The following is a 61484-nucleotide window of genomic DNA, read 5'->3' as shown; positions in this document are numbered from 1 at the left end:
GCACAAACGCACACATAAACACACAGACTGTTATGATAACCGCGAGGTGCTCAAATGGCTGGACTCTTTTTCTGAGCTTTTTCTTCTACAATGCTCGGGATACTTATTGATGCACACATATTCATGCACATGTGTATCTGCATGCATGGTTTTTCCCTCCATCCACCTGACCTACCAGACCACAGGGTAAGAAATCTAGTGCACATATATGCCTCTCATATCAAAAGATGACTGGTGTATTTGAAGTAATCTGTGAGTTATGGAGAAAAATGTAAAAATGCTACAATCGCCCCTAAACGGCAGCCGGAAAGGGAGCTTGGGCTGGCCCAGAAGAACTGACTTGCTGATGCTAGGTTGAATCACCATTCACCGGTGAGTTTGCTGTTTAATAACTATCATCATCATCATCACATTTAGGTTACACTGCCTCGTCCTTTCACAAAACATTTATGCCTCCTATAAATTTGTTTATGGATGACTAAAGTTTGATACTCTCACAATTAATGGTGTCTTTTCTAAATCACCACTCTGCAAATTATAGCCTACGCTTTAGCAAAGATGTGCATCGCGTTGTAAGCTCAGCTCATTGCTACAGACTGTTCCAGATTAGGCCTATGAATCGTGTCCTTGTAGTCCACATCACACACTATATGTGCCATGACAGGCGAAAAAATCTAACTTTTGATTTTGTCAGAGTGTCCAAAAAGATTGGGTCGGGACTACTCTGATTGGCTGCAAAAGCCCTGATAAAGCTGCAGATGTTACGACTTTTCTCCGATATTGAAAATTTGACTGCAACAGCACTCACAGCAAATGTTCTACAGTATACGTGCATTTGTGGTTGTGTAGCCTGTGTAGGCAAGTGAAATCAACAGCACCGAATGGAATCATTGCTTGTTTTTTTTTTAAGTATGAATATTTCAAGATGGATCTGAAAAAATAAATGGATATCAAAAATAGTAAGGGAGGGTCGGTATAAATCTAACACAGCGTTTGTTTCTTAACCCCTAAGTAAGCTTTTTCAAAGTAAATAGCCTATCATAAATGCCTAGTGGCTGTTTTCTTTTCCATTAATCACATGGAGCATCCTGTTAAATTTATAACAACTCTCCCCTATATCATGAAAAATGTAAATATCAAGTGAAATATAAATGTAATGTGAAATATAAATATAATACCTATATTGTGAACAGAGTCTAATGTTTCAGACAGCAAAGAACAGAACATTTATGGATTAAAGGTTTGCTCAATGTTAAAGGACATTGAAGAATAGTCCTTTTCAAATGGGAGAAGGGGAGAAACAGATTGTAAAAGAGGGAGTGATTCACTGACTGTCAGCTTGTTTTCCTTCTTTGGGAACCAGCTGATCATTCAGAAGGAAGGACTTGGACTACAGTATCTTTTTGTGTGCTTCTGAAAGGCTTTTGTGAAGATGCATCGCTGGGTGCGAGAGAACCGTGCTACTGCCAGCCCGCCCCATGCTGAAAAACAAAGAGTCCCTTTGACGGATCCAGAAAAGAAATCATTTAATGCAGTGTATTTTTTTCAAGCCTAAAATATGAATACAGAAGGATTGATGAGCAGAAGGGCACTTCTCCAATGTAGAGGCCACAGTCTGGGGAGCGTTTTGAGAAAAGCTGCACAGAAAAGCTCAGCGTTCATGATCTTATGTTCTTTTTTCTTGCATTTGAGCACCGTGGATCTGAGTTCTGACCACAGGAGCGTCTCAGGAAACAGAGGAATGCAGTTGTCTCATGAAGTCAGAACATTCTGATTCTGCATGCTCGTCTTCTACAGTAGCACCCGATCTCCCAAACCTCTTTCTGATGGTTTTTGTGCATTAAATGAAGTAGGCGTAATCTCTCTGCACACACACTATGGTACAGTCATTTAGTTTTTCACAAGAAATATATAATTACAGTTGAAAGAAAGGTTAATAGGCATATACTGTACATCTTTGTTTTACTGACAGTAAGTAAAAGTTCATTTGTGAAGCTCCTTTCAAGAACAAATTCAAAGTGCTTCACAGAGCCATAAAATAAAAACAGGCACAAAAGCAGACACTGAAATACAAAGATCAAACAGATTTTAACTGAAAGCAAGCCTGTATAGGTGAATCATTAGCTACCACTTAAAGGTGCCCACAGTGGCCACAGACCCTAAAGTCTAAAGGAAGGTTGTTCCACAGTTTGGGAGCCACCGTGGCAAAGTTCACTTTTAATCTAGACCTGCGAATGGCCAGCAGCCTTTGGCCTGAGGACCTAAGAGACCTACTGCTGGTGTAAGGAAAAAGCAACCTGCGAATGTAGGCAGGCACTTGACGATAAAGTGCCATGAAAAAGAATTTGCTCCCTTCCTGATTTCCACAAGCACGCTATTTTATGATCAAAGGAAATTCCAGAAGAGATGATAGAAAAAATTGTTGACAGATACCAGTCTGGAAAGCCACTTCCAAGGCTCTGCAACTTCACCAAACCACAGTGAGATCTATTATTTCTAAATGGAGAACACTTGGAACAGTGATTAATCTTCCCAGGAGTGGCCAACCTGCCAAAATTTCTCCAAGGACGCAGCAACAAATCTAAGAAGTTAAAAAACGGCCCCTGAAGAACATCCAAAGAACTGCAGACCTCTCGAGCCTCAGCTAAGATCAGAGTTCATGATTCCACAATAAGAAAGAGACTGGGCAAAAATGGGATTCATGGGTGAGTGACAAGGCAGAAACCACTGTTAACCAATAGAAACATCAATACTCATCTCAGTTGCTAAAATGCCCCCAAGCCTTTGGGGATACTGTTCTATGGACAGATGGTGGAAGTAATTGCCCCCTTAAACTTAATAAGTGGTTATGCCAACTTCAGCAGCAATAACTACAAACAAACACTTTGTATAATTTGATACAATGGAACATAAGTAAACAGAAAACATGTTTAATATTACATTTGTCGAAATCAGGAAGTGTGCAAATACTTTTTCACAGCACTGTATGTGATGAAGAAGAATTAAAATATCTATACTGAATTTGATGGGAAGCCAGTGCAATGAGGCTCAAATGGGTGTGTGACCATCTATGAGATCTTGTTAGAAACCTCGCCTCATCTGTACCCTGCCTGTCAAAACTATGCCATCTACCCCATTCAACACCTTTCAAATAACAACCTCTACCCCATTCAACACCTTCCAAATAACAACACCATCTATCCCATTCAACACATTTCACATACCAAAATGATCTATCCCATTCAACCCCATCCACTTGATAAAATCATCTGTCCCATTCAACACCATCCACATACCAAAACCATCTATCCCATTCAACTCTGTCCACATACCAATCCCATCTATCCCATTCAACACCATCTACCCTATTTTGAGAGAAAGAGAGAGAGTAATTTCTCCCAGGGGAGGACACCAGCTCTGTGGTCCCATCTTGTGAATGTGTCAGCTTTAGAACATAGGTAGATAAGATGAATAGACATAGATGCATACACAGACAGAGGGCAGTACCTGCAGGGGTTCGGTCCCAGGCTGCTGTAGGAGTTTCACGGCTCTGCCACCCGCTGTCTTCTGGCCCCGCCCATCGTGCCAGGTCAGGTTCCCACCCATCTTCCGGGACCGCTGGTAGCTGAGGTCCTCAGCAGAGAGAGCATGGTCCAGAACCGCCCGGCAGAACTGGAAACTGGACCCTGCTAGAAAGAGAGACAGCGCGAGACTCTGTCAGGCTGTACCTTGAAAGGAGAGAGAGGCAGCTAGAGAGAGAGAGAGAGAGAGAGAGAGAGAGAGAGGCAGCTAGAGAGATGGCTAGAATTGGGGTGCTGAGCACTATAAATGGTCCAGCTCGAACACGGCAATGGTTCTGAGTATCTTCTGATTATAAGATCTAGGCTAAAGCAGCCACAGAAAAGACACCTCATTTCCTTCCCTGAATCTCAGAAAATGTTTTATCACAGTCAGCCTCAGGATATCTCCCTCTGAAGAAATAAATCGAAACCCCTCTGTACAGACACTGATGTTTTAGACAGGAAAGCACGTTAGAAACTATTCTACAAGAACACATTTACAACAGCATTGCCACTGACGGAAGCAGACATTTCATACTGCTTTTCCCCCGTAGACACTAAGGCGTGTGTAAAGTCTGGAAGGTATCAGCATTCAAGAGCCTCTACAGCAAAACCTTAGTCCCCAGCAGAACACTGTAGCCTGCCCATTCCCCACAGGGGTCTCTTCTCCCAGCATAACAATATTTCATCTTGAAGTAGAGCCCGTAATAAACTGTAGGCACCACAAAAGTAAAATGACTATATTCCCACAGTACTCTGAATGTTCCTCTCCCTTAGACATTCCAATAATGACTTGATTTATGAAATCCAAAAAGGAAGGGGGGTTGGGGGGGGGGGGGGGGTAGAGAAGGTGTGTGAGTGTGTGAGGTTCTGTCATCAAGACAAATCTCAGAGGTTTAAGGGACATTCTTCTGCTGGCACCTACTCTCAAGACCCCCCTCCAACTACAGGATGAAAACTAGTTGACACTGAAAACCTTGCCGTGTGCAGGGCTGCTGTAATTCAACAACATTAATTGATTATAATAAAGAAGCCCAACGTGCTTCCAGCCAGCTAAATAAAAGAGAACTGGATAGGTGCTCAACAGCTAGGACGGCCAAACTACAGTAAAAGCTCCTTACTCGGACACTTCATTAATGAATGTAGGTTCACTACATGTTAATTTAAAATTTCCTGTAATAAACTTGCCAGATTATTAGCCTCTTCCAGTTCCAGCGCTACAGGAACATAAGGGAAACAAGCTAGAAAAGCTGTGAACACAAACAAAGGAGCCACCCCCCAAATAAAGAGGAAAATCCCTCTCCATGGCTCAAAAACCAACCGAAAATGTCATCCTTCAGCCATCTTAAATACCGTACACAGCAGGGATTGAGGATGCTTGCCCTTATTGGGTGATGCTGAGTTAAGGTGTGGAGGGAGCTCCAGCTCATTTATAACAAGGACTGGCTAATTAAAAAGTTGACAAATTTACTTAAAGTGGCCTTATGTTGTTGAAAGCAGGACTAAACACCATGCCACTATTATCAAACATGAATATTTTGTTACTAATAATAATATTCTAACTCTGCAGATTAAATAAATAAATTTCATGATGAATATGATCAATAGGAAAATTAAGATTGAAAACAGAATTCTTTTCTAGACAACATGCAAATTCTAAATCTAACCAATTTGGATATCTTTGTTTTTTCTTTCCCTTCCCTCTCTCCTCCATCTCTTTGTCTTTTAAGCTTAAGACATACACTGTGTTTTCTGAGATGTTTATTTCAGTCAGGGAGTTAACTTTTTTTGTTTGTTTGTTTTTTATTTGTCAGAAATATTATCTACCTGTGTTTCCTTACTCTATTCACGGAGAAAAAACTCAAATAAAACTTTTATAGATCCAGTTGCATTTTTTAAAGAAAATTTAATCATGTACATTAATCAATAAAATAATCAATTGATCGGGTAATTATAATTTTATAATTGTAATTATAAAATAACAATTAGAAGAAGCCCTAGCTTCCTGTAAGACATCTGTCAGTCTCAGTAATTGTATTCTCTCAAGGCTTGCATTCAAACCAAGGCAAACCTCACAGAGTCTCACCATACTTTTTCAAACGAGGCCATAATAAATTTTGGATATAAAAGCCTCTCTATCTTCCTCTTTTCACTCTCTCTACCTTTTCTGTTTATGCCATTTCTCTTTCTATTTAGTCTTTCTCTCTCCAAAAACAAACACGTGTTGCCAACCTCCGCATACCCATGGGTATCTTTCCATTGCGCCTGGACTTTTACACAGCACAGTATTTAAAGAAATGATATGCACTCCCATTTACATGACAATGATTCTAGCTAAAGGTACAAAATATTAAATATTCAAATAATGAAGACTTGTTTTTTTCCCCCAAGCACTGTAAGGAAGTCTGTTTCTCTGCATTCAATTTCAGGCAAGGAAATTAATCATAGCAGCAGTTATCTGTTACATGCAGGCTACTTGGGCTATCCATCATGAATACTGATGAGTACCGGAACTGCAGATTTGTTCATTACAGTGTGGTTAGTTGATGGCCTCATAGGGGAATGGTCAATTGATTGAACAAGCAGCATCTTCCCTCGAGATCCATGGTGGCCATTTCAGGCCAAAGGATGGGACTAGAATATCTTCAACATCTACAAGCAAACTCAGTTTAATGTCTCGTTAAAGGTTTAATCACTGCTGCTCTGGGACACGGAAGACTGTCCCCTGCTGGCCTAGCAGCACCACCCCCTCTCCTCCGAGTATCAATGAAACCCAGCTGTTCACTGTGAGAAGATGATCCTGCGGTGCACTATACACTATACATTATAAAATGGGTTGTTAAGATCCTGGATTGGCTTAGACCGCATTCTACATGTGATTGTAAATCCAATACAGTAACAGTGAATCAAAAAGTATCATTCCATGCACAAACCATTACTTACAAATAATGTTACAAAATAGATAATATTGTGTAATTGTTTCTATATGTTGAAACCATTTTATGAAACAATATGACACTTGAGGCCGTGCTGTATCATGAATACAGACACGGCTACAGGGGTTCGTGTCATGCCTAACAACACCGCTGTAGCCGTGACTGTATTCGCGATACAGCACTGCCTTGAGTGGCGTATTGCTTAAGTGCAGTATATGATGTTCTCAGACAGATCGGTTATGAATTCATAGTTCATCCACAAAACCCCAGGTTCTCAAAAGTTACGAAGGAGGGGGCCGTATATTGAGAACAGTAGTCACAAACGGTAACAATGATGGTGACAATATCTATTTACTATTGTCATTGCATTCATCTTCATCAGGACTATAATCATCACTATACATAATTTTGTATCATCTTCATCAACAGCATGGATATTGTCAATGATATCATTATCACCCTCATCATCACTTTTGATCCCATCATCAAAATCATCATAGTCATTATTACCATCAATATCTTTGTTATCATAATCATGAAGGTAAATACAGGAAAAGTGATCTAGTTAATCCAATAATGGAGAGGTAGACTGGTTTTAACTGTATTCATCCTGTTACAGTGCATCTGCACATAGCATCTGCACATAGCAATATTATAATATGCACACAGATACAGGGCCCAAATGAAGCAACATTTGTCCTTAATATTTCAGTGTATGGCCAGAATTGTGTGTGCATGCATGATTTATATAATGCTTGTGTCAATGGAAAAAGTCAAATGTGCACAAATTTAATTTATAAATTGCAGTTAGCCCTGAGACTATGGACATGTAAAGGAGTTATAGGACACTGCCCAGTAAGCACACTCAATTAGCCAAACGTGGTGACTTCTAATTAATTCAAAGTTTTAAATTAATTTCAAATTAATCTTACTTTTACATGCTGCAAGGAAAACAGCCCACTATATAAAAACACCCAAGGCAGGCCAATCTGTTTTGCAACCATGCTAGCACAGCCATATCAAGTTCAAGATTACTAAATCACAATGTTTTGGTAGATGTTTGGTTTTACAAACAAACGTGCATGACAAATGCTTGATAAATCAGTTTTTTTTTCCTAAGCAGACTCCTACATGAGAATGTTCAGAGACCTGAGAAAAGAAACTGTAATTAACACAACTACTCAGATCTGTTAGAAGCAAGGTAGAGACATGCAGGGTTTTCATCAGTCTCATTTATTCTTGACGGGGAGTGTTGAGGGAGCACATTAGCACGTTAGCAGAGGGAGGAAAACTGCCAGCTGAATATTAAATAAGAGAGGTTGGCAGCCTGGTAGGTACCTGGTTTGACCCTCAAACTCAAGCGATGCACTGGTGGCGAACGCATAGCTGGCAGACTGCTGGCATCAAATAAGTAATTACAGGTAATAACCAAGTACATCCATCCATCCATCCATCCATTATCTATACCGCCATATCCGGGGCAGGGTCCGGGGTGGAATTGCTGGAGTATATCCCAGCATGCATTGGACAAGAGGCAGGAATACACCCTGTACATGTGGCTAATCTTTGGTCATTGCTGCAGAAGGACCTTGTGGGAACTGAGTGGTGTTACATCTCTGTGAGCAACTGGGTATTATTTGGACATATACCCAAGCACAGATGGGTGGCTACATCTCTATTTCTCTGGCGAACAGTAGGATTGTGGGGTTTGCCATTATATTGTTATGTAACAAGCAGAGAGAGTCTGTGCTGTTTTAACTTCAGGACAAAGGGGGCATGTCCGATGGCAATACAGTGGTAATGGATGTTCTGTATTATAATAAAAAACTGAAATTTACTACAGTTAAGAAACAAAGAGAATGGAATGGACTGGAATATCTGGTGAGTCTATAGAATCTGTGCAGATTAGAACAATATGGAGTGTATAAAATGCAGACCAGAAATAAAACTGCTACAATGTGGACTGTTGCACTAATTCATTGTCTGTCTCTGTTATAGCATGTGTATTTCTGCTAGGAGCAGAGGAAGGGAGATAGAGAAGAGGGGAAGAGTGAGTGAGAATTGAGAAGAGATGGGAGAGAGAGGAGAGAGATTGAAAATGGGATGGAGAGTAGTTGGAAAGATGCACAGCAAGGGAGAGTGAGAGAAAAAACTGAAATTGAAGGACAGACAAAGCAAGGGGGATAGAAAGCAAGAGAGTGAGACAGACAGGGAGAGAGAGACTTTTTTAAAAACCCCATTATATTTCATAATCGATCAAGGCATAATTCCTTTAATTACTTCTGCAACTTCATCCACACCCAAAACCTGAAAAATGAAAAAACTGAACAAGAGAAACAAAATGGTAAACAGAAGAACATTCTCAAACATCAATAACCAATTTCCCTTCATCTATTGAACATAGCATTTCTGCAAACACCACCTATTTTCAAAATTGAGTAGATCATTAATCAGCAGATATGTGAATTCTGTTTTAAGTCTCAAACTGATCAGGAAGAATAGCCACAAACACCAACTCTCGGGTCAGCACTGTCCATGTAGTGCTTTCTCTTGTTCAAAATAGCCAAACTAGCTTGTGCTAACACTAAGTTCACCAACTAAATTTAACTAAACTAAATTGACTCATGTATTTGAAGCTGTAAATAAACTTAAACATGTCAAAATCACTGATTAGTTTAAGTGAAACAGCTGGAAGCCTTTAAAGAGCTGCAAGTCTAGGGCAGTCTAAAAAAACTGCTCCACTGCCTCTTCAATTCCACAGGTAACAATTTGGTTCAATCCTAGAAGAACAGAAACACACAACACCATCTCTTTTCAATTTCTCAGTTCAGCCAGCTCTGCAGGTGGGCATACATCACATTCGCATGGAAAACCAGAGGTGCTGAGCCTTCTTGCTTTGATTTTCAGGTTTTCTTGTCGTGCCACAGCCATTGCGGAACGAAAGTGGGTTCGCAAATAGCGAAAAGCGGAGATAAATGACAGCAGGACATGCCATAATCTGCTCCAGATGAGACCACATTTCACTTCTAAAACACACAGAGCTTTCAGGATGGACTGGTGACTAGTTCTGAATTCCTTCTGGAATTGTTTACCCAGAAAGCATGGTGAAGGTAACTGCACAACATCCATAATACATACACAAAATCATTGTAGATCTATGCTAATTTTACAGTTATTAACAAGGCCATGTACTGAAACCCAATGAGAGGGGTGAATATTTATGGTATTCTCTTCAAATCAGGACCCTGTATTACTTTCTCAAGGGTACTGTACAGTAACACAGGTGAACTGAACTTGCCACCTGTTCTGCTGTTCCGTCATGACTGGTTATGAGACACCTACAGTGAACCGAACTGCTCATACCGAATCTCTGGGTACTGGAGCTAGGGCAGGGCATGAGAGAATGTAAAGGATTCTTTTAGCGTGCAGTACTACTCATCACCTGTATATCTAGCTACTGTAATAATGACAACAATAATTAACTGAGTTTATATAGTGCCTTTCATAATTTGTAAGGAAAGAGGGCGTGCACCTCAGTCAACACTAAATGTGTAGCACCCACAAAGTGGTCTACCCCATTTTCTTGAAGGGAATTGGAGACCAGATGAAGTGGGGACCATTGGCCAGCTTGGTACAGCCAACATGCATTTTTCCACTGACCTTCACAAGGTTAGCAGCGATGATGCCTGGGGGTGGGGGTTGGGGGTTGGGGGCTTTAAATAGCCTAATTAGTATCACCCTCTCACAGCAAACTCATTAAAAAGGAAAATTTAAGCCGGGGCATGGGTCGATGGAAGAGGTGGTATTGAACATGGTCCGGTGACTCCGGTAATGAGGCAGAGAGGCTTTGCCCAGCTGTAAGCAGAAAACAGACATGCAGCTTGGAGGCGCACCTGATACCAACAGTAAACATTTACAGATAAAACAGACAAATCCCCACAAATCACAAATGCAAACAAATCGAAACAAGTACATACAAATACACAAAAAGATACACAAATCCATGCAAATGCATACAAAACCACACAGATACATTTTTTTTTAAATCACAAAAGACATAAGAACAAATCCACAAAAATACATACATACACTACATGGCCAAAAGTATGTGGACACCTGATATTCATCCAAAATTATGGGCATTAATATACCATTGGTCCACCCTTTCCTGCTATAACAACCTTCTATCTTCTGGGAAGGCTTTATACTAGATGTTGGAGCATTGCTGCAGGGATTTGCTTCTATTTAGCCAGAAGAACATTAGAGAGGCTGGACACTGGCTCGCAGTTGGCTTTCCAATTGATACCAAAGGTGTTGAATGGGGTTGAGGTCAGGGCTCTGTGCAGGACAGTCAATTTCTTCCACACTCTTCTGGACTAAACCAGTTCTTGTCTCGAATGTGTTTGTATGCTTTAGCATTACGATTTACCTTTACTGGAAATAAGGGGCCGAGCCCAAACCATGAAAAGCAGCCCCAGACCAAGGGGTGTGCACATGTTTGATCAAATAGGGTATTTGCACAAATCTAGTGCAAACGATGTACATGAGCCAGGACGGTTCTTGATCTACAGTAAGTACACTTAGTCTTGAACTCACGAACAGGCCGTCTCAAAATCAAACACACTCATAGTCCCCAATATGCCCAATATCCAAGCCTGTTTGGAATTGAATTTCAAAGCACAATAATGTCACCAGCTAAAAAAAAGTACAACAAACAAACCACAAAAAATGAGCATTTGTGTTTAAAGAGGGGAAAAGGCCACATGCTTTCATCATTACTGGCCTGCTTGTCTATTATTGATCACAAAACATGAGAGACGCCCTATTCTTTCATTCGTGAATGTGGACGGCAGGCAGACTGAATGGCCTGCTTCACTGATCAGACATAATTCCAGTTTCTCCTGCTCTGTTTGTGCTTGTCTTTTTGTGGTCAGTATTCTTCTGAACATCAGTCTTTGTGGGGTACAGGGAAGAATAGCATGCCATGTGGGTCCTCAGGGACTGGACGTCTCACACTCCCCCTGTGTGACAGGCCTGTGGCAGGGTATGCAGCCTGGCACTGGGTTCCACAACTACCCCCCAAACTCCAAACATTCACACCACACTCCTGCCCAGCTTACTCATCGCTGTTTTCATACTATCCATTCATTCAGCTTCATATGGGGCGACATAGCTCAGGAGGTAAGACCGATTGTCTGGCAGTCGGAGGGTTGCCGGTTCAAACCCCGCCCTGGGCATGTCGAAGTGTCCTTGAGCAAGACACCTAACCCCTAACAGCTCTGGCGAATGAGAGGCATCAATTGTAAAGCGCTTTGGATAAAAGCGCTATATAAATGCAGTCCATTTACCATATTTTAATGAAGAAATGCAGGTAAGGAAAAATGAAATCTGAAATTCTTTGCCGGTATGTTGTTTTAATATTTTTTTGCATTCACTAATGGCCCAGAAAAAAAGAAAAGCCTTGAAACGTCCTGTGCCTTGGTTAAATGAAAGCATACGTGCCATATAGAGGGTGTGTCGTCAGGCAAAACGTTGGTGGAGAAAGGCTAAACATGTGATTCATTTGGACTCATTAAAAGAGCTAATGGACAGTTTTAATGCCGCAGTAAAGAATGTTGGAGCACAGTATTTCTTGGATCTTATTGATAATAGCCGCTTCAACTCCAGGGTTCTCTTCAGTGCTATTAGCCGTGTCACTGAACCTCCCCCATGCAATAGTATTGATCCCTCCCCAGAAATAGCGAAGACTTTAACCGTTTTTTGTCAACGAGGACAATATTCAAATGCATATTTTTTCTCCATCACAAGATGCATCCCCAATTATTCCGACAAAGACTGCTGCCTCTCTTGAGCCTTTTAATAAGATCTCTATTGACATGCTTTCTGAGATTTTTACAAAAATTAAGTCTTCCTCATGTACCCTTGACATACTGCCAACTAGATTTCTCAAAGAGGTTTATGAATCGGTCTGTCCACACATTTTAGCTACTATGAATACATCACTAATGACTGGTACTGTCCCAGCCTTGTGTAAAAATGCAATTATATCCAGTTCTGAACAAACCCTCGCTTTATCCAAACTCCCTGAATAATTATAGACTGATTTCCAAATTGCCTTTTTTATCTAAAGTTATAAAGAAAAGGTCGTTGCTGAACAATTGATTGCTTTTTTAAACAGAAATGCCTTTTTGAAAAAAATTCAGTCTTGTATTAGGGCTAACCATAGCATGGAGACAGCTTGTCTTAAAGTGATAAATGATCTGCTTATAGCTTCTGATGTTGGGAAATCATAACTTTTACGTCTTTTAGACCTTAGTGCTGCTTTTGATACTGCTGACCATGCTATTTTATTGGAACGTCTTAATCAATGGGCGGGTATATACAGTTCGATTTTAAATTGGTTTTATTCTTACCTGCGCAACAGGAATTTTATTCTAGCTATTGGTGACTCAAGCCCATCTTGTGTTAAAATTACATGTGGAGTACCAAAAGGGTATGTCCTGGGACCACTCCTCTTCTCCATTTACATGTTACCCTTGGGGCATACCATTCATAAATCCAAAGTCACTTTCCATTCTTATGCAGATGACACACAAATATACCTCTTTTAACCATAATAATATTAAACAGATAAACGCACTTCATTACTGCTGATATAAAACACAGAACGTCAAAAAATTTCTTACAACTGAACCCTAATAAATCCTCTCTGGTGATGTTCCACCTAGCCTGTACTGCAGCAGTCTTCAGCTCCTGCTTGTTTTGCTGGCTAGTTGCCTTAGGTTTTCTCTTCAGAATATGGAACAAAATTGGGTGACTATCTTTGCCAGTCAGGAATTTTCCCATTTATGGCTTTGAAAAAATCCTTTGTTGCTTTTCAAGTAAGTTTGGGATCGTTGTCTTTCTGTAGGATGAAGCGTCATCCAATGAGTTTGAAGGCATTTGCCTGAACTTGAGCAGAAAAGATGTTTCTGTACACGTGCGAATACATTCCACTACTGCTGTCAGCAGTCGCACCATTAATGAAGACAAGTGAGCCAGTACTTTTGGCATCGAAACAAGCCCATACCATAATACCCCTACCACCATGTTTCACAAATGTGGTTGTATGCTTTGGATCTTGGGAGTTCCTTTTGGCCTATTCGGTCTCATCTGTCCACAATACCTCTTTCCAGAACTCTGCAGGCTACTTCTTAGCAAACTACAACCTGACCATCACTTTTTACGGCTAGTGGTTTGCATCTTGCAGTGTAGCCTCTGTAGTTTTGTTCTTGAAGTATAAGTATATAGGTATATGTTTAAAAAGTAATATCATTTCCACATGGTGAAACCAAAATGTATAAAATGCCCTTAAATAAAAACCTGAGAATTTACACATTAACCACGTGTGAATTGTTCAGTTACAAATGTAAAATTGTGGATTACAGAGCCAAATCAAGAATAAAATACGTCTTTCCACTTAACATTATAGAGTGCACTGTATGTAATGTTTTTTTCTTCTTCATTATTACATCTGTGAGAATCTCTAGATGAAAATGGAATGTAAAAAAGTATACCATGTATTTCTTGGAAGCAATTTCTCTTTCTCTTTCTTTCTTTACAGTATCTCAAATAGCACGAATGTTTGACATGCTATTAATTTATGCAGCTAATTTTCGATGGAACTATTTATGGGGTATTTCTGGAACCTTGCTCAAGGTTTAAAAATATGAATAATTAAAAAACAGTTTCAGTAAAATGTTCACATCCTCCATTTTTTAACCACTAGACCACACATGCTTACAAACGCAGAACTGACTGTTATAATACCATGCAATTTTCTCTTAATTTCGTAGTTATAGATGCATGCCTTGCATGAATTCACTATTACCAAACTGTAGAAATGAAGATTAATTAAACCATTAAAGGTGCCCTTGAAGCACTTAACACCGTAATTAATTGGAAAGCCAATCGTCTTAATGCTTGAGAAAACCTGGCAGGCCGGCTTCAGGTGAACTGTTCTTTCTCCCTAATTCGTTTATCTAAAAGACTGAAGATTGGGAGAGAGAGAGGGGGGGAAAAAGAGTCGTGTGATAACACGAAAAATAAAAAGGCAAAATGACAGTCCTCAAGAGCAAAAAAGGTGGTTGTCTCTAGGTATCGCGAGCTATATTTCAGATTGGGAAGTACTGCACTTTAATTCCTAGCTTTCAATTTAAACACCATTTCCTTAACCAGCAAGCACCCCTAAAACCGCACCTTTATAGACCCTTCTAGAGCGATAAATCCTGTACCCTAAACTTTAAAGTATTACGAACCAAACAGTCCCATTGGGTGTGAAGATAGAGACACATTGCATTACTGTGTAATTGTATGCGATGCGTGGAAGGCAAAATAAGACTGCAATTAGCCTGAGAAAGTACAGCACGCGCACCGACAGGGGAATAAACAAATATGCATGACTGCATATTTTATTAACCGTTTAATTTTTGTTTTTTATCTTCATTCTTCCACCGGTACTCACATAGGAATATCCAATAATTCCCGTGACTAAAAATGTGCTATGAATAATTTGAACAAGCAACATGTAAAACCGACAATTCCCTACTATGCGATATCTGAAACAAAAACGGTACGTTTGAACTTTCCAATAGAGTAACGCCAAGACCACGCCCGATTTCATAAAATAATAGCCTATTTCGATGTGTCATTTCCAAAACGACGTACGCAACCTCCACGGGCAATAAAATGAGCAATGGCTACGATTCTCCGTGCTTGATTTGACAAATATCCTGTCGTAGTCTATACTGTTAACCACAATAACTTCGCGCGCCTTAATAACCCAGTAAGGTAATAACAAAAGGCAAGACAATCGCTATAAATTAACGCAGGAACATTTTTAAGGTAGGTTATAAGAGTTAACGTTTTCTTACCATCCACAGCCATGGTGTCACCGTCTCTCCCGCTGCTTGATAGTCTCAGGAAAATCTGTCCATGCTTTTCGGTTAATGATTATGGCAGCGACTCTCGGTCGAGACCTCTGCGACCAGGTGGAGGTGTTTTCCAGTTTCACACAGTTCAAACAATGACTGACTGGTCAGCACTCCTGTTTCCTCTCCTCGACGACGGCAAACTGTAAAACACAGTCTGTTTTGACTCCTCCCTTTTTATTTTTGTAAATACATACACCTGTGCGCTGAAACGGCGAAGACAGCTGACTGGATCCCTGTGTTAGCACCTGTAGGTCTGTAGAAACAGTTTGCTGTGCGCCCCCGTCGCCTTTAAGTTTACTATGAATGATGTGCGCTGAATTCGCATTCGATGGACCGTGCGCGTGTTATTAACGACATCTGACTTTCTGTTCTTAAGAGGAATAAGCCCGCCACTCCGAACAGACCCTCTTAGCTCGATGCCCTAAGGTTAGAGAGACAGATGGCAAATGCGGTCGAGAAAGGCTCAGTTGACTGAGTAGAAACACGCTTTTTAGGGCAGCTTGCTGGCGGTTTGATTCTGCTATATCTACTGCTCAGATGGATGATGTGAGAAACGAGCGAATCTTTCTCTCAAGCAGAAGTGCCTTACAATTAATGATTTTTTATGGAGTCCTTCAGAAAAGTCCGTCATATCCTGCTGAATTCCGCAGCCCCTGTGGGAAACCAATGCACATTCGCAGTGAAATTAAAATAACCATCTTCCTTACGGGATAACACGCGTACACTTAAATAAATTAAAGACCAACAACCTAGAAGTAAGGTCAAAAATATTTTACAATAACATGCAGCGAGCTACCGTCGTGAAAGCCCCGCGGTACAATGTGTTACCGTACTTCGCGAGACAGCAATAATGTGTGACTGAGAGGGCGCTCGATAAGGTAGTCCACAACACAATGAGTTCAAATACCCCATGAATTCGGAAATGCTTTTTTGCTGTGAACGGGAAAATTACACAATTATTCAGTTGTACTGCAGAATGAAATGGCCCTCAGGAATTAGATGACTAAAATCGTAAGGTAATTATGACATGTATGATTACTCAGGTACTATACAGTTGAGGAATGAAATCAGTGATTGCCTTTAGGATAGGCCTGTAACCCATGTTTTCTAACCACTGCTTCTCACGCAGCGCCTTTTGTCGTGAAAGGCGCAAACCGAGGGCCATGAAAATTAAACGGTCACTCCACACAACCCCAGATGATCCAGTAGGAGATTCTGAAGTAACATTTACTGAATCTGGAGGGGAACTGAAAATTGACATCAATCACAATTTTACCAGGTCATTTTGCAGGTGTATGCTTATTCTGTCATGTCCTAGCTGACACAATTTGCAATCAACACACCGTAATTGTCATACCCAGCTCGATATAGCAATAAGCAGCCAGTAACTGTTATACCCCCGTCGTATATAAATAAACATCAGTCACTGTCCTGTCCAGCCCTATATCATGATAAGCAGATAGGAACTGTCATGCCCAGCTCCATATAGGAATAAACAGACAGTATCTGTCATGTCCAGCTCTATATCAGGATAAACAGACAGTAACTGCCATGTCCAGCTCCATATAGAGATAGGCAGTAATGGTTATGCCAAGCTCCATATTGTGATAAACAGATAGTAATCTCCAAACTACCCAATACAGTTTCTCACCTTCCTTCTGTGGATTTTGTGCCTGTGGACACATTTTGATGCTCTGTCATTTTGATGCTGCTAACCATATTATTACCTCCGTCCTGAGTGGTAAAGTGAAACTGCTAATCCAGATGCTGCCGTTACCAAATATGTGTACAGGCAGTGGTAGTAAGTCCTGTGAAATAAATATATTTTATATGGTATTTCACATACATTTTTTTTCTTCATATACAGTACTCTGAACAGAAGATCTTACAGGTACACCATGGACATGCATATTTAACAAGACAGGCAAGCACGCCTTCAGCTAACCTAAGCTTGTGAAGCTTGTGAAAAACATTGGAGCTCCCATAAAAATGAATGTGTGTGTTTGTATGGGTAGATGTGTGTGTAGATGTGTGTTTGTATGGGCAGATTTTTGTGTAGATGTCTGTATTTGTATAGGTAGATCTTTGTGCAGATGGATGTGTTTTGGTAGATGTGTGTGCCTGCAGCTTATTTCCCCTTGTAGTTTAAGCAGAGTGAGATTCTGTTTTCTCTCTGTTCATCACATTAAAGCAGGCTCATTCAGACAAAGAGGCTGTTTGGTGAAGCTTACAAAGATTGACACTCAAAAAGCAGACAGTCTTGTGATCGTTTGGCCTCCCTGCCACAGATGCACACATTGTCTTTATCAAAGGGAAGCATTTGGGGCATACAGGAAACAGGAAGTTTGGTATTGGGCGGGGGGGCAGGGTGGTTAGCTGTAATGCAGTACATATGAAGAGCTATTTAAGAGATACCATAACAGCTGTGGTCATTTTACTGTAGAACAGTCCTAAGAGCCACATCTGATGCACAGACACAGTAGGTTCAGGCTGGTTGTGCAGTCATCAGTGCTTATGCAGCAGCATTCAGGGGTTGCCTGTGCAGTTGTTTGCACAGGTGCTGGCCTGCAGGTAAAATGTCCTTTGGAAGAGCTGCCATTGTGCTTAGACTTGCGTCAGGATTGGCTGATGGAGAGAGCTGTGTATAATTTCATTGGATGGCTCATTTGTATCAGGCTGTGTTTCAGGACTGTGGACTGTGGCAGCAGAGCCCCTTCACTTCCATGCACCAAACCTCTCAAGGACAACAATAAGTTAGAAATATTACATGTACGCGTGTCTGTGTGTTTTCTTTCTCTCTGTCTCTTAAACATTTCTAGAAGTCCAAACTTGTGAGCTTGGCCTTTCTCCATATCCTCTCCCCTGCCATCCTGCCAGAGAGGAACTGGCTATGACGACATCCTGCCCAGAACACTGAAAGCAACTGATTGACTTCGACCAACCAATTATTTCTGGTTTAAAACTTGTTTATGTAATGCTGAAGACAACAACGTTACTGTGTGCTTATTCAGTATTCATGCTATATGACTAGACCCAGCCAATCATTTACTTTGTTCGATCTTACTATATGCTTATGTATTAACCATATTAGCCATATCTCGACCAGCATATTCCACTTTTCCGTAGTACTGTACTTATAAAGCAGAGTTTAGGGTCAGACCCAGTTTCTGAGCCTTTACACCTATCCTGTCAATGCCCAGTGACTGTATTTCAGTAACTTTGTGTTTTTGAAACTAAAACAAATAATAAAGACAGGGAGCTGAGAACAGCAAGCAGACTGTCTCACAGTCACCTGTGTTTGCTCACACTCACATGTATTTGTCCTTTAAGCTTCTAAAGAATGGCGCATAGTGAGCTTCTAAGAGCATGGAAACAGACTCAAAGAGTGCAGAAAGAATAGACCAAGGACAGGTTAAACAAGGCAGTCCCATGGCCTGAGTTTACCTTTGTTATTTCAGAAGAATTAACCAGGAGGCTGACTCTGTGTGCTCTGTCAGAGCATAAGCACCCCCTCAAGCTGGCCGCTGGTAATCACATTCTCTGCTTCTAAACGTGGGAGATTCTAGTTCTGTATTACAGTATAGAATGGCTGGAGAATGTGATCTAACTTACAGATGAATGTGAAGCAGCATGCATACAGTCTACTGGTTCCCATTTTATTGTGCTGAGTCTTCTGTTTTCTCTTCTCCCTTTCATCATTTAAATGATACTGATGCCTCTCTGTAAGTGTGTGCATGTGTGGTATGCGTGCATATGTACTTACGTATGTGCCTTCTGTGTTTATGTGCACATGGGTGTGTGTGTGTGATGTTGTTTCTTCTAAAGTAACCTAGTAGCATTGTTTAGTACTTTATACATTGTTACTACTACATGCATTTATATGCAGACTAACAGAAACCCCTCTCATTGAAAAACATATTGACGCATTCAATGTATTATTTCCATTTATAAATAGGAAATTGTACGTGGTGCAATGTCACAATGCTTTTTTCTCATGTTGGCTTACTGTGCTAAGATGTGAGAGACCAAAAGTGTCCACTAGAGAGAGCCAAGTTACAGTCTTTCCACAGCCCTACAGCGTTGCCAAAACAGTGCAGAGGAACAGTGAATTAATTAATTTAGTGGTTCTTTAATGACACATGCTTCTACTTTTTGTGTGTTTACGCCCATTTAGAAGATCCATGTCTACATGCCTAAATGCATTGAGTTGCTGCCACATGATTGGCTAATTAGATATTTGCGTTGACGAGTAGTTGAACAGGTGTACGTAATAAAGTGGCTGGTGAGTGTGTGTGTATATATATATATATATATATATATACATACAGTTTAGATATACAGTTGGGACCAAAAGTCTGAGTACACCACCAAGAACTGTTTTTTTTTTACATTATTTTTTAATAATGTAAGTCACAGAAGGGTGTGTATATATTTACTGAAGGTCAGAAATAGTTGTACTTGCTGTGTTCACCTTAGGCCTTAATTACCACCCTCTCTGTGCTTGCCATTGATCCCACCAGTTTTAGCGATGCCTCATCTTCCATTTCAGCCCAGCACTTTCTCAACACTTCCTATAGATGATCCGTTCATGGTGTTTGGCCTTTCCCTTCTTCAACTGCTCCCACAGAATGAGGTTTGACTGAGTTCAGGGCCGCTGACAATGCCATCCTAATACGCGTATATTTTGCTTATTGGCCTTCCTTCATTAAGGGGTGCATGGATCACTCAAAGTTGTGAATCAGTCCCCAGATGTGCGCTGGTTTGAGGCAGGAAGTGAAGATGAGAGAATCCCCTGCCAGCCTGAGCAGATTTAGGCAGGATCACAGTGATGTGTGATCACACCATGCCAAGTCTGGCCTGATACTTTTGCAATAGTAATCAAACGGCACTTAATACTTTTATCTTACCAAGTTAATGAGTTTGTGCCAGGGCTTCCTAACATGGCTGAGATGGGCTGCATCCCCCCTGTCTGTGTGTCTGCTTGTGTGGCCGTGTAGGTGGCTGTTTGACGAGCTGACCTGCCTGTGCTACGCGTTCTGTGGTGTGCTCTTCGGTCTCTGCAGCCTGACCAACCTGACTGTGCTGTCCTCTATCTGCTGCCTGAAGGCGTGCTTCCCCAGCTACGGTGAGAGTCTGTACATGCACGCCATCATACACATACGCACACCATTACACACACATATATGCACGCTACCTCACACACATGTGCACACATCATCACACATAAATGCACACATTTACAACTTAGGCCTGGATTCAATGAAAATGTATCCTTAAATTTCATTGACAAAAATAAAAGCTTGCGGGGTGGCTGAAGGAGGGAAAAAAATGACAAATTATGTGAAAGTTTGAAAAAAGTTTTACAGTTTAGGACAAAGGATCAATGTCAATTGAAGCTACACACATTAGCAATGCCCGTCATGTTAAAATGTTTCATTGAGTACGACCGATCTTTCAGATGATTTGTTTGGGCAAGAAAAAATGTATGAGTTTTTTAATTAAAAGATTCAAAGTTAAAGAGTGTTTAGTAAATCTGAATTTGTGTTTCATAATTTGAAATTGAGCCTCAACCTAGCCCGGAAAATGCAGAGAATGAAATCCAAGACAGACACTAGTTTGCCAGTAACAGCTGTAAATGTAAGCATGGGCTGGGCTCTACAGAGTGATTAAGCCAGTGATGGCTCTCACCACAAGACCAGGCTAGAGTCTGAATCTTAATTTCTACTTTTCTAGTTCAATTTTATAATTAGTGAATTTTTATTAATGTCTATTTTTGTGGGTCTCTGCAGATCATTGTTATGAGTTTTTGTTAAATTTCTTTCCCCTGCCCCCATCCCTCTGTCCCATCTCCTCACTTGGTGGCAGGTAACAAGTTCTTGCCATGGCATGCACACATGCTGGTGGCAGGTGTGTGGTGCTATGCCAGCGTGTTCGCGGTGGGGCCCCTGGCCCGTTGGGGGCAGTATGGGCCCGAGCCGTATGGTACATCGACTGGCATGCGCCCAACCGCGAGCTCTCCTCCATGACCTACATCATCTGCCTCTTCCTCTTCTGCTACGTATTGCCCTGCACCATCATCTTCACCTCCTACGCCTCCATCCTGCTGACGGTGCGCGGCTCACGACAGGCTCTACAGCAGCACGTCTCCACCCAAGCCAGCGCAGCCAATGCCCACACACTCATCATAAAGCTGTGGGTCTGGGGTTGCATTTCATCGTAAAGGTGCATTTCAGGGCCGACACAAATCCTATTGTGTCGACACAGCCTATCCCAGGGTGCACTGGGTGAGAGGCAGGAATACCCAAAACTTCTGTATAAAAGAAATATTAGACAATGTCTCCACTGATGATCAAACATGCTAGAAAAAAACTACGAAACAAAAAAACAAACAAACAAAAAAAAAAAACTTGGGGATTAAATGGTATGGTATTGGCCACTGGAGGCCTCTACCTCATCTAAAGCTGGCTCTTTGCTTGACAGGTTTCTGTCATGTCAGTGGGAGGTTGTAGAAGCCATAGTATTCTCAGGATGCTGAGCCTTGATTATGTCTCGGCTTGTTGACATGGTCATCGGCAGATAGGAGAAGCAGCTTGCAAGTCTATCAATTGCACGTCAAATTGAACAACATATGAATGTCAGGGAAACAATAAGGTTAATAGCTAACAAAGACTCATTTGGCTCAGTGCAGTATTTCAAAAACATGTCACAAACATACAGAAAATCACATCAACTACATTTTCACAGTATAAGCATTGTGAAACTGTGAATACTGTGAAACCTCAAAGCGACACACAACAGATTATAGTGGGATGGGAGATGCGCCACCAAGTTAAATGAGTGAGTGAGAACCTGTGGCCACAGAAGTTCTTTTTATGGGAAACCCTGAAAAGTACCGAACTGTCAGTGCTATACTGGAATGGGGTGTGCCACATGAACTCCTAACTGGGATCATCAAACTTGTTTGCTGGGAGCAGGGGCTCACTTGTGCAACTCAATGACTCATGAGTGAGGTGTCTCAATCCTCTCTTCTCCTGTGAACACATAAGGTTGTTGTTCTGTTCTTCAATTAGCTGATGATACACTGCCTGTTTAATGAATGAATGCCCTTTAGTTTCAAACCCTCAACAACATTGGATGAAAAGGAACTATTATTAGTTATGATAAAAATTTAATTCATTCATTCATACATTTTGCTTTCAGACTGAAGATTCTGTGACTGATGCCGGTAAATTTGATTTGTCAGTATTAGTCAGCTCTGTGTTACAGCTTTTGAAAAAAGAAACCAAAACAACAGTACTTCTGTCACTATATATGCAATTTTGTACTCTAGCCTTATTTATTTCTGGAATGTCTTTATAAAATGTTTAATTTCATTTCAAAGTTGGAATGCTAAGTTGTAGTACATTGTTTGTCATATACAGTGCCTTCCAAAATGATTGCCAAAATCTGAGCAAAAAAGGCTGTATAAAATTTAAGGTAAGGTAATTAGCTATATTGCATGCTCAAACAAATGGAAAATTTTATTTTTATATTTTATATTATTTTCTTATTGAGCCTTGAATATAGCTCATTATTATATTATGTTGTGCAAGCTTTTTGTTCCTTTTTATTAATAATGCAAATAATTGTAACCACTACTCCATAAAAAATACCCGAAATGACACAAATAAAATGAAAACTAGAACAACAGGTTGTGCTACAGTCTATTTCTTTTAGCAACCCTGCAATAATGCACAAAAAAACTTTTATGGTTTGTTGACTTCCTTTACTGGACACATACATGGAAAATGTCTACAAAGTGAAGCACACTACACATTTGTCACATGCGGATATACAGTGACGTGGTGCCCCCAGGGGAAGATGAAGCTTGTCACTTCATTTCGTGCCTTTGGAGTTTGCAGAGGACCAGACATCCTGACCCTCACTTGCCACCACCAGGGTTCCATCATCCTTTAGGTAGAGGCGGCACGTGTTGCAGGAGCATCGGTTGGACTTAGTGTGCCATATGGCACGGTCGTTCTTCGTATACATGACTAAATTGCAGTCTTTCTGCATACATAAACGGTAGGGTTCTGATGAGAACGTATCAGAAGCCCAGGTGGGCTTCCAGCCATAGATGACAAAGTTGCCATCCTCCTGTGGAGATAGATTGTTTGAGGTATAGAAGCTTTTATGCCAAACGCTATCAACCTAAACATATTTACATTTTAGTCATGTAATAGTCCAAATAATTTCCATAAATTAGCACTAAAAGTACAAAATTTGTGACAATTTTGGACTTACTAGAATATAGAAAGTTTTATTCATTTTAATCCCTGCTTCTTTATCTCCAAATGGTTATGTGCAACCATAATTACAAGCTAATTCCATCGCAACTGTGTTCCCCACCAATTTGGGAGGATGCACTCCAAGGCAGCCACCTGTCTTACCTTTTTACAATATTAATTGCCCATGGTGTAGTCATTATATAAATAACTGACATATATATATAAATGCAATTGAATACCATCTGGCAAGTTCCATCAATACCAAAATTAGGAGCTACATTTTGTAACTTTAGGAACAAAGTTCCTATTATGTAGAGCTTGTGAGTGGACAACTGATGTTTCCAGATTCCTGTCTATGGCTGTCTGAATATGTTGTTTTTGTCACAGAATGTCAAAAATAATTCTATAATAAATGAATATGTAATTACAGTTACTTCAGGTGTTAATAATCTATCTGTGAATCTGTTACTCTGGATGCCCACCACCAGAAGAATCACCATAGTTCACTGTGGGCCCCTATAACTCTCTGTCACCTTCTTTGTACTCTTGCAGGTTACTTACCTGGAACACAGCTTTGAACTCTCGGTTATTGGAGACCAAATAATCTCCCTTGCGGAGTTCTTCATTCACGGACAAGAAGTTTCTGCTCATAGCTCTGCAAAGACAGTATTGTGTTTTTTTTTCCTTGTCTGCAGATGTTGATTAATGATTAATATATTTTTTAATACATAAATTATAGTTGATGTTGAAAAGGAGCTTTGACAGAAGATACTGTGCAGTAACTACCATAATTTCAAATTCTTCTCAAATGATTTTCCTAGACAATGAAAATGCCAAATGCTTCTGCAATAAATAAAAAATCAATTAGGTTGAAATAATTGGCAAAATATTTAATAGCAGAAGCAATCAAAAGATAAGAGACAGGTCTGAAGAGATGAAAAGGATTAGGGGTGACACTCACAGGCTGTGGATGGTGCAGCTGGTCAAATAGATGAAGTTGGAACAGCAATGTGCAATGCGAGACGGACCAATCCATTTTATAGACACACAAAGAAGGAGGAGACTGGGAGGGAGGATTAAATTGCGCAACTTTCTGTGATCAGCATAAACTGAATTACAGATACTTGGAATGTATCTGCTGCTTGTTCACCCAAATGCCCCTCACCATTGCATGATACAGGAAAGGGTGGGATTGGAACTGGCAAAGTTACAAAGTTCAGTTACTTAACCCCTTAGCGCACATGCCTAATCTTGCCAATCCTTGCCCATTTAGGGGGTACTCTATTTAAAGCTTTATAACTCCAGATGTGAACACACATCACAGAGACTTGAAAAATGGCTTAAATGAAGCAAGACATTTGTACAATTTACACTTTCTACTAATGCAGATTAGTTTATATACATAATTTTGGAAGAAATAAAGTGCCACAAATGCAATTGTCTAGACAAAAAATCAAAAATGAATTTGCACTTTTTTAGTTTGCAATGAAATACTGAGAGATTGCATATATACAGCAGGTTAAACTGTACATGTGCTGGATCAAAAAAGTCTTGACCATCATAAAATCTAATGTGGATATGCAGAACTACTATAGATGTATGAAGCAAAAACTAAGCAGTGTAACCAATGATTGGTAAAAACTAAGCAGTGATTGTCAATCAAGCCAGACTGTACTAAAAAGTTATTGTATATTTGCTACGTACAATAAATACTGCATGTGAAATATATATTGTACATACATACATAGAGAACTTCTTTATCCCCATGGGGACATTTCCCTCGCAGCATGTTACATTCACATTTACGAACAGGCATTTATACCAAGAAACATACAATCATTCACGCAACAAAAACGCTGGGCAGTGAAATACATACATACCAATACAAACTGGACATATAGACGCCTATTCAATCAATCTTGACTATGAGAAAGCCATCTACACATATGTTTGGCCTGTCCATGTACTACATGCTTATACACACAGGGCCAAGTGACTTGAAAGAATTGAAGAAATATTGGGTAGCATTGCTTTGGAATACATCTTATTTAATTTTGGTGAGGCAAGATAGCCTATATTGTTTCTAGTGCCGTAACTTGGCGTCATTTTGATATCAATACTTTTAATGGCAGGCCTGGATTTTGGCAGTGTGAATGAATGAGTTATAGACGGTGTATGTCTTGTGTGTGTGAGTAACTTGGCATTTTTGTATGTTGAAAACGTTTTTTATGAGATATCATTTCTTTTTGCAAAGCGTTTTATTATGAGAGTGAGAAATGCAAAGTAACCTTGTAAGAAACGGTTGTGGATTATGGCTATCGTTGTGTGAATTTGTACAGTCTGATGAGCGTGTACCGTTTAGCAGTTTTGGTTTGCTATATATGTAAAACAGTTCAGAAGGGTGCGGTGGCGTAAGCATAAACGCATCGGAAACGCAGGTGAAATATGGCCAGTGTATGTACTCACGGATTAGACGGCCATCCAACGAACTTTGATTGACAAAAGAATCAACAAGCCCGTAGAATTAGAACTCCCTAGGTCGCAACTTGTGTACCCTTCTGTCCTGCTCCGTTGTCTGTTATTTCGTGGAGATGCACTTATAGTGTTTGTAAGGTTTATAAGGCATTTTGATAGGCTTATCTGCAGGTAGGAATCCTCTTCGCTGCTTTGCTAAGCTAGAACCAGAAAACTTGATAGTGGAGAATAGGAGCAGACCCATATGTCCCAGCAGGCTTTGCATATGAGAAAATAACAACAGTGTGAGATAAATTAGGATAAATGATGAAATTGCGTAGTTGAAACAATACGTTTTTAGCAGAATGGGCATGTAGGTGAAGGTTGACATGATCACAGACTATAGTGCGAAGTAAATGAAGTGACCATGAGCGAGCTGACTTTCCTTATCAAATCGTATATATAACAGTCTATATATAACATTAGTCATTAACATGGAGGGTTAAGTTACGTGTGAGATCAATTGCATGGATGTGCTTTCTCATGTTCGGTAGTAGTTACAATTATGAGTGAGTCATGATTTTAAATGTAATGTTTTAATGGGGAGGTGCAGAACATACATACGTAGTAACTGTGTGTATGTGGCTAGATAGAGAACAGGACGAGATAACATGAATGTAGAAACGTGGCGTTTGCTGATAAGAAGGTTTTGTACAGTAGCCAAGTGAAGAAATATAGTTAGTAGAAATGGCACAGTGGTGAACTGGTGTAACTTTTTAATAAAAGGAATACATTTGCCATCATGAAATGCATATGAGTGGCCGTGAGTGAGTTTTGGTAAAGAAAATATAAAAGCGTAAGAAAACGTTAGTGTAAAAGAGGAAATTACCTGCCCGCGGGCGAGGCGGGATTCAATCCTTCAACCGGAGGTTTACCTGTCTGTGACTTTGTTAGTGCAGCACCATGACATAGCTATGCAATGTGTGAAATATCATTAGCAAACCTGTCCGTGGTTTTAAAGAAGAACACAGGCCAGTCAGCACAGAAGAGCTCCCGTTGAATCCATAAGGCTTTGAAATGTTGTAGCCGGTTAATAACTGAATGTGCAGACGGTATGTCATAATGCAGTATACGTTCGGTGAATGGCGGGTAGATATGGTGCAAAAGCAATAATTGAGAAGTAATAGACAATTATTAGTGAGGGTAAAAGCAGGTTACAGAAACGTGTCCCTAGCTGGACTTGGACCCAGGACCCCGTGTTTCCAAGACTGTAACCTTGCCCACTAGGCCACAACAGACTAGCTGTTTAAACTGGAAATGTTTCAGAATAAGAAGGCATGGGTATTTTGCGTGTGTATGCGAGTTTTTGATTGGGTCGTGTAGGTGAAGATTTGGCTGGTGTAGGTAAAGTGTCATATGGGGAGACATGTTGTTAGTGGGATAGGCGGCAGGAAAAATAAGAAGAAGAAGAAGAAGAAGAAAGAAGAAGAAGAAGGAGAAAACGCAAAATCCCCTTAGTTTGGGGCTTTATTGTATGGACATGTGAAGTTGTTTATGAATTCTGTCTGTTGAGATGGAGTGAGAATTTACAGAATTCAATGTTTTTAAGGGCTGAGTGTCTGTGGCTGTTGTAGTTATTTCTGTGGAGAACCCTGAAAAGTGCCAAACTCTCAGTGCTGTATAGGTATGTGGCATGCCCCTGCCAAGGCGTAACTTGGCGGGATGGCATACCTGCCATCTCAATCTTAGGGCTATTGTCGGGTTTATCTTGTTGCTATGACGGAATACGATTTTTTAGTGGTGAAAGAATATTTTTATAAATTCGAAGATGTTTTCTAGAGACTGCAGGGAGGGGGTGCGTGTTAAATGAACGACCAGAGCGTCAATGGTGGCACTGCGAAACTCCGTATTCGGCATAGTTGTCCTGTATCGTCTACTAATGAAACTAAAACAATGCGTTTCTGTTCTTAACTCATACTTTGGTTGCAGTAGCACCGAATGTCTGAGTTTAGTAATCTCGGCACGCCGGCGTGCCGACCATTAGGGGCTTTGCGCTATGAGCTTAAAGTGATATTTCACTTTGGTATATCACAAGCAATTTTGTGGAGCCTACCCCATTGTATTTGCATAGCATGAATACTAGCAACATTAGCTGCCCCTGCTCCTGTTAACTCACAGTTGTCAGGCACCCGCTTTGCTCCCATTCATTTTCAGAACGTCGCTAAAATTAACTATTTAAAGCCCAAACTATGGAGGATAATAAATTGATAAGAGAGAGCACTAACATCAAAAGTTATCTGTTTTTGTGAGCTGGCTACCTGTTTTCAGGTTAGCTGTTGTTGTGCACTTGCTATTTTGCCCAAGGTACCAAGCCAAATTGCTTCAGTAAAAATATAGTGAATTCAGCACAATGGCATTGTAAGCTAACTCTGAAAACTTTGTCTCTTCCCTAAATGTTAAGCTAAGCACGTACCCTGTATTGATTATCATTAGACATACTACATTTAACACTACACCCTCAAATCTAGTTTGGTACCTAAAGCACTATGCTCCCAATATTCCTCTTGCACCTACAATGGCACATAGTCATAGTCATTACACTAACTGTTGGTTTAAACCCTACAACGTTTGGGATCATTGTCTTGCTGAATGACCCATTCATAACCAAGTTACAACCCCCTGTGTGGATGTTTCCATTGACCTTAACAAGCACCCCAGAACTCATAAATGTAAAACGCAAAACGACTCTGTAACATCCAAAATCCATCATATTTCAAGTCAAAGTTAAAGAAACATGTAGGCACATGTAATCCAGACCCCATATTCATAAAGCATTCCACAGGAATGCAGATCTCGGACAAGTTCATAATGAGTAGGGCTTGGATATGAACAAGGGAAACCTGATCCCATATCCGCACCCAACTCTCTGATGCTTTGTGAATACAGGCCCAGGCCTTGATACAATGTTGTACACATCCAGTGCCATGAAAAAGAATTTGTCCCTTTCCTTGATTTCCTCGATTATTTCATATTTGTCACACTGAATGGTTTCAGATCTTTAGACAAAGTGTAATATTAGACAAAGGGAAATTGAGTAAACACAAAACACATTTTAAAAATTATTTATAATTATGATACAATATATAATTATAATGTATAAAGATATGTCTATCTTTGCCTCTGTGAAATACCTTCTGCTTAAGGAAAGAGCAGAAGTGGTGAGCAAAGGTGAGTCAGCCAGATAATCTGTGCTTCGGCTGAAGCAGAGTAATGGAAATGCGGAACAGGGGATGCGATAAGAGAAGAGCACTTGTGTATTGTGCAAGTTTTGGAGGGTGGAGGTTGACAGAGCAAACAGTCAATCATGCCATTTACAGGAACATAAAGGGTTTATCATAGAACTTATCGACACCTCATCCTACGACAGACTCGGTGCAGGCCTGAGGGTAGCTCTCGCCTTCATTATAGATAGATAAATCGCTTTTATGGCTCTTCCGAAGTACACTACATGCCCAAAAGAAAGTGGACACCTGACATACATCTCATCCAAAATTACTGACATTAATATCGAGTTGGTCCACCCTTTGTTGCTATAACTACCTCCACTCTTCTGGGAAGGCTAGATGTTAGAGCATTGCTGTAAGGATTTGCTTACATTAAGCCAGAAGAGTATTAGTGACTGAGACTGCCTTACAGCTGGGGGGATGGAGGACAGGGTCATTACCCAGTCTGCCAGGGATGCTTAGGTGGGACAAAGAAGGGCTGAAGTGTCTAGGAGTTTTTCTAGGGACTACAGACTTTCAGAAGAAGAACTGGGAAGGGATGTTGGACAAGGTTGTTGCTAAGTTGTCTAAATGGCGGTGGTTGTTGCCACTAATGTCCTTTCGGGGGAGAGTCCTGGTTATCAATAACCTGGCTGCCTCAACACTATGGCACAGGCTTCACATGTTGGAGCCACCAAGAGGTCTACTGGAGGAGACACAAAAACAGCTGGTGAATTTTTTCTGGTCAGGCCAACATTGGGTGAAGGCTGCACTGCTGTACCTCCCTGTACAGGAGGGGGGCCAAGCCATGGTTGACCTGCAGAGTAGGGTTGCAGCTTTTCGTTTGCAGGCTGCCCAGAGACTATTTTATCACCCAGAGCTCAGCTGGAGAGGCTTAGCGTGGACTTTGTTGAGGAGGGCTGGAGGTCTCGGTTATGACCGTCAGCTTTTTTTGTTAAATCTAGAGAGAATGGACTTTTCTGCTCTTACCCCTTTTTACAGATCTCTTGTGAAATCATGGTACGCAACGTTCACTATTAGGAGAGACATTACCTGTCCTGGGCGGTGGGTTTTGCAAGAGCCGCTTCTTCATAACCCTCTCTTGGAGATCAGATTGCTGCAGTCCATCAGTTTTCAGGCTGCCCTGATAAGCGCTGTGCCTGTCTCTACCCCTCTCCCCATTGCTCTCTGTTTCCATATCTTATTTTTTCTCTCACCCCAATCTGACTCTTTCTGTGCCTCTCTCTCCCTCCTATTTTCTCTCTCCCTCTCTCTCTAGTTATCCTGTCACTCTTGGGAAACAGCATACTGTTGTTAATTGCCTATCGTAAGAGGTTGTCCCTGAAGCCTGCAGAGTTTATTCATTATTAACCTGTCCATCAGTGACCTCGGAATGAGTGTCACACTCTTCCCCTTGGCCATACCTTCGGTTTTTCACACAGGTAAAGAATATGGTGGAAATTATATCATCTGTCTTCATTGGCCATTCCCCCAGGAACATGCCAATGTCCTCTGTTTCCATTGGCTATTTTAGAGTTTTTGGCTGATAAAGTCAAAAACTCTAGCTGACCTGTCTGTGCTACGCGTTCTGTGGTGTGCTCTTCGGTCTCTGCAGCCTGACCAACCTGACTGTGCTGTCCTCTATCTGCTGCCTGAAGGCGTGCTTCCCCAGCTACGGTGAGAGACGGTACATGCACGCCATCATACACATACGCATACCATTACACACACATAGATGCACGCTACCTCACACACATGTGCACACATCATCACACATAAATGCACACATTTACAACTTAGGCCTGGATTCAATGAAAATGTATCCTTAAATTTCATTGACAAAAATAAAAGCTTGCGGGGTGGCTGAAGCAGGGAAAAAAATTACAAATTATGTGAAAGTTTGAAAAAAGTTTTACAGTTTAGGACAAAGGATCAATGTCAATTGAAGCTACACACATTAGCGATGCCCGTCATGTTAAAAATGTTTCATTGAGTACGACCGATCTTTCAGATGATTTGTTTGGGCAAGAAAAAATGTATGAGTTTTTTAATTAAAAGATTCAAAGTTAAAGAGTGTTTAGTAAATCTGAATTTGTGTTTCATAATTTGAAATTGAGCCTCAACCTAGCCCGGAAAATGCAGAGAATGAAATCCAAGACAGACACTAGTTTGCCAGTAGCAGCTGTAAATGTAAGCATGGGCTGGGCTCTACAGAGTGATTAAGCCAGTGATGGCTCTCACCACAAGACAGTATAAGCACTGTGAAACTGTGAATACTGTGAAACCTCACAGCGACACACAACAGATTATAGTGGGATGGGAGATGCGCCACCAAGTTAAATGAGTGAGTGAGAACCTGTGGCCACAGAAGTTCTTTTTATGGGAAACCCTGAAAAGTACCGAACTGTCAGTGCTATACTGGAATGGGGTGTGCCACATGAACTCCTAACTGGGATCATCAAACTTGTTTGCTGGGAGCAGGGGCTCACTTGTGCAACTCAATGACTCATGAGTGAGGTGTCTCAATCCTCTCTTCTCCTGTGAACACATAAGGTTGTTGTTCTGTTCTTCAATTAGCTGATGATACACTGCTTGTTTAATGAATGAATGCCCTTTAGTTTCAAACCCTCAACAACATTGGATGAAAAGGAACTATTATTAGTTATGATAAAAATTTAATTCATACATTTTGCTTTCAGACTGAAGATTCTGTGACTGATGCTGGTAAATTTGATTTGTCAGTATTAGTCAGCTCTGTGTTACAGCTTTTGAAAAAAGAAACCAAAACAACAGTACTTCTGTCACTATATATGCAATTTTGTACTCTAGCCTTATTTATTTCTGGAATGTCTTTATAAAATGTTTAATTTCATTTCAAAGTTGGAATGCTAAGTTGTAGTACATTGTTTGTCATATACAGTGCCTTCCAAAATGATTGCCAAAATCTGAGCAAAAAAGGCTGTATAAAATTTAAGGTAAGGTAATTAGCTATATTGTATGCTCAAACAAATGGAAAATTTTATTTTTATATTTTATATTATTTTCTTATTGAGCCTTGAATATAGCTCATTATTATATTATGTTGTGCAAGCTTTTTGTTCCTTTTTATTAATAGTGTAAATAATTGTAACCAGTACTCCATAAAAAAATACCCGAAATGACACAAATAAAATGAAAACTAGAACAACAGGTTGTGCTACAGTCTATTTCTTTTAGCAACCCTGCAATAATGCACAAAAAAACTTTTATGGTTTGTTGACTTCCTTTACTGGACACATACATGGAAAATGTCTACAAAGTGAAGCACACTACACATTTGTCACATGCGGATATACAGTGACGTGGTGCACCCAGGGGAAGATGAAGCTTGTCACTTCATTTCGTGCCTTTGGAGTTTGCAGAGGACCAGACGTCCTGACCCTCACTTGCCACCACCAGGGTTCCATCATCCTTTAGGTAGAGGCGGCACGTGTTGCAGGGGGATCGGTTGGACTTAGTGTTCCATATGGCACTGTCGTTCTTCGTATACATGACGAAATTGCAGTCTTTCTGCATACATAAACGGTAGGGTTCTGATGAGACCGTATCAGAAGCCCAGGTGGGCTTCCAGCCATAGATGACAAAGTTGCCATCCTCCTGTGGAGATAGATTGTTTGAGGTATAGAAGCTTTTATGCCAAACGCTATCAACCTAAACATATTTACATTTTAGTCATGTAATAGTCCAAATAATTTCCATATATTAGCACTAAAAGTACAAAATTTGTGACAATTTTGTACTTGCTAGAATATAATAGAAATTATATCAAGATGGTAAATGGACTGCATTTATATAGCGCTTTTATCCAAAGCGCTTTACAATTGATGCCTCTCATGCACCAGAGCAGTTAGGGGTTAGGTGTCTTGCTCAGGGACACTTCGACATGCCCAGGGTGGGGATTGATCCGGCAACCCTCCGACTGCCAGACAACTGCTCTTACCTCCTGAGTCGCCAATGTCGCCCCCTAATTAGAAATATTAAAGTTCTGAGAAATGATATCAGACATTTACTTTGAGGTAATGACATGTTATTTAATAACATGGAAGTGTTATTTATTTCCACCTTTTCTAGGGTATGCAATAAAGCAGTAATGTACAAATGGACATGATCTTCTGTAAAAATTAATATAGCTTGGAGGTATGCTAGACAATGAGTTAAAAACATGGTTAAAATGCAGGATGGGTGCATTTATTCATTCAGAACATTTTTATTATCTATGGTATTTGAAAGTTTTATTCATTTTAATCCCTGCTTCTTTATCTCCAAATGGTTATGTGCAACCATAATTACAAGCTAATTCCATCGCAACAGTGTTCCCCACCAATTTGGGAGGATGCACTCCAATGCAGCCAGCTGTCTTTTTTACTTTTATGCAATATTAATTGCCCATGGTGTAGTCATTATATAAATAACTGACATATATATATATATATATATATATATATATATATAAATTGAATACCATCTGGCAAGTTCCATCAATACCAAAATTAGAAGCTACATTTTGTAACTTTAGGAACAAAGTTCCTATTATGTAGAGCTTGTGAGTGGACAACTGATGTTTCCAGATTCCTGTCTATGGCTGTCTGAATATGTTGTTTTTGTCACAGAATGTCAAAAATAATTCTATAATAAATTCATATGTAATTACAGTTACTTCAGGTGTTAATAATCTATCTGTGAATCTGTTACTCTGGATGCCCACCACCACAAGAGTCACCATAGTTCACTGTGGGCCCCTATAACTCTCTGTCACCTTCTTTGTACTCTTGCAGGTTACCTACCTGGAACACAGCTTTGAACTCTTGGTTATTGGAGACCAAATAATCTCCCTTGCGGAGTTCTTCATTCACGGACAAGAAGTTTTTGCTCATAGCTCTGCAAAGACAGTATTGTGTTTTTTTGATTAATGATTAATATATTATATTAATACATAAATTATAGTTGATGTTGAAAAGGAGCTTTGACAGAAGATACTGTGCAGTAACTACCATAATTTCAAATTCTTCTCAAATGATTTTCCTAGACAATGAAAATGCCAAATGCTTCTGCAATAAATAAAAAATCAATTAGGTTGAAATAATTGGCAAAATATTTAATAGCAGAAGCAATCCAAAGATAAGAAACAGGTCTGAAGAGATGAAAAGGATTAGGGGTGATACTCACAGGCTGTGGATGGTGCAGCTGGTCAAATAGATGAAGTTGGAACAGCAATGTGCAATGCGAGACGGACCAATCCATTTTATAGACACACAAAGAAGGAGGAGACTGGGAGGGAGGATTAAATTGTGCAACTTTCTGTGATCAGCATAAACTGAATTACAGATACTTGGAATGTATCTGCTGCTTGTTCACCCAAATGCCCCTCACCTTTGCATGATACAGGAAAGGGTGGGATTGGAACTGGCAAAGTTACAAAGTTCAGTTACTTAACCCCTTAGCGCACATGCCAAATCTTGCCAATCCTTGCCCATTTAAGGGGTACTCTATTTAAAGCTTTATAACTCCAGATGTGAACACACATCACAGAGACTTGAAAAATGGCTTAAATGAAGCAAGACATTTGTACAATTTACACTTTCTACTAATGCAGATTAGTTTATATACATAATTTTGTAAGAAATAAAATGCCACAAATGCAATTGTCTAGACAAAAAATCTAAAATTAATTTGCACTTTTTTAGTTTGCAATGAAATACTGAGAGATTGCATATATACAGCAGGTTAAACTATACATGTGCTGGATCAAAAAAGTCTTGACCATCATAAAATCTAAGGGTGGATATGCAGAACTACTATAGATGTATGAAGCAAAAACTAAGCAGTGTAACCAGTGATTGGTAAAAACTAAGCAGTGATTGTCAATCAAGCCAGACTGTACTAAAAAGTTATTGTATATTTGCTACGTACAATAAATACTGCATGTGAAATATATATTGTACATACATACATAGAGAACTTCTTTATCCCCATGGGAACATTTCCCTCGCAGCATGTTACATTCACATTTACGAACAGGCATTTATACCAAGAAACATACAATCATTCACGCAACAAAAACGCTGGGCAGTGAAATACATACATACCAATACAAACTGGACATATAGACGCCTATTCAATCAATCTTGACTATGAGAAAGCCATCTACACATATGTTTGGCCTGTCCATGTACTACATGCTTAAACACACAGGGCCAAGTGACTTGAAAGAATTGAGGAAATATTGGGTAGCATTGCTTTGGAATACATCTTATTTAATTTTGGTGAGGCAAGATAGCCTATATTGTTTCTAGTGCCGTAACTTGGCGTCATTTTGATATCAATACTTTTAATGGCAGGCCTGGATTTTGGCAGTGTGAATGAATGAGTTATAGACGGTGTATGTCTTGTGTGTGTGAGTAACTTGGCATTTTTGTGTGTTGAAAACGTTTTTTATGAGATATCATTTCTTTTTGCATAGCGTTTTATTATGAGAGTGAGAAATGCGAAGTAACCTTGTAAGAAACGGTTGTGGATTATGGCTATCGTTGTGTGAATTTGTACAGTCTGATGAGCGTGTACCGTTTAGCAGTTTTGGTTTGCTATATATGTAAAACAGTTCAGAAGGATGCGGTGGCGTAAGCATAAACGCTTTGGAAACGCAGGTGAAATATGGCCAGTGTATGTACTCACGGATTAGACGGTCATCCAACGAACTTTGATTAACAAAAGAATCAACAAGCCCGTATTATTAGAACTCCCTAGGTCACAACTTGTGTACCCTTCTGTCCTGCTCCGTTGTCTGTTATTTCATGGAGATGCACTTATGGTGTTTGTAAGGTTTATAAGGCATTTTGATAGGCTTATCTGCAGGTAGGAATCCTCTTCGCTGTTTTGCTAAGCTAGAACCGGAAAACTTGATAGTGGAAAATAGGAGCAGACCCATATGTCCCAGCAGGCTTTGCATATGAGAAAATAACAACAGTGTGAGATAAATTAGGATAAATGATGAAACTGCGTAGTTGAAACAGTATGTTTTTAGCAGAATGGGCATATAGGTGAAGGTTGACATGATCACAGACTATAGTGCGAAGTAAATGAAGTGACCATGAGCGAGCTGACTTTCCTTATCAAATCGTATATATAACAGTCTATATATAACATTAGTCATTAACGTGGAGGGTTAAGTTACGTGTGAGATCAATTGCACGGATGTGCTTTTCTCATGTTCGGTAGTAGTAGTTACAATTATGAGTGAGTCATGATTTTAAATGTAATGTTTTAATGGGGAGTTGCAGAACGTACATATGTAGTAATTGTGTGTATGTGGCTAGATAGAGAACAGGGCGAGATAACATGAATGTAGAAACGTGGCGTTTGCTGATAAGAAGGTTTTGTATGGTAGCCAAGTGAAGAAATATAGTTGGTAGAAATGGCACAGTGGTGAACTGGTGTAACTGTTTAATAAAAGGAATACATTTGCCATCATGAAATGTATATTGGTGGCCGTGAGTGAGTTTTGGTAAAGAAAATATAAAAGCGTAAGAAAACGTTAGTGTAAAAGAGGAAATTACCTGCCCGCGGGCGAGGCGGGATTCAATCCTTCAACCGGAGGTTTACCTGTCTGTGACTTTGTTAGTGCAGCACCATGACATAGCTATGCAATGTGTGAAATATCATTAGCAAACCTGTCCGTGGTTTTAAAGAAGAACACAGGCCAGTAAGCACAGAAGAGCTCCCGTTGAATCCATAAGGCCTTGCAATGTTGTAGCCGGTTAATAACTGAATGTGCAGACGGTATGTCATAATGCAGTGTATACGTTCGGTGAACAGCGGGTAGATATGGAGCAAAAGCAATAATTGAGAAGTAATAGACAATTAGTGAGGGTAAAAGCAGGTTACAGAAACGTGCCCCTAGCTGGACTTGGACCCAGGACCCCATGTTTCCAAGACTGTAACCTTGCCCACTAGGCCACAACAGACTAGCTGTTTAAACTGGAAATGTTTCAGAATAAGAAGGCATGGGTATTTTGCGTGTGTATGTGAGTTTTTGATTGGGCCGTGTAGGTGAAGATTTGGCTGGTGTAGGTAAAGTGTCCAATGGGGAGACATGTTGTTAGTGGGATAGGCGGCAGGAAAAATAAGAAGAAGAAGAAGAAGAAAGAAGAAGAAGAATGAGAAGAAGAAGGAGAAAACGCAAAATCCCCTTAGTTTGGGGCTTTATTGTATGGACATGTGAAGTTGTTTATGAATTCTGTCTTTTGAAATGGAGTGAGAATTTACAGAATTCAATGTTTTTAAGGGCTGAGTCTATGGCTGTTGTGGTTATTTCTGTGGGGAACCCATGAAAAGTGCCAAACTCTCAGTGCTGTATAGGTATGGGGCATGCCCCCACCAAGGCGTAACTTGGCGGGATGGCATACCTGCCATCTCAATCTTAGGGCTATTGTCGGGTTTATCTTGTTGCTATGACGGAATACGATTTTTTAGTGGTGAAAGAATATTTTTATAAATTCCAAGATGTTTTCTAGAGACTGCAGGGAGGGGGTGCGTGTTAAATGAACGACCAGAGCGTCAATGGTGGCACTGCGAAACTCCGTATTCGGCATAGTTGTCGTGTATCGTCTACTAATGAAACTAAAACAATGCGTTTCTGTTTTTAACTCATACTTTGGTTGCAGTAGCACCGAATGTCTGAGTTTAGTAATCTCGGCACGCCGGCATGCTGACCATTAGGGGCTTTGCGCTATGAGCTTAAAGTGATATTTCACTTTGGTATATCACAAGCAATTTTGTGGAGCCTACCCCATTGTATTTGCATAGCATGAATACTAGCAACATTAGCTGCCCCTGCTCCTGTTAACTCACAGTTGTCAGGAACCCGCTTTGCTCCCATTCATTTTCAGAACGTCGCTAAAATTAACTATTTAAAGCCCAAACTATGGAGGATAATAAATTGATGAGAGAGAGCACTAACATCAAAAGTTATCTGTTTTTGTGAGCTGGCTACCTGTTTTCAGGTTAGCTGTTGTTGTGCACTTGTTATTTTGCCCAAGGTACCAAGCCAAATTGCTTCAGTAAAAATATAGTGAATTCAGCACAATGGCATTGTAAGCTAACTCTGAAAACTTTGTCTCTTCCCTAAATGTTAAGCTAAGCACGTACCCTGTATTGATTATCATTAGACATACTACATTTAACACTACACCCTCAAATCTAGTTTGGTACCTAAAGCACTATGCTCCCAATATTCCTCTTGCACCTACAATGGCACATAGTCATAGTCATTACACTAACTGTTGGTTTAAACCCTACAACGTTTGGGATCATTGTCTTGCTGAATGACCCATTCATAACCAAGTTACAACCCCCTGTGTGGATGTTTCCATTGACCTTAACAAGCACCCCAGAACTCATAAATGTAAAACGTAAAACGACTCTGTAACATCCAAAATCCATCATATTTCAAGTCAAAGTTAAAGAACCATGTAGGCACATGTAATCCAGACCCCATATTCATAAAGCATTCCACAGGAATGCAGATCTCAGACCAGTTCAAAATGAGTAGGGCTTGGATATGAACAAGGGAAACCTGATCCCATATCCGCACCCAACTCTCTGATGCTTTGTGAATACAGGCCCAGGCCTTGATACAATGTTGTACACATCCAGTGCCATGAAAAAGAATTTGTCCCTTTCCTTGATTTCCTCGATTATTTCATATTTGTCACACTGAATGGTTTCAGATCTTTAGACAAAGTGTAATATTAGACAAAGGGAAATTGAGTAAACACAAAACACATTTTAAAAATTATTTATAATTATGATACAATATATAATTATAATGTATAAAGATATGTCTATCTTTGCCTCTGTGAAATACCTTCTGCTTAAGGAAAGAGCAGAAGTGGTGAGCAAAGGTGAGTCAGCCAGATAATATGTGCTTCAGCTGAAGCAGAGTAATGGAAATGAGGAACAGGGGATGCGATAAGAGAAGAGCACTTGTGTGTTGTGCAAGTTTTGGAGGGTGGAGGTTGACAGAGCAAACAGTCAAGCATACCATTTACAGGAACATAAAGGGTTTATCATAGAACTTATCGACACCTCATCCTACGACAGACTCAGTGCAGGCCTGAGGGTAGCTCTCACCTTCATTTTAGATAGATAAATCGCTTTTATGGCTCTTCCGAAGTACACTACATGGCCAAAAGTAAGTGGACACCTGACATACATCTTATCCAAAATTACTGACATTAATATCGAGTTGGTCCACCCTTTGTTGCTATAACTACCTCCACTCTTCTGGGAAGGCTAGATGTTAGAGCATTGCTGCAAGGATTTGCTTACATTCCACCAGAAGAGCATTAGTGAAGACAGGCACTGATTGGGTGATTAGGCCTGGCTCACAGTTGGCTTCCCAAGTGGTCCCAAAGGTGTTGGATGGGGTTGAGGTCAGGGCTCTGTGTAGGCCAGTCAAGTTCTTCCACACCGTTCTCCACATAACCATTTCTATATGCACCTTTGATGTGTGTCTGAGGGTACTGTCACTCTGAAAACGAAAAGGGCCCTCCTCAAACTGCTGAGGAAACACAGAATCATACAGAATATGATTATATGCTGAAGCATTAAGATTTGCCAATACCGGAAAAGGCCAAGCCCAAACCATGAAAAACAGCCCCAGATCAAGGAGTATCCATATACTTTTGGTTATAGAGTATATTTTCTCATGTTGTATCTGAAAGTAATTGTATATTTGCTCAGGCATTGTGAATTATTACAATACTTCACAGCAAATATGTCAGCTCCAGGCCTCGGATGTTCATATGCTTTGGCTCAGAACTTAATCTGACCTGTCTCACAAGCTATATATGCTATGCTATTGTAATGTTAAAAAAGGAAATGCCATTTAACAGAGCTAGACATATTTACTTAAGATGTAAAAGGAATCCTTGTTGCAAGACAAAATTTTAAGAAGTGAATGAGGTGTAAATATTTCAGCGTTGTTCTCAAATAACATTATGTACACACTAAGATTTTTATTGCAGTATTTAAATCCACATTACAGCACTGCAGATTCAGTATAGCAGACAGCAGGCCTATAGAGAGTCCCCCTGGAGAGTCAGAGTGTCCCAGGTGCCTTAACCCCCCCCCCCCCCCCCCACACACACACACACACACACACACACACACACAAACACATATGCTCACATCTATAACCAAACACGCATTCATGTTCACGTGCACACAAAATCCATACACATATGTGCACACAAATACGTATGATCACACAAACACATTTACACGTGCATAATCACATGCATACACACATATAGCTGTGGACAGGCCACAGTACAGAGCATTAGAAAGGGGTAGCTGGGCGTAAGATCAGAGGGGTGGAGGCAAACACACACTATGACCCTTCAGGAGCTAGAGGCCCAGCCCAACACATGGGTACCTCATGTCTACTCAAATGTCCCATATGCCTTATTTCTGGAAACTACCTTTTACAAAGTGTGCTATCCTGAAACCTTCATAAAGCAATTACTCATGTCATAACATCTTTATAAAACTGTCATAAGCACATGCAAGTCTTTGCAATGGATGACGATTTAGGTATTGCAAAATCCTATCTTCAAATGTGATAGAGCACAAACATCATCTGACTTTAAGCCAACCAGTTCTTGGACAAGTGCTTGTGAACGACAGCGATGTCATGCAGACAAAACCAATACATTAATAATGCATGACTTCCCGGAGGCTTACAAAGACTAAAAAAAGTCTACACAGACCTGTGAAAGTGTCCCATTTCAAAACATAAACGTTTTCAACATATCGTCACTTTATTCAAGAATAAATTTAATCCTTTTTCATGGCAAAATGCTGAACTGTACATTTGAAACGCTTACAATAAATAGCAGTACTCACATTTATCCAGTGAATTTGCCCAAGGAAGAACAGAAAGTATTTTATTTACTACAGGCCTATAAAGCAAACACTGTGTGCCTTTTCACACTGGGTAAGATCAAGACTGGGTTTCAAATGGTCCACTAGTTCCAAATTAAGTAGTACAGTAGCAGTGTATCCCAAAATGCAGTGCAAATGCTGGCGGAAAAAAAAAACAATCCTACTAAGGTGGCAGAATTTCTTGCTTTAGCAATTGCTTTTCCATCCGTAACCACAATGTCTATATATCGATTAAAACAAAGTCAAATTTAATGACATTTGTTTCTGTATTTATTATGCTATAGAAGGGAAGGCAGCGGTATCCTATGGATGCTTCATTAACACTAGTATAAGAAACACACAACGCTAACTAGCCAGAAATGTCTAGCTAGCTAGCATTAAATGTGAGTTTGTGAACAATTAAGCATACACTCACCCCTCATATAATGCACTACATATTATACACTATGTAAGGAATAGACAAAGTGAACAAATAAGCCATTTGAGACAGAGCCAAACAAAACCCAGTACTGTTGCTACCTCGTTACGGGAAACCAGACAGCAGGTTTCATACCCATTTTGCAGTGCTATCAGGACCAGCGATACTGGATCAGTTAATGGTTTTAGACATAGTGCTTGCTGGCTGGATTATGGGAAGGTCTGGCTGATCTCAGGGTCTACCGCAGCCAAGTGCCACACACCTGTGCATTTCTGTTCCACAGTGAGTTTTGTAATTTCATAACATATTAGGTTGTGCATGTATGGGTCAGAAAAAATTTGGGCTGGATTTTTGTTTGTCCTTTTGTTGCATAACAAATGTAATTTTTGGAACTTGCCAACCGCCCCCACACAAAAAAGCCAGTGTTCCAAGGTTGAAAGAAGTGTCAGACATCACAGACACCAAAACAAGGGCAGGAGGGGATGGGGGTGGGCAGAATATTTCAAGCAAGTTTTTATTACATCAAATTTTTGTGGGTAGAGTAGGCTTCAAGTCGAAAGCGCAACAGGGTCACATCCAATTGGATTACAGGATGGACAGAGATGAGAGCACAAGGACTACAGAGAGGCGTGAAGGAGAGAAGTGGACATGATGAGTGACCCCAAGGTGATGGCTTCCTCATGATTAGCAAACAACTGCAAACAAGCAGGCTGACAGCATGTCATACATCCTTAGCAATAAAAGGCATGATAAATGAAGGTACAGTATGTGATAGATGTACAGGGTGTGATAGATGAAGGTACAGGGTGTGACGGAAGAAGGTACAGGGTGTGATAGATGAAGGTACAGGGTGTGACAGAAGAAAATACAGGGTGTGATAGATGAAGGTACAGGGTGTGACAGAAGAAGGTACAGGGTGTGATAGATGAAGGTACAAGGTGTGATAGAATGAGGTACAGGGTGTGATAGATGAAGGTACAGGGTGTGACAGAAGAAGGTACAGGGTCTGACAGATGAAGGTACAGGGTGTGATAGAAGAAGGTACAAGGTGTGATAGATGGCTGTAAAAGCATCTGTCAAAAGCCATGAGGGGAGATGGTGGTACAGTGTGTGATGGAGGGTTTGTGATGGAGGGTGGTTCAGCGGTAGATGGTGTGGGCATTAGTGCTGGCTTTGTAGTTGAGCTGGTGGTTGGAGATGAAGGTGTGATGCACGTTCTTGCGGCTGCAGGTGTCCCCGGCGTAGAGGCCAATGCAGGAATCACAGGACACCTTGGAGCAGCTCATGCAAGTGTGCGAGGCTGCCGGCTTGTTGCAGAAACCACACCGTGACCCGCCCCCTCCACCGTTTCCCAGGGTAACCAAAGGCTTTCCGTGATAGAGCTTGGACACTGTCAATGGCTTCTCTGGCAATGGGGAATGGGAGTGCGTGTGGTTGTTACTAAGAGAGTGGGAGTGGCCGTGGTTGTTGGTGTAGACAGACAGCTGCTGCTTCTCTTTGGCAGGCAGGTAGCCGTCCAGGGGCCGGGGGGAGGGGGAGGGGCCACCGCAGCAGGGGGAGGGGTCCTGGGCATGGCAGGAGGAGCACAGGATCAAGTGACACCTGTGGCAGGAAGCCAGGCTGGGGTAGCCCCGCCCACACCCCTGGCACTTGGTGGCGCTGAGGGGCTTCGGCCCCCAGCTGTCCCGAGGCTCCCGGCTGGGTGGGCGGGATAGGGGCTGGCGGTACACCCCACACTCAGTGTAGAGGTCCACATCGTCCAGAGAGGAGAGGGGGTAGGGGTAGACCTCGGCCGAGGGGGATGGAGCAGAACTGGGGGCGGAAAAGAGAGCAGGGCTGGGGGCAGGGTGGAGGATCTCGTCCTTGAGGTCATCCTGGACGTCAGTGTAGAGCGGCTCTTTGCGTAGGCTAAGCGAGGCCCTTAGGATGGGTCGGGACGGCGGCGGCTGCCAGCTCCCCGCCCCGTCCGTGACATCCACCGAGCGGGACGGCCGCGCCCCGGCACTGCCCCGCCTCAGACAGCCCCGCCCCCTCTCCACCGGCCGCACCGACAGCCGCGATGCCTCCGTCACCAGACCGCCGTCCCCAGACCCCATCCCCTCACACCCTACCCGCCGTGCCTCTACAACCTCTGCTTCTGATGCCCCGTCTCCCACCAGAGCCACCGCCTCTGCCAGCAGCTGGCACTCCGCCCTCGCCAGGAAGAGCTCGAAGGCCAGCTGCCGCAGGTGCGACGGCTCCCCCCGCTGGTCGCGCGCCTGAAACTGCAGCTCCTGCTCCCTGGAGTAGCCCATCAGGAGCAGCAGAGAGCGCAGATCAGCCTCACACAGCGCCCCCTGAAGGTAGTACACGTACGGGCCTGTAAACGTCTGAAGGGATGAAAAAGAGGGAAAGAGAGAGAGGAAGGGATGGTAAAAAGAGAACAGAGCGAGTGAGAGATAATAGAGGGATGAAGACCGTAGCCTGTAATTTAGCTAGTAATGCTTATCCATTTTAGATAAGTTCCCTCTGTTGCAGGAGACTGTTAACACTAAAAGCACTACAGTATCAGTATGATAGCTCTTGCACTGAATAAAATCTGATTGGTCTCAATTTAATTAATCAAGGCAGGCTTTATCTTAGCCAGCTACCTACCTTGTTATTAAAAAGAACAGCTGAAAAGAAAAGATGGCAGTTAGCAATAAGCTTGGTCTGTTCACAATATTTGGTTTGTTTAGGGTACTTATTGTGCAACAACGGCAAAAGCAGTGGACACCAAATTCACAACCAATTCATTAAAGTATTTATGCAAATAAAGGAAATGCACAACCTTGCCCAAAGGGTTAAAGGGCACAGTTCACAAGTACAATCATTTCAGAAGTACAAGTACACATTTTTAGTTTTGGCAGTCAGATCAAGCTTCACAAGCTGTGGACAAAAAAAACCCAATAGAGAAAAGCACCGGTTTGGTGCCGGTTTTTGTTCTAAAAAAAATTATATATAAAAACCCAGTCAGACATAAATTATGAGTAATTCTTTTTTAAACTGGGTTTACTTTCTCATCATGCACATGGAATTCTGCAGCCACTTCCGATTTTTCTTCGATCTTTTTTCATTGCCAACAGAATAAATAGCCACTCTGTTATTTCATAAGGGCATGCAAGGGCTGGCAGAGACAGTTGGAAGGAGTCTACAGGACCTCTGTCTCAGCGCTGGCAAAATCTGGTCCATACATATGGAGCCAGATTAGGGCCAAAAGTTTCATACTTAGAAACAAAGAAATGTAACTGAAAATGCAAAAGTTGAATCTGAAACACACCTTGCAACTAAAAAGAAAAAATATATATAAAACAAAATCAAGATGTCAATCAATCAATGTGTGAAAATTTGTAGAAATCTAATATAATGGCAGAAAGAATACATTTACTTTGCAGTTTTATTCGATCAATTATCTTGCCTTCAGTTTCGGATCTTCAAATCTTTCATTTGCAATGTTTTTCTCAAGTCTTTCTTTTTTAGGTTAAAATCCCCCTGCTCATCATGACCCTTCTTAGTCTAAACACATAAGCTACTGTTTTTTTTTTACCAAGTTTTTCCTACAGCTGTCCTGGATCAAACCTTTTAGTCAATAAAAGCCATCAGCTGACAAAAGCCTATTCAGTATTTAACAGGCTGTATGCCACGTAGAAAACTACAAATGCATAGGGAATTTAAAAAAAAATAAAAATAGGTCATTGGAAATAATGACCTGCTGGAGCATGTGATACCTTTATGCAACGGAACTCCTTCTTCCAGGGGAAGAGCAGCAGGTTTGCGCAGACGGTCTCCAGCGTGGCGAAGGCTCTCTCCAGCCCACGCAGTCCAGGGCCCCTGGGGGCCCGCAGAGCGTTCTCCGCTACCTCATAGAAGCGCACTAGCTTGAACCGCTGGCTCGGATCTGCCCGGTAGGCCCCCATCAGGGCCGCTGCCTCCACCAGCAGCCCCGCCTCCAGCTCCGCCTCCCCTGATGGCTGCTCGCTGCCCGGCCCCTCCTCCGCCCGGCGTTCCAGGGACCGCGCGTACTTCCTGAAGAGCTCCTCGCGATCCCGCGCCACCTTGGCCTCCATTAGCAACGGCAGCTCGGCCCCGCACTACTCACTGGGGCTCCCGAGCCATCTCCTGCTCTGCCCTGTGCACAGCTCCGCTGGGGGAGTGACCACAACTACACCCACAGGCTGGAGCCCACATCCACAACCTCCCCACCTCCTGGGTTAGGCCTTTTAAGGGCTTGGGATTGTCTGTTCCTTTCTAATAGGTGGCGCCAGTGTACTTATCTCTGCTGTGGGATTTCCCTGAGATTCCCCCCGGCTATGGATGAGCATGCATGGGGAGGATGGGACAACAAGCCTGTGAACGACACAGGCGGGACTGTTAAGGTTCCACAGGTCCCAGGACAGCTCAATGGAATGCAGAGCGCTCAAGGGACGGTGGGGTTCCCCGAATTTTGTTCTCCCCTGTTCAGTGTGAGGGCATCATGAAGACAGGATCACTCAGGGAAACCAAGGATTTCCAAAGCGAAACTGACTGCAAGACAAGACAGAAAGGAGGGACAATCATTTGCATGTTCAGGACAGTGTGCAAGTGCATTTCAGAACCTTCTCGTGAGGTAATATGCAGCAATCAGTTGGCTTCAATAATCAGTTTTGCTTCAGGTAGTAGCAGCAAGAACAAGAAAAGATTAAAATGGATTTCTGGCTAAGCTAATGTAAAGAGAAAAAACACTGTCCAAGCTGTCACAACTCGACCAAAACAAACCGCAGGCAGTACAGCAGGGTACTTTGTGCAGTCCTATTACACAGGTTAAATAGATAATACTTACCCGTCTATCAAGAAGAGGGGCGAAGACGGGGCTATGACTTGCTTCCGTATATTTAGAGGTATTTACCTACTTCTGCGTCACGGATGTGGGTTGGGTTTCAGGCGAAAAGAAACAAAACTTATCACCTTTGGGAGGCAGTGCATGGTTTTTTTTTTCCACAACAGGACTAACGTGATGTATCAAATGAACACAGGATACTCCGCTCAGAAAACGTGATTTACAGCTCATTACCCCTTTAAAGGTAGATAGGTAGCTTGCAAGCTCGTCGTCATGTTCCTATAGTTCACAGTAGCGAGCTAACTGTACACACCCCCCTGACCTCCCCATTCAAGGTATCGACAGTCCGTTCTGTCCAGTGAAAACCAATTTAACGTTAGTTTACGATCGATCTGGTGACACTGGCTGGCTCTCAGAGAAAAACAAATGTCGCAGTCACAACGTTACCACAGTCAGCCAAGTTACCACAGATACATCGCACATTTAAAAAAAGACTAGCTAAATCAAATGCGAAATAAATGGAGGACGAGCCAAACAGCTAACTGTTAGCTGGACCAGAATGGGTAAGGTTAGCTAGCTAATGTAACATATCATTCTTGCCGGCGTTTGATAAGTGAAGTTACAGATGTTTCCAGATTTTTAAATCGATAGGTGCTAAAGCTGCTACTACCATCGGTAGCTAACAAGACCGGGTGAGATTTATTTTCCACCTGTAATTAGATATCGTTCGTCTAGCTACCAGCCTAGGTGGGTAGCTTCGTAGCTAGTTAACACGACTAGCCAACACTCATAATTAATCAAACGTCGTTACGCAAGCTAGCAAGCACACGTTAAGTACTGTTTCAGCATGACGTGAAAAAATGTTTTTTTGTTTTTTTAGCATACCTAACATTACTTATTTGTCTGTCACTATGCAGTTAGCTAACGTATTACTAGAGCACAGCGCATGAGGGAGGAATACCAACAACCTGCTAGTTAGCGCACCAGACTGTTAGCTAAACTAACGCTAGCTAACGTTGGCTAGCTTGACAGAGACTCGGGCCGCCAGTCAACAGAACTGACGGCAAAATATCTCGATAACTTATAAGGAAAACCAGCTCACGACTCAGCAAGTTCACGTCATCATGTTAATATCGTGGAAGTCACACAGGTGCCCACAGGTGTAGCACAAATATTTGACGCCATAAAAATAACAACCCACGCCACAAGCTACTCGCTCCGTACCTTCACAGTCCGCTGAAAATTCCCTTCCTTGAAATACGCATGCGTGGGTTTCCATGCAGACGGTGACTTGTTGGTCATGTTTGCCTACACAGAACTGAGGAGCTGAAGTTGCCGTGTTTCAAGTTACTCTAGAAAGGTTACAATTCCTGAAGGAATTGTGTGAGCTTGCTTTGCTGAAAATCATTACCAGAATACTTGAAGTAAGGATAAAGTAAGGAATAAAGTCTGCCACTGTCCTCAAGCCTCAATGCATTTCAATGAGGCCACATAGCTCAGAAAAAGTGCAATAGGAGCAAAATGATAAAAAGAAAAGCTTAGATATGAATATTAGTTTTTTTTTTTTTTTTAGATTTGAATATGAGTGCAAGGAGGAGTTGATGAAGATTTGTGTGCGATTATGTGTAATTCCGTTGAAAATTGTGGCCTCTGTGACGATCTAAAAACGTGTATCAAAACTGTAAAATCACCAACTTCAGCTAGAGTGGGCAGCCCATTCATGTGTATGTGGAGCGTGACTGTCAAAAATGCCAATACTGAGAGACTGAAACATGTGATTCCAAATTTTTTTTAGGTTGAGAGTAGACAAATAGCTGAACGTTTTGATGTCAGGGAGTGTCAAGTTAGAAAAGTGCAAAAATGCTGCAGAACCAAGTGCCACGCTCTAGGATCTGAACTTTCTACAATGCTTTCCTATGAGGAAAAATTTCTCACAAAAAGTTGAATATTTCAAATTTTTTTGAATATTTCAAAAAATCTGAATACAAGCAACAATGTCTGGAACTAGCCAGTAATTTTGGTGTAAAAAGTTTGAATGTAGTGCAAAAACTGTAGGACTAGTTAGAGCTTGAAAAATTGGGCGGAAAGTGCAGATAATAAAACAAGACCAGGGTAAAACCTAGTATATGGTTGGTCTAAACACACGTGATCTGGCCAATGGTGTAACTTCATAACTTGGCCGACCAATGGTGTAACGTCATCACTCAGTCAGTCAGTCACTCACTCAGAGACATTTACGTTTGTAGAGCTGGCCGCGCTGTTGCAGTCCAGCCAAAAATATGAAAGATATCAAGAGTGGGCTTGCCTTGGAAAAGTAGGTTCTTTTCGGGTTTAGAGGGATTTCTTAATCACATTCTGAAGCTACATTATGTCAGAAATAGCTATGCATGCCATGAAGAATAAAAGTCTCAAGTTCACAATGTGCTATATTACAAACAATTACAAAAAAGAGGTAAAAGATCTTTTTAACTGATCAAATTAACAGCCGAGATGAACCACTAGGCTTCTAATTGGTGAAAGTATGGACCCATGGCCACTAAAACTAACCATTTGGTAGATAATGAAGAATTAAAAAACAAAGCAAATGACTATGAGCCAAACCTGCATTGTGTTAATATTTCCCTTTAATAAGTTTAATATTAAGATAAAAGGGGAACAAAATCACCAGAATGCTGTTGGAGTTCTTCATCTCAGTGATTCTTTCTGACAATTGTTCCTCAACATACCATCACACATTAACTGACAATTTTCAAAATCCAGTCACAATCCATTATGGACAATGGTGAGACTTGCATTTAAACTTAAACCTTTGTATTTATATAGTTGTGCAGGATATATGTAGAACTGCATGCCTAAGCAATTTTCCTCAGTAAATCTACTTGGTCAGGTGTTTGCATGTGAGCTCTCCCTTGGCTGGATGTGGCGTGACAGAACAAGCTTCAGAGCTCGGATCAAGCTTCAGTTGCATTAGATATACCTGCAGCTGCACGTGCCAAGTTCACATAAATACATAAAAAACCATATACACAAAAAAGAGGTATACACTTACCTACACACAACCTTCATAGGCAGAACATAACGCCTTCATTAAATATTTATGTCAACACAAACACTTGTGGCAGCTAACACAGTACTATGTTACTATCTGTCAGGCGTCACTGTCATCCAAATGATAATGGCATGATAATTGTTGTGCATGATATGCCGATTAGTGCTTCTAATAGAAGCAGCTCTGTTTTCTTTGGGTGGATGCATAAACTGGGATTTTGTTGGACGAATTGCAGGTAACTGTTTAGGTACTATGTCTGGAAATAATTAGCTGCACCTCCATTTGTGTTGCTGGAGGCCAGAAGTTGAGAAACTAGCTCCCCACACTGACTGCAGCCACTGACTGCAGTAATGCCATCCTACCACCAGAGCGAGACAGAACATCACCTGCCCAAGGCTTCACCCTTCACAGATCTTTAGCACTACCAGTACATGTGCGACTGGAATGCTGTAAGGGTAACCTCCTCGTATTGTCCAATGTCTTTTTACTGGATGGACAGGGACCGATACATTGGCATCAGTCTTCTCGTACGAATCAGGGCAAGATAGCTAAAAAGCTCATTTCTCAGAAAGTGCCCTGGCTGTTGGCTTTGAAACGTCATAGCCAAACTAATCTGCCAAAAGAATTTTCTTATCCCCAACAGGGAACTGGTTGCACGTGATTACTACAGAAGCCACTTGAGGGCAGTGTTGGGATTGTTTTAAGATTCTTTCTAGGGCTAAAAATTCTTTACAATTACGAAGTAAACGAGATACATACCTACGTATTTTAGTATTTCGCCACTTATTGTTTTGTAGGTTCAGTGAAAACCTAAATAGCGCGATAAGTACAAAAATAGAGTGCAACACATTTTTTGTGCATGTTGTGCACATATAGCGAGTGTACGCGTTCAAAAAGTGCCTACATCAGCCATTCTGTTTGCTTAAAGGTTTTAAAAACGCGTTCAATAGATCATACCTTATGGAACTGGAGGTTAATCTTGCTACTTTATGCTCCACAGTCCGAATCGTAAAATTGGTGCATTACAGCTAGCAATATATTATGAAAACACCCTCCTTAATTTTTATGTTGCTTTTAAATATTATACTTGGGCATATAAAATTAAGAAATTAGGCAGTAAAACCTATTTAAAATTCAATACGACGGATTCATATTCTAAAGAGTCGCTGACAGACCATTTATGCGCGTGCATTTAAGTTGCCTCTTCAGGAGCTCGGCGACTGTCATAACTCAGTCGCGAATCCTATTTCCCCGGTACTTATGCTAATCAACTGACTTGCACTCTTCCCATTGGAGAGAGACTGTTCGTCCCTCCTGTTACATCAGGCAAAGGGGCTTATAACGCTAAAGCGGAGCATATATGACGCAGTTACCAGACGCTTGGGTGAGGAGGAATGCAGTCCAGTACCTCTGCTGCGCAGAGCTGGCAAGTTGCTTTGTGAGCGAAAAGTCACATCAGCATTTTTCCCTCTTACAGCCTCCGTTTGCTGTTAAGGGGTCCTTTCCTTTATTTGGATCTGACGGGACTCTGCATAGGTTAAGCTACTTCAGCTGACGTGTTTCGCTGTCGGTTATTATACTGCTTGGGCATTGAAATAGTCATTGTGACGCAGGGATTCGTAGGGTATAAGATTTTAAAAGAGTTAAAAGAAAGATGACGACGGAACTCAACGTGGATCTGGGGCTGCAGAACAGCCATTTGGGACTGGGCTGCGTTAACAACTTTGACCTAATGAAGTTCGACGTGAAGAAGGAGTCTCTTGTCGGGCTGGAGCGTTCTTCTACGCGGGAGTGCAACCGACTTACGTCCACGGGCTCCGTGTCCTCCACCCCGTCCAGCACACCCTGCAGTTCGATACCTTCCTCGCCGAGCTTCAGTCCAACGGATCAGTCTACGCAGCTGGAGGAGCTGTACTGGATGCCCGGGGGCGGCTATAACCAGCATATTGATGCGCTGATGTTGGGTCTCACACCAGAGGACGCAGTGGAAGCTTTGTTTGGCGCCGGGGCCCACGGGCAGCTACCACCTGCCCACACCCAGCAGCACCTCCAGCGAGCGGATTTCGAAGGCTATAGAGTGGCAAGCAATCTCCACGGTCACGGCCATGCCCCACAGCACCACCAGCATCCGTATCTGGGGATTCCCAATCACTCAGACGTTCTGTCGGGTCACCCAGGCCAGCCTCACCCTCACCACAACCAGAGCCCCAACAGCCCTTCTCCAAGTTCACCCGAGCCGCTCCATCAGTTCCACCACCATCAGGGCCACGGCGGGGTCACTGATGCCGGCCTGGATGATCGCTTCTCAGATGACCAGCTGGTGTCCATGACCGTGCGGGAGCTCAATCGGCAGCTGCGTGGATGCGCCAAAGATGAGGTTGCCCGTCTGAAGCAGAAGCGACGGACCCTGAAGAACCGGGGCTATGCGCAGTCCTGCCGCTTCAAGCGCGTGCGACAGAAGCATGTTCTGGAGCACGAGAAGACTAGCCTGGTAACTCAGGTGGAGCAGCTGAAGCAGGAGCTCACCCGGCTGGCCCACGAGAGAGACGCCTACAAACTCAAGTGCGAGAAACTGACCGGTGTGAACGAGTTTCGTGAGGCAGGGTCCACAAGTGACGACCCGTCCTCACCCGAGTTCTTTGTCTGAACACTTAGGCTATGTTTTTGTCTGAACACGTTCGTTCAAAAAAGATTCAGAAGAGAATGATGATGATTATGACCGGTGCTGAGGTCAACTGTATTATCAGCAAATACTTTAAAATTAATAATCGCATATATTTTAATATCTCAATTCAGCTGTTATCTGGTATAGGCCCTGTCGTTGAAAACGTTCCATTAACAGCGGCGTATCCTTAGGTTATCGTTGCCCAGTGTGGAAAGAATGTTTATTTTTATCATTGGGCACATAATTAATATGGACCTGGACATTTGCATACCTGTGCAAGCCATTGGAAGCTGGGCGTGATGTTGGTCAAATTTCCCAAACAGAAAACAACGTGACTTGCACCATCAGCGTCACTCTACATTTCCCTCCTAATACTACGGACTGCACATGTGCCTTGCTTGCAAATAGCTAGATGAATTTGGGATTTTTTTGTGGAATCTCGTTAGGTTTATAGGCCAAATCTTTAAATTGCGTTAACATACTAATCATGCATGCTGGACATGTATGGGGAAAAAAACATATTTTGTATTAGTTTTATCATTTATCTGGAACGCATGCAAGTGTAGGCGAGTTGATCTCAGATCATATTGTGTCGGGGTTATAGAATTATATTTTAATCTTTGTTCATGTAGCTAGTAGGCCTATATGTAGCCTAGCTTGAAAATGTAGCCTACATTTTAAAGTGGGCAAATTCGTTTGTGGTCTGATATTTTTATTGCACCAAATTAGGCCAAGTCTGTATTGTTAGGCATATTAATACAAAATATATAGCCTATGCGGCGCTAAAAGATCAAATGCAGTTATATATGTATAGGTTATTGTCGCCACTTATAGCCTACATTTACGCTCCATAGACTGGAATGTTTTTTCTCTCTCTATCTCTCAAAACAGCTGATAGACTAAAAGAGCTGTTTCGTATATCCCAGTTTTGTTTGAGATATAGGCTATTTTAATTTAAACTTTTCTCTCATGACACATTGGTTAGACGCGGGGCGGTATATACCAATGAATTTTTTTCTGTCTGTAAGGACATTTACTGCGTAACGCATCTTTTGTTATAGAATCGTAGTGTCAGTATCCAGACCTCAAATTTCAAGGACATATCACTTGGTGAATTATCAGTAATACGAGCCTTGGTGTCAGTGCGGTTCGCAGTGAATGGTGAACAAAGCTCCCTTGGCTGAAGTTGAACACACAGACTAGGCTACTTCTTTTTATGTACAAGTATCGTTGTTCCCTTTTTCTGCTGGTCAGTTGGAAATGATTCTGTATTTGAAAGTCTGATATTAAAATATACATGACGTAGGCTTACGTTTATATTTTATGATTATTCTATTTGTTGTTTTATTACTCGGGGGTTCTGGTTCTGCTGGCCAGACACCTACAGTAGACTTATTTTTTATTTTTTATTTTTTATTTTTAAAAATGTTTTAAATGAACATATTTTCCAAGTATTGACGAGTTGTGTTTTTAACCATCACTGGTTTGCCACTGATTCAACTGTGTTGAAATCAGGTCTGAGCTGCAGCTGCGGTCGTTATTTTTAATTCGATTTATTTTAAAAGGGAAGCAACTTGTGTTTTATATGAATGGGAAAGGGGATAATCGAACGTTGCTTGTGATGATTTATTGTGATTCAGACTGGTTTCTGTTGCATTTCATGTTTTATTGCTTTTTTGGGGGGGGGGGGGGGATTTCACATTTTAAATATTAAAGCCATTGAAATGTAATTTGTCTGTCTGTTTGTATTTTTGTATTTTTGCTGTTCTTTCACTGGCATCATCGTGTCAGCCCGGAGAATTAACCAAGCTTTTCTGAACAATTGAATAGCCTAGTCAACCTCGCGCTGCTGGAAAGCTCACGAGTCCCCTGCCCCCACCATCGCACACGTGACACTAATATGCTGACAAAGACATTGGTTGCGGAAGCGTCAAGGGAAGCTACGCAGTTTTAAAGTAAGTTAAAGTTCAGCGATCACCGAGCCACACCAAGTACTGTTTCGCCTCGTGACGAGCGTCTATTTCAGCATGCTGCTGGACAGCATGAACGCGTTATAATACAGCCCGAGCAATCTTTCTGTATTACTGCGTTTCTGTATTACTGTATTATGTGCGTAATTTATTACTGACATTGTCCTTAAACCCTTAAATTTTTTCAGTTTAAATTTTCTTTACAGCATTTGGGACAATACATTTGTGGAAAGCCATAGTCATCCTCACACCACAGAAGTGAGCTGTTTTATGTTTCTTTATTACACAGAAGAGTAATAGTGTGCGTCCTCACATCACAATGGTAGCCTATTTGCTGAGCTGTAGATCCGCTCAGAAAGCACATCTGGCAAGCATATAGCCTATGACAGATCTCATGTCATACTCATTCCCAAACGCACTGTTTGGGGTTTATCTCACAAATATGTTATCTTATGTCACTTCAGATTAATCTGGTAATTTAAAATATATTCATAATTTCTTTATTTTACCCTTTTCAACAAGTTATGTCAACTAAGAACTCAATTATCATTTGGAGAATAACTGAGGGTAGGGAATGCATGGGATTGGGTAGTCAGTCAGATATAGGAATGGTGATTAGGTAGCCAGATGCACATAGCCAGTGTTAGGGGAATTTGAAAAGACAACTGGGTTTACTCTTTTGAAAAGTGTAATTGGGTCTTTAATAATTACAGTGAATCAGGACCTCACCTGATATTATTTGTGTCTGTCACTGCTTTGCTGTGTTGGTATAAATGCATATGCATGTACAGTATGTACATGTGTGTGTGGAAAAAGAAATACCCTTGTTTGATTAATGTATTGCTATTTATATTTTGAACTGTCAAAAATCTGCATCAAATTGAGATATTTACAATAAATAGTGAAAACGGGAGCAGAGTGTGTTTTTTCTGTATTACTTTTCTATATTAAATTTATTGATATGTTTACCATTTTCTTGAAGACCTGGATCAAATATGTATTTGAAGAAGTTCAATCACATGATGGAAGTATATGTTCTGAATATTTAGTGAAAATAGATGTTTCTTTTAAGTGTCTTGTAATTAGGAATTTTGCTAGTGTCTAAAGGATTGAAGAATTTCAGATATATTATTTTGCAGTGGCACGTGTCCTATGAAGTCAAGTTCGTTCTGTGTGCGTGGTGCTTCTTCTCAAATGTGGTGGACCAGTTCCGCACGTTGCGCTCAGTTCCTGGTTTGGGCGCGTGCCCTGCACTGGGCTGACTTGCAGAGGGTCCTGGGACTGTGACCTCATCTCTCTATAGTAGAGGTTGACAAACCCGCCAAGACCACTTCCCTACTCCCCTTGATTAATCCATCATACATTTTGTTTATTTTAATATTTTATTTAGGCACACATTAAGCATATTGTAGAAAGAGGATACTGTGTTAATACCCCTTAATCTATGTGTGAGAAAAACCCTGCCGGTGCTTATTTGCAGGGCTCCTGTCTAGCGTAGTGGAAAAAGGTTTGATCACCCCCTTCCCCCACCTATATTTTCCCATAGGCAGTTTAATAAAATATGTCCTTTATGTCCTTTCATGCATTCTGGTCTACTCTGCTTTAGCTTCACTTGTGTGAGTTTATCTGGTAATCATATATATATATATATATATATATATATATATATATATGTAGTGCACATGTGAACATGTCACTGTGTAACCCCGCTGGTTGCTCTAAGGTTGAGCACTGTTCAGAGTATAGAATGCATTATGTCCATTCTGCTTCCCAACCCTTGTTTTTATACTTTGAGAGGGTGTGGGGGTGGAACTTTCCGGACCACTGGGTGCTTTGCAGGGAGAGGCCAGGAGGTGGTGGGGGACATGGCTTCGTCAGTTAGGTGCCTTGGCCTATCCCAGTTCCCTCAGTCCTGTTAGCAGTAAATGTTCAGGCACATTTGGAGGCCCTTTCAGAGATTCCTTTGAAGAGTGCTTCCTCCTTTTATTTTTTACTTTTTTTACTGCAGGATGTAGTTGTGTGTCGCTGGGAGATGGTGACAGTAACATTGTGGTGGGGGACAGGATTCCTGGAAATGAGAATGTATGAGTGAAAGGTAACCAGCTGGAATAAATTCCACCCCACCCTCTCTCTCTCTCTCTCTCTCTCTCTCTCCTTCCTGTGTAAAAAACCTTTCAGCCCTTTCTGTCTCTCAGTTGTCAGCTGCGCCATGATGCTGAAAGTGCAGGAAAGACAGCAGCAGCTTGTGCACACAGTGTGAGTATTTATCCGTATCTATCACATGGAATTACAGCCATGGCTCTTATGAAGGGTCATCATGGTAAACCCTGCCATCTGCTGTAAGTTGTGAGGGTTTTACCTCCCCACACACCAGAGAGAGCCCAGATAGGAGCACTTCCACAATAATAATGATTCTAAAGGTCCTCTTCCCATCAAAAGCACGAAAGCAGGAAAGCAAAATGTATGAAAGCAGCAAAGACAAAAAAAAATGAAATGTGTGTGTGTGCGCACGCATGTGTGCATGTGCACATGTGTGGTCCTTGCTCATATTCAATGCTGAAGTGTATCTGAAAGAGACGAGATCCAATAAATCCAAAGGAAATCTGAGGGCATTAATAAAATAAAGCTGTTGTTTGTTTGCTCACACTTGCACACACATACAAATACACTCACACATGCTCATACAAACACACATACCCATGTCAACACACACTTACCCATACATGCACATAATGTAAACATACATACATACAGACACATCAATGTACATCCATGCATACAGTACATAGAGACATGCACACACCCTGTTTGAATCACCAGTGACTGGGTCACTCCTTTAAGGCTGAACTTTGACCCCATATGACAGCTTCCTTACTGTTTAACAGACAGCTGAACTGCGGGGAAGTGGCGAGGGAAAATAAGAATAAAGCATAGAGAAGGTAATATTGAGACAAAGAGGGGAGAGAAAGAAAGAAGGAGCAGAGGCAGAGAGAGGGAGTGAGGGAGGGAGAGATAGTCACTTATGTAAGGTAGCTGTGTAAAGCATATACATCTGTTAGCTGCGTCATGTGTAAAATTTCTCAGGCTAGAGATTTTCCAGGTGCAAAGAGAGAGATGTACTATAGGAGAAACAGTTGTACTTGTGCTATCAGTGTGCACTGACAAGGACAGGACAGTTTCACATTTACTTCTGAGCTATTTGCAAGAGACAGCATGTAGACATTGGCTTCATCTATCAAGTAAGTTCTCATTATTAATTGTTAATTTAATATGCAACATTCATCAACATTCTCATTACAAAGAAAATTGCAACAGTACCTGTCTTTAACATAGGTTTGTTGTTTTTCAGGACCTGGCTAATAACCCCTTATAAACACTTTCATAAATTATATTTTATTAAATTATATAACTTTTTAGAGTTTCATAAATTTTCTCGAACATCATAAACCATTAGTCCTACACTCATTTGCAAAGGCTAGGTGGTGTTTGCTTTAGAGCAGGGACTGCAGCATGTGTTACGGATTTGGTCATTGCTTAGTGGGCCTTTATTATATTAAGTTTATAAAAGTCCTATAGAAAATCTGAGGAAGAAGACATAGGTTGTGCCTTTGAGTACCCTGTGTTGCCTCACAGAGGAGAGGTCTGAGTGAGAGGAAGGCCAGTGATTCACAATTGCATGGTTTCCTGTTTCACTGCTGCATGGTTTCCTGTCCAGCTCTCATGATGATGTCATAAGACTCCTGCAGTTCCACACTGATTCACCGCTGCATGGTCTTCTGCTAAGATCCAGTGATAATAACATCAGAATGAGATGTTGGTGTCACTACATTTCCAGTAAAAAAAAAGAAAACAGAAAGCAACTCCACCAACAGAATATATTTGTAGGAAGAAACAGAACAACCCCAACGGCGATGGGCGGATACTTTCTGACAATACATCTGGGAGCCCTTTTTTGATGAAGGGACTATAGCCAGAGCTTTTGCTCATAATATATACATTCTGGGGTTGATCATGTTATTACATAAATCAGTAATACAGTACAGGGAAATTCACTAAGAATTTAGACTGGAAAAAATTTCACCTAAAAATGGAAGGATTCTTACATAAATTCTTATATACATTGGCAGCGCAAGAGTGCCAAGTGACTCTCTGCCTCATTTTGAATATATATTTTTCTGTGGTCTGTACAGTAGTGTTTATTAGGAGTGCATTTCTTACCCAAGCCCTTAGTGATCAGTCTTAGAAATTCAAAAGTCTTCCATTGCGTGCTGTATTTTATCAATAAATTTAGTTAAATTTCAACACCCATTTTTCTGTTTTCTTGGCCTTTGTGTCCATTTGCCATTAAAACAGTCTCCTAACATGAATCTATGATAAAATAACATACAGAGAAAGATTGTACTGAAAAAAAAAATAACACCTGATGCATATATAGGTCTTATATAGTGGATTATAGGCCTACATATACAGTACTAAATAATAAAAATCAGAGGGCACTCAAAAAAAGTTTAGACCCCTGCAAAATTTCCTCATCTAATGGGTGCATCCCTGTTTTTATTGAAAGCTAAATTTTCATTATTTTACTTTTGTAAAGCAGTTCATGTTACAGCAGGACATGAATGGTGTCATATACTGTAAATGTTACTATATTTATTATAAGTAACAGGCCCAGATTGGATGTCTGATGTTGCACTGTGTAAATATGTGGCCCATGCATGCAAGTACAGCTTAGTGATGTGATGGACATCTAGCCTACGACCGTAGGACCACTGTTCCGTGCCTGAAGGGAGGACATGAGTTTGGAGTAAAGACAGAATCTTATCTACTTCTTTGTCTTCTCAATCTATGTATAACTTCCTCTTTTTGGGTTTTATTCATTCTGCAAAACCAAGAAAGAGAGCGGAAAATTACAGAATCAAAACTCACTGCGGGTTTTTCCTCTTTCTCTTTTCTGTTGAAAGAAAGAAACGCAAGCCTGCGTTTTGACTCATCAAACACGGGTTACTCTTGAACTCTGAAAGCGGCCCCTGTCACACTCAGAATTGTGTGGAAAGGGTGTTGAAGCAGAAATATGAAGAAAAGGCGGGATGCATTGTTTAATGATTGCCATCAATGTGTCAGCTGTGAGATAGTGGAACCAACTGATGCATGTTTTTGCAATAAACTCTTTATTGTAGATTTTGTCAGGGGTGCATAGATACAACAAAAAAGCAGGTAGAAGTCCATGTCTCATTTAAATTATAAAGTATAAAAGTACAATAATATCATTGTTTCTGCGCCATAATGCATAGTTCTGCACCCTCTCATATATTTCCCACCCACCCCTCTGCCCTCATAATATACCCACTTAAAAAATACATAATTCAGCCAATGCACAAATGTACCTGTATAGCTCAACACACCAAATCCACAATGTTAAAGTACCATACAAAACTATACACAAACATTAGAAATAAAATTTTATATATACTAGAATAAGTTTGATAACATAATCACAAGTGTAATTAATGTGTATGCAAGTATGTGTACACGAGGAGAACAAAAAACTAAAGGGGAGGAGCCCATAACATAGGGAAGACTTCAGACTTTTACAGAAACATGCAACAACCAAAAATGAACAAAACAACAAAAGGTAAGAAGAAGTTGAGAGGAATTGAGTAGATAGATATCCTCCCCATTTCAGAGAGAATTACTCTGTCTAATGGAGAAGACTAAAAGCAAGTCTCTCATTGGCTGCAATTCTGCTGAGCAAGATACCACTGTCTCAAATAGGGTGCCTGATCTGTCTTCCATAGTTGGTTAAGTAGCCTCCTATGCAATATAATCACGGTAATTATGTCTTTGGACTCCAAGCACAAAATGCATGACAATATGCCAGTGGGAATGTACATTGTGATTCCATAAAACTCTTTGAATACACATCTTATACAGTATATGTTTTTCCTGCCGAATTAGACTCCCTCTACACCACATCACACTCTAACTCTCCCTAAATACTCTGTGATTTAATGATTCTGCTAGCAATCTGACTATTGCCTGAGTGATTTAGTTGTTTATATAAGGATGACTCTACTTACTGTAATACTCAGTGATTCACTTTGGACTCTCGATTGTCCTAAGACTCAATGATTCAGTGGGGACTCAAATTTACCATTGGTGCATTATTGCATATTTATTAAAGCTGCATATTTACCTTTGGTGCACAATTTCATATTTATTAAGGCTGCATATTTACCTTTGGCCCAGTAATTTTCCCCTGGCAGGGCAGGACCAGCTGGAACTGTCTGTTTTCTTTTCCTGTCAGTTCATGCACTCCAGTAGTCCAAAGCTACTTCCTCTTTCACTTCTGGTCAACTGACCATTTGCAAATCTTACAGATTTGGGGGGGCTGGGGGTGCATTTTTTAAACTCATGATATTAGGCCTGGCCTGTGCCAGAGTTTCGATAGCACGGAAAGGTTGTGACTAATGCAGTGGTTTGGTGGCTCTGACGTTACTGCGGCTCTATGGTGTTGCAATGGGGTGGAGGTGGGTGGAGGGGGTGTAGGCGCGGGTGCTGGGGGGAAGGCAGGGGTGGGTGCATGTGTGTCAGAATTGGTGAGGGTGTATGGACCAGACTTCCGGCCCACCCGCATCACATGAGGCTTACGAAATCAGACCACAGTGTGCATGGCGTATGATCTCTGACAGGACTTGTAATTGACCATACACGGCCTCTTAAACATCAAGCTTGGGTCCCTGTCCCTGGTCCTGGAGAGTCTAATGGTCTGCTTCTGGTTTTCATTTTCACCTTGAAATCACAGCCATTTCAGACCCAAGATACCAGGTGAAGTAAGTTAACTTTAATCAATTACTTTTATTGAAAAATGAAGTTCCAAGTAACAATACTGCAGGTCTGCAGAAACAATGTTGACCCTTGACAGGTTAGAAGAGCTGTGGTAATCCCACCTGTGTCAGAGCAACCCCATGTTTACCTCATATTTACCCAGAGCAGGACAACTAGGCATATGCAGAATGAGCTTTACAACTGAAGGTTCCAGCACCCACATCTGTAAATCTGGGCCCCTATTAGTGTAACTGGTGGTCATTTTTCATCAGTGGCTCTGTGCTGAATA

General features: G+C 41.2%; 5 protein-coding genes and 1 pseudogene across 8 annotated transcripts in view; 2 read left to right on the top strand and 4 right to left on the bottom strand.

The window, feature by feature from the left end:
* The window catches only part of LOC118211956 (sterile alpha motif domain-containing protein 10-like), a 23690-nt gene extending 7404 nt beyond the window's left edge, over positions 1–16286 (bottom strand). The window contains exons 1-2 of one of the 3 annotated variants that reach the window (XM_035389568.1): positions 15409–16286; positions 3508–3686 (exon numbers count right to left, since the gene is read on the bottom strand). In XM_035389568.1, the coding sequence (XP_035245459.1) occupies positions 3508–3686; positions 15409–15421 (192 nt within the window). In that variant the 5' untranslated portion in view covers positions 15422–16286. Of the gene's footprint in view, positions 1–3507; positions 3690–15408 lie in introns of all 3 variants that reach the window. The other 2 variants (XM_035389567.1, XM_035389569.1) reach the window with 2 other exon arrangements.
* Positions 16287–19985: 3699 nt separating this feature from the next.
* LOC118210833 lies at positions 19986–22094 on the top strand (annotated as a pseudogene).
* Positions 22095–23211: 1117 nt separating this feature from the next.
* On the bottom strand, positions 23212–24762 carry LOC118210834 (mannose-specific lectin-like). The gene is made up of 3 exons (XM_035387290.1): positions 24697–24762; positions 24297–24390; positions 23212–23604 (listed from the first exon to the last, which is right to left on the bottom strand). Exons 2-3 carry the CDS (start codon positions 24384–24386, stop codon positions 23344–23346), a joined length of 351 nt encoding a protein of 116 aa, XP_035243181.1. The 5' UTR covers positions 24387–24390; positions 24697–24762; the 3' UTR covers positions 23212–23343.
* A 7933-nt stretch (positions 24763–32695) lies between these two features.
* On the bottom strand, positions 32696–34753 carry LOC118210849 (comitin-like). The gene is made up of 3 exons (XM_035387309.1): positions 34658–34753; positions 34276–34369; positions 32696–33088 (listed from the first exon to the last, which is right to left on the bottom strand). Exons 2-3 carry the CDS (start codon positions 34363–34365, stop codon positions 32828–32830), a joined length of 351 nt encoding a protein of 116 aa, XP_035243200.1. The 5' UTR covers positions 34366–34369; positions 34658–34753; the 3' UTR covers positions 32696–32827.
* A 5728-nt stretch (positions 34754–40481) lies between these two features.
* Positions 40482–47996, bottom strand: LOC118211444 (spermatogenesis-associated protein 2-like). Of its 2 annotated transcripts, XM_035388642.1 has the most exons (4): positions 47911–47996; positions 46690–46761; positions 45599–46394; positions 40482–44221 (listed from the first exon to the last, which is right to left on the bottom strand). In XM_035388642.1, the coding sequence occupies exons 3-4, from the start codon at positions 45935–45937 to the stop codon at positions 42992–42994; spliced, it is 1569 nt and encodes a 522-aa protein (XP_035244533.1). In that variant the 5' UTR covers positions 45938–46394; positions 46690–46761; positions 47911–47996; the 3' UTR covers positions 40482–42991. The 2 variants fall into 2 exon arrangements, with proteins under 2 accessions (XP_035244533.1, XP_035244534.1); XM_035388643.1 differs by lacking the exon at positions 46690–46761 and having other exon boundaries at positions 47911–47991.
* Positions 47997–51091: 3095 nt separating this feature from the next.
* mafbb (v-maf avian musculoaponeurotic fibrosarcoma oncogene homolog Bb) lies at positions 51092–55283 on the top strand. The gene has a single exon (XM_035389138.1). The coding sequence runs from the start codon at positions 51390–51392 to the stop codon at positions 52380–52382; it is 993 nt and encodes a 330-aa protein (XP_035245029.1). The 5' UTR covers positions 51092–51389; the 3' UTR covers positions 52383–55283.
* Positions 55284–61484: the final 6201 nt, after the last annotated feature.

The sequence above is a fragment of the Anguilla anguilla genome, chromosome 13 (genome assembly GCF_013347855.1).
Source record: "Anguilla anguilla isolate fAngAng1 chromosome 13, fAngAng1.pri, whole genome shotgun sequence".
NCBI classification, from domain to species: domain Eukaryota; kingdom Metazoa; phylum Chordata; class Actinopteri; order Anguilliformes; family Anguillidae; genus Anguilla; species Anguilla anguilla.
The sequence above is the reverse complement of the archived record's forward strand: the minus strand, read 5'-3'. Positions and strand labels throughout refer to the sequence as shown.

Excerpts from the sequence above, each read along its gene's own strand:
- LOC118211444 (XM_035388642.1), bottom strand. The coding sequence starts at position 45,937 with ATGGAGGCCAAGGTGGCGCGGGATCGCGAGGAGCTCTTCAGGAAGTAC. Across the intron at positions 44,222-45,598 it reads AGGAGTTCCGTTGCATAAAG|ACGTTTACAGGCCCGTACGT; the intron begins GTATCACATGCT and ends TCATCCCTTCAG.
- LOC118210834 (XM_035387290.1), bottom strand. The coding sequence starts at position 24,386 with ATGAGCAGAAACTTCTTGTCCGTGAATGAAGAACTCCGCAAGGGAGAT. Across the intron at positions 23,605-24,296 it reads AGTTCAAAGCTGTGTTCCAG|GAGGATGGCAACTTTGTCAT; the intron begins GTAAGTAACCTG and ends CTATCTCCACAG.
- mafbb (XM_035389138.1), top strand. The coding sequence starts at position 51,390 with ATGACGACGGAACTCAACGTGGATCTGGGGCTGCAGAACAGCCATTTG.
- LOC118210849 (XM_035387309.1), bottom strand. The coding sequence starts at position 34,365 with ATGAGCAAAAACTTCTTGTCCGTGAATGAAGAACTCCGCAAGGGAGAT. Across the intron at positions 33,089-34,275 it reads AGTTCAAAGCTGTGTTCCAG|GAGGATGGCAACTTTGTCAT; the intron begins GTAGGTAACCTG and ends CTATCTCCACAG.